This window comes from Nomascus leucogenys, chromosome 18 (genome assembly GCF_006542625.1).
Source record: "Nomascus leucogenys isolate Asia chromosome 18, Asia_NLE_v1, whole genome shotgun sequence".
Lineage (NCBI taxonomy): Eukaryota > Metazoa > Chordata > Mammalia > Primates > Hylobatidae > Nomascus > Nomascus leucogenys.
In genome coordinates, this window is record NC_044398.1 from 9001970 (window position 1) to 9074058 (window position 72089).

General features: G+C 39.6%; 1 long non-coding RNA gene across 1 annotated transcript; it reads left to right on the forward strand.

Annotated features, from left to right (window-relative positions):
* Window positions 1–25164: 25164 nt before the first annotated feature.
* On the forward strand, window positions 25165–27117 carry LOC115831259. The gene is made up of 2 exons (XR_004026785.1): window positions 25165–25434; window positions 26881–27117. It is a non-coding gene; the product is annotated as an uncharacterized LOC115831259 (long non-coding RNA).
* The last annotated feature ends 44972 nt before the right edge of the window (window positions 27118–72089 follow it).

Consider the following 72089-nt stretch of genomic DNA (forward strand, 5'->3'; position numbering starts at 1 on the left):
GTAGTTGTGGCTATTGTGAAATGATGACCTACCTTTAACCCTATCCATCACCAATTACCAGCAAAGGCAAAGTAATTAATAAATGTATGAATATGCTTTAATTTATTCAGGCTACTCAGCTTCATGAGGTAGAGACATGAGAGCTTATCTGTTCAGTTAAATGTTTACTGAGAACAAGTAAGTGTTAAATCATGGAATTTTAAAAACATACACGTGGAAACATGCATGTCTTACCTTCAGTAGGGGATATTTCTCAGGATTCGAACTTCAATACCACCGTCACACTCATTTATGTATCTATTATAAGCAGCGCCAATTTTAGTGAGGCACCTAGAATGTTATAAAATGTCTGCATATAATTAATTCAAAATGCTCTGTGATTAAATCACATAATGATGCTTTGTGAGCATACATCAGCTTAATTGGGAGTAACGTAACTAAGAGATTGAGATCCAGAGTGCTGTAAATAAAAAAGCTGCTTGGGGCTTCTGCAGTATAAATTTAGATCATCAGGAAATCTTGCAAAGGCCCCAAGGCTTGTTGTGGGTTAGCGGCCTCTCTGCTATGTGAAGACAACAGAAAGATTACTGAGTCTCCTAACTGGAAGGCCTGGTGCAGGCTTTGCGATTATTCCAGTATTTGCAGGGAGAAGACTTGTATGTCAGCTGACTCAGTACTCAATAAGCTCCTCTAGGTTTGCAGTGGAGGAATGGGTATTGCACAGTCAGAGGCCCCTCGAGGATGAGACATTTCACTTTTCACTGTAGTGAAAAGAATTCTGCGTTTGAAGGGTAACATATTTGACCTCAATAATTTTAGTTTCCTTATTTGTAAAATGTCCAAAGTAAGACTTGCTTTGTAGAAGTTTTTGAGGATGAGGGAGAAAAAAAAAAACAACAAAACTCGTGGAGTACCTGATACAGTGCCTGGCACATAGGAGGTATCAATAAATGCCATTGGTTTTCCCATGCCCCCAGCACAGAGTGTCCTGAACATTGTAAGAACAATAGATCATTGCTGACGTGACTGAAATGTGCCCATTGAGATGAATTCCCCAAAGGGGTGGCCTATATTTCTAGTCAAAGACTGAAGGAACAAATGAAACTGAAATCTATATTAAGACACAGTCAGGCTATGGCAATGGAGAAAATTGGAAAAACATCACAAGGTCGGTAGGAGTAGCAGCTCAACTACTGCTTTCCCATGAAGGGAACCCCAAACTGAGGACAGAAAAGCAGACATGTGGCATTAGTTCTGCCATCTCTCCTTGTCATGCTCATGCACCATTACTAACTGATCGCAGCCGTCTGCCCTCTCTACTCAGATGGGTCCTCAGAGCCCTAACACAGCATTCAGGCAGGCATTCATAATCGGTTTAGCATTGGCACTCGTGACAATTCCTATGTACCATTCTTGGCAGAAGAATGCAGCCCACGGCCTGCCTGACCCTATCAGTTGAATAACAAAAGGAGAACAATTACTCCCTCCTCTGTCACCTTTCTGAATCCAACCCAGAGTAAGAGAGAAAAGAGCTCTGTTCCTTTCTCTTTGTAGAGTGATTTTCAGTCTGTGGGTTATTCCTTACACTTGATATTTGGATACCACTTTATAGTACAGATATATTTTAAGGAATACTTAACCTGACAATGACCGTGGGTGAGAGGTAGGTCACATATTACCCTCACTCTACATAGGAGAAAAACCAAAGCTCTGAGGAGCTAAAGAACTTAATCTAAGCTGAACTTATCCTGTCATGTGCATAGATGGGACTTGAAGATTGGAATGTTCATCTCCGAAATCTGGTAATTATTTGGACACCAATGCTACAATTACTGAGTAGTCTCAGGGAGAAGACTATGAATGGTGAGGGTACACAAATGCATCATAGAGGAGACTTAGCAGGACCCTGTCCTAGGCGAGATACTACCAGCAATTGTACACAAGTGCAGCTTTGAGGGCACACCAAACAGTGGTAGCAGGAATCAGGCACAGGAAAGAGACCACCATGACTGGCATGGGAGGTGATGCAGGGAAGCTGGAGTGTATTAGGAAATGAGCAGGCCAGGAAGCTGGGCCCTCCAAGGGAACACTTCAAATGCCAGGCAAAACACATTACATCACTTTTTTCTTTATTGAACTGTAATCTGTGATTTTGTCTAAACCCTTTGGAATCAATTTATATTTTTAGTTTGTCAAATAAGGTTACTGTCTAAATTTTTTTTGCCTTAGTCCTAAAAAAAATACCTTTTAAGATTCAGGGTCCGAAGGAGAAACCTGATATTTTTAAATTGGCAAATATGTCTGTATCGTTTCCTCCTACTCCCCTTGTGACTTTCTATACTGCTTTATCTTGGGGCCATCCATTGATCTTTCCTAGAAAAGAGAATACTGAATACATATTTAACACACAAAAATCAATAAGGCTAATACATATGAATCTCAACAAGTGAAATTTTATAATGGAAGAAAACATATTTTTGCAACCGTCAAAGAAAAAACATGAAATAACTAAAAACTAGGCTTAAACAACAAATGTGCAAGATTTGTGTAAAGAATGTTTTTAAATGTTAATGAGAGGTTCAAAATGTGAATTGACCAAATGAAAACATACTTTATTTTTAGAAAGACTCATAAATATATCAGTTTTCCTTAATTTAATGTAGGCAGTTAATATAATTGTAATTAAAAGAGTACCAGGATTTTTTATTTTTATTTTTTTGAGACAGAGTCTTGCTAGGTGGCTCAGGCTGGAGTGCAGTGGCGCTCTCTTGGCTCACTGCAACCTCCACCTCTTAGGTTCAAGTGATTCTCCTGCCTCAGCCTCCTGAGTGGCTGAGACTACAGGCATGCACCACCACACCCGGCTAATATTTGTATTCGTTAGTAGAGACGGAGTTTCACCATGTTGGCCAGGCTAGTCTTGAACTTCTGACCTCAGGTGATCCATCCACCTCAGCCTCCCAAAGTGCTGGGATTACAGGCATGAGCCACCGTGCCTCAGGAATTTTTTTATTAGAGCTAGATAAACTGATAGAAAGTTCATATGTAAGAACTAGGAAGAAATAATGGCCAGGGAAAACTGTGAAATAGAAAAGTATTGAATGAGATATAGTCGTATCGGATAATAAACTATGAAAAGATGGAACTTAAAATAGCGTGGTACTGGCATATCAACAGACAGACAAATTAATGGACTACAATTCAGTCCAGAAATACATCCAAATATATACATATTTAGTCTACTATAAAAGTGGCATTGCTGATCAGTGGCATAAAATGGATTGTTCAGTAAACATTTAAAAAAAAGTAGAGAAAGAAAAGGAAAGAAATCAGAGAAGTGCTAGAAGAAAATGTGTGTGTGTGTGTGTGTGTGTGTGTGGTGTGTGTGTGTGGTGTGGTGTGTGTGTGTGTGTGTGTGTGTGTTCATGGAGAGAGAGAGAGAGAGAGAGTCTTCCTATAATGCCCAGGCTGGTCTCAAATTCTTGGGCTCAAGCCATCCTCCCACCTCAGCCTCCTGAGTATCTGGAACTGCAGGCACTGTGCCACCATGCCTGGCTAATTTTTTTTTTTTTTCCACAGATGGGATCTTGCTATGTTTCCCAGGCTGGTCTTGAACTGCTGGCTTTAAGCAGTCCTCCCATGTAGCTGGGACTATAGGCACAAGCCACTGTGCCCAGCTTATATACACTGTATAGAGTGGAAGGCCTTGCTAAGTATGACGTAAAATCCAGTGATTATAAAAGCTATCAATACATTTATTTAAATAATGTTTTAATATTCAGGAAAAAAATAACAAATAATATTAAAATGGGCATCTAAGGAAAAGTATTCACATTACATATAATAGAGAACAGACTCATTTTCCTAATTTATTAGATATAAGAAAACATAAGAAAAACTAAAAGTTCAATAGAAAAATTGGAAAATAATGAAGAAATAATTCATAAGATGATACAGAATTTTTAAACATATGAAAAAGTCCAGTCTTATTACAATAGAAGTGGAAATTAAAACTCTAGTTATAGTTCATATCCACATATCAGAATGACAAGATAAAATAGTTTCATATTGCATTGCATTAGTGAGGATATGAGGAGTAGTCCATTTTAGACATCAGGGATGAGATAGTGAACAATAAAATTCTTTGGAAGATAATTTGCAACATTTTTCAAAATTATAAATGCATATTCCCTTTATCTCAAAGATTCTACTTCTAAGAATTTGTCTTACACATATACTAGCACATATGGATACAAAATATGTAGAAACATTCATTTCATGATTGTTTATAGTGGTAGAAGATTGAAGCAACCTAGATGTTCATCAGTATAGTACTGGTTAATTAAACTTGGTATGTGCATATAATAAAATACCTTGCCGCTATTAAAATTTAAATGTAACAAGTTTTAAACATTAGCTTTGTTTTGAAAGCAAGGTCTCCTTTCTTTTAGGCAAAATCTCAAAAAGTTGTCAGGAGGATGGAAGGGACTATGAGTGGTGACTTCTCTCTCCAGTTAAATTCATTATAATAAAGAATAATTCAATGGAAGGATAATTCACTAAATTTTAGACAGGCAGAGTGAATAGATTGTGGCTGCCCTTTAATGTACATCACTGAAAGTGAAAAAGGGAGGACATAAAAGATAGTTTTTCAGAAAAGTATGTTACAGATAGGCATGTTTCTGGAAAATCTCTAAGGGGACATAAGTGGAAAGTCCCTAGATTCAATTTGTGCAAGAGGCTACATGACTGTGACCCAGATGTAAAATGAGAGAGACTGCCTTGGTATGCTGTAGCAAAACATTAGATCCAGGACCCCAGGAAGTAGATCTAGGGGCCGTGGCTTACTGAGTAACATTTGCCTCACCTGCTGGCCTAAGATACTTCTGGGTGCTGATAGGAGTGGGAGGAGGGGCAGAAGTAAAAGTCTGAGAGCTCTTTTCAGGAGCTTCTTAGCTTTGGCAGATTCCTCACCCCTCACTACTGTCACCACCCTGGAAGCATCCCTATGAAGAACAGAGAGGGGACACTGCTGATCCATATTTGTGCAGGTATATCTGTTGACTACACTAAGGATTCTCAACCCTGTCTGCCCATGGGGAATCACTTGGGTTAGTGATAAGATTTGCCAGTGTTTAGCCTCCTCCACCAGGTGGTTCTAATCTAAATGGTCTAGGGTGGGACCAGGTGCTGATGTTTGTTAAATGTTTCCCCAAGTGATTCTACTGTGCAGCCAGGTCTGAGAAGCATGGGACTGTGCTCTTCTGATATCTTTTTATTTACTTGTTTTTAATACTCAATAATGTTTGTGCGTAGAAACGTTTGGTGTTTGTGAGTTTTAGTTCTGCTATTCCTCAAACTCATTTGGGTCTCTCACTAGGCTTAAGATGGAGAAAGAGGCAAAGAGAGGGAGAGAGAATCATTGGAGGAAAAGTGTGAAACAGAATGAAAAATAAATGGGGAGAGAAATTGAAAGGGAAATGCTGAATTCTCCACTTCAAACTCACTCCAGAATCTTTGAGCATAGGACCTAAAAGTTTGCAGTTTACACACTTCTGAGCTGAGTTTTATGCACACTTGAGGTTGGAAAGTTCTGATCTATTGGGAGATACATTAACAATACAATTAATGACAGAAAAGAAAGGGATTGGTGCCAACTGGTGAAGGGTGATGGGACAGAGGGATCATTGTTAAGGAGATTCAGAGGATGCAGAAGAATAGGCTGCTTGGATTTTGCATAAACAACCTATGAAATTTGGGGCTTTATGTGAAAATCAAAACCTAACTGCATTCACTTTTCAATGGCAAATGTACCTGAGTTGGGCATTTAGAATGAAACTAATCGGTGACACCAATCATTGGATTTAGAGTCCACCATAATCTGGTATGATTTCATCCTAATTTCATGAAATTTTCAAAGATCCTATTTCCAAAGGTTGAATTCACAGGTACCAAACTTAGAATTTTGTAGGGGCAGGAAGGTGTGGTAACTTTCCTCACCCATTATAAGGGTCATAGCTGACATTCCTTTAACAAAAGGCAGATTAACAACAACAAAAAAATGCATAACAAATTCATTTAATCAAAGTTTTACACAACAAAAGAAACTTCTGAAATTATGACCAAAAGACCCAGGGAAAACTGTTTTTATGCTTAGTTTTGATGAAGAATGGACAGCCATGTAGAAATGTGATTGGGCAAAAGGGTATGATCTAATGGTAATAGACTCAGGTGGAGAGCCCAGCAAGGCCTGTCCAGATTCTTGTCGGCCTCTCTGAATAGCATTCTCTTTCTACCCAGGCATGGGGCAGAACCCCTCTAGAATGAAAGTCTTCAAGGAAGAAAGGAGAAGAGAGAGACCTTTTTAGGTTTTATGGCTTGCTTTAGCAGAAAAGGGTTCTAGTTTTTATGACCCACCTTGGAGAAGAGAAATTCTAGTTTCTATGACTTGCTTCAGAAGTGAAAGAGGGTCTGTAAATAGGAGGGCAAGAGAAGGTCAGAGAGACCTTGCTTCTGAGGCCCTTCCAGTGTCCTAAAGTTTGAAATACTCAGCATGCCAAAGTGCTATACTTCGGGTCTTCTTGTTCTGAGCTCCAACAACTTCAACATATCTGTGTGGGGGACACAATTCAACCTTTACTGACACTTTGTTCAAAGCTACCTTCATTTTGCTTAAAGCTGTTTTTGCCAGAAGACCAGCAGCAGCCACACCATCAAGACCCATTTTTTCCTACCTCTTCTTTACAGACCTATAAGTGATTCTAGAGCTGTACTTCCACTTTGGCAAAAGTATAGCTAAGACAGAAGGGATGGTGACACAACATCGCTTTCTCTATCACTAGACTGATATGCATTAAATTACACTGACAAGACAGATGCCCTGGGAGCAAAGGACCAGTGTGTAGAGAGAGAGAAAAACAAAAGTAGCAATCAAAGTACATGTGAAGACAGTTCCTTATTTTAGAGCTTTTTCCTGCCCATATATTGGAATACTTATTTGACCATAAGAAGTTATTTGTCTTCACATCAGTTTGTTTTATCCAAAGTACCTGAACATTTATGTGAGAAAGCACAGAATTCCAGAGAGACAGACAAAGTGGCCTCTTATGAACATTTTGTTCTGTTTTTTTTTTCCTGTTAAAACAAATTGTTGTAAGAGAACTCCCCAAATCAAGTTTCAAGCTAATTGCTTTTAAGTCCTTGTAAATGCTCAAAACAAAGAAACATCTTTGCCATTTGGTCAGTGACTAGGAATAGACTGAGTTCTTACTCAATGAGTTTTTATTTCCACTGGAAATTGCAGGCATAATGCATTTTAAGTAGACAGCTCTAATTCCTAGTTGTTAATGAAGACAATCTTTAGAATCAGGTTGGCAGAGTCCAGGATCAGGATCACAGGGATAAGGATATAGAGAGGAAAGAAGAAGTAGAGATAATAAGCAGGTAATAAGGAGGAATGATGTCAGGAGCAACAGATATCAAAATCAGAAGGGTTGGGGATGCTGAAGGCTCTAAATTGGATCAAGGCAGATAATCGTCACTGAGAATTCCTAGCATCTCCCAGACCTGCTTGGTCCTGGCAATATCTGCTCAAAGGTGGTTCCCGCAGTGTCAAAGTTTTACTGAAGCAGTTCATTTAAGGGAACTCTCATATGCACACTGTGGATTTTGTTTCCATATTTAAGGGAAGGGGCAAGGAGAGGGGAAAAAAGGCTTCAGGACTTCAGTTCCTTTGCTTTTTGCAGTCTAAGCACATTAGCTCCATACAAAGTGTCAAATTCTTCTGTTTCAGAATGAATGGATGCTATTTTATCACCTTCCAGCTCCATCACACAGGTGTGAGTCCAGAGTTATTTTGTTTTCTCATTGATAAATATTGTAAAGGAGGTTACCTGGAGATGGGAGAAAATGAAAAGCATTTCACTGACTTGCTGGAAGAATGAAGGAAATCCAAACAGATTCTGATTCTGGCTGCAGAGCCAATGTTATAAATGAAAGGAGCCATTTTACAAGGCAGCTTTTTCCCTCCCAGTGACAGGGCATCTCAACTGCTAAGAAGTCCTCAGGGCCATTGCCTGGATCAGGGCCTCTGTGCTGATGGTGGTAATGGGGCCCTCTGATATTGGCTTGGGAGCTATAGCAGCTGCCTGAGAAGAAGCTGCAACTTGGAATAGACTTGGAAGCCCCCAACACACTTGGTTCTGCAATTTATCCTGAGCCTATGTCAGGTGATTTCACAGTCCTCAATTATAGCTTTGAGAGGCTAGAGGGTAGGTTGTGCAGTAGATATACAGGTGTGTGTGTGTGTGTGTGTGTATGTGTGTGTGTGTGTATGCACATGTGATCATACACATGCACACAGAAGGCTTCAGGTAAGCTGGTTTTTGAGGCTGACCCATGCTACTAGACAGAATTGCTTGACCCATATTCTTCTATGATATGGTTTGAATTTGTGTCTTGTGTCCCTGCCCAAATCTCATGTCACATTGGAGGAGGTGCCTAATGGGAGGTGATTGAATCATGAGGGTGGATTTCCCCCTTGCTGTTCTTGTGATAGTGAATGAGTTTTCATGAGCTGATGGTTTAAAAGTGTGGCACTTCTCCCTTTGCTGTCTCTCTCTCCTGCTACTATGTGAGGAAGGTCCTTGCTTCTCCTTCACCTTCCACCATGATTTTAAGTTTCCTGAGGCCTCCCAGTCATGCTTCTTGTTGAGCCTATGGAACTGTGACTCAATTAAACGTATTTTCTTCATAAATTACCTAGTCTCAGGTAGTTCTTTATGGCAGGATAAAAGCAGACTAGAACCAGAAGAGAAAGCAGAAAACGTACCAGAAGAGTGAGGCACTGCTATAAAAATACCTAAAATTGTGGAATCGACTTTAGAACTGGGTAACAAGCAGAGTTTGGAACAGTTTGGAGGGCTCAGAAGAAGACAGGAAGATGTGGGAAAGTCTGGAACTTCCTAGAGACTTGTTGAATGGTTTTGACCAAAATGCTGCTAGTGATATAGACAATGAAATCTAGGTTGAGGTGATCTCAGATGGAGATGAGGAACTTATTGGCAACTGGAGCAAAGGTCACACTTGCTGTGCTTTAGCAAACAGACTGGCAGCATTATGGCCCCTGCTCCTGAGATCTGTGGAACATGGAACTTGAGAGACATGATTTATGGTATCTGACAGAAGAGATTTCTAATGCATTGAAGTGTTCAAGATACGACCTGACTGCTCCTAACAGCATACAGTCATATGCATCCACAAAGAGATGATCTGAAATTAAAACTTATATTTAAAAGGGATGCAGAGTGTAAAAGTTTGGAAAATGTGCAGCTCAACCATGTGGTAGAAAAGAAATTCAAGTCTGCTGCAAAAATTTGCATAAGTAACGAGGACCTGAATGTTAATAGCCAAGGCAATGGGGAAAATGTCTCCAGGGCATTTCAGAGACCTTTGCAGCAGCCCCCCCAACACAGGCCTAGAGGCCCAGCAGGGAAAAATGGTTTAGTGGGTGAGGCCCAGGGCCCAGCTGCTCTGCGCAGCCTCGGGACATTGTGCCCTGTGTCCCAGCTACTCCAGCTCTGGCCATGGCTAAAGTGGGCCAAGGTACAGCTTGGCCATGGCTTCGGAGGATGCAAGCCCCAGGCCTTGAGAGTTTACACATGGTGTTGGGCCTGCAAATATTCAGAATGCAAGAAATGAGGTTTGGGAACCTCCACCTACATTTCAGAGGATGTATGCTAATACCTGGATGTTCAGGCAGAAGTCTACAGCAGGGGCAGAGACCTCATGGAGAACCTCTACTAGGGCAGTGTGGATGGGCAATGTAGGGTTGGAGCCCCCACTGAGGCACTGTCTAGTGGACCTGTGAGTAGAGGGCCACCATCCTCCAGATCCCAGAATGGTAGATCCACCAACAACTTGCACTATGCACCTGGAAAAGCCACAGGCACTCAACTCTAGCCCGTGAAAGCAGCTGCAGGGGTTGTACCCTGCAGAGCCACAGGGGCAAAGCTGCCCAAGGCCTTGGGAGCCCACCTCTCGGACCAGCATGCCCCAAATTTAAGACATGGAATCAAAGAAGATTATTTTGGAGCTTTAAAATTTGATGACTGCCCTCTTGGGTTTTGGACCTGCATGGGGCCTGTAGCCCCTTTGTTTTAGCCAATTTCTCCTATTTGGAATGAGAGCATTTACCCAATGCCTGTACCCCCACCGTGTTTTGGAAGCAACTAATTTGTTTTTGATTTTACAGGCTCATAGGCCAAAGGAACTTACTTATCTCAGATGATACTTTGGACTGTGGACTTTTGAGTTAACGCTGAAATGAATTAACACTGCCAGATTGTTGAGAAGGGTTAATTGTATTTTGCAATGTGAGAATGACATGAGATTTGGGAGGAGCTGGGGTGGAATGATATGGTTTGGATTTGTGCTCCTGCCCAAATCGCAAATTGGAGGAGTGGCCTGGAGGGAGGTGATTGGATTATAGGGGAGGATATCCCATTCCTGTTTTCATGATAGTAAGTAAGTTCTCATGATATCTGATGGTTTAAAAGTGTGTGACAGTTTCCCCTTTACTCTCTAGGATCTCCTGCTACCATGTGAAGGAGTTCCTTGCTTCCCTTTCACCTTCTGCCATGATTGTAAGTTTACCGAGGCCTCCCTGTCATGCTTCCTGTTAAACCTGCAGAACTGTGAGTCACTTAAACCTCTTTTCTTAATAGATTACTCAGTCTCAGGTAGTTCTTTTTTTTTTTTTTCTTTTTCTTTTTTTTAATTATACTTTAGGTTTTAGGGTACATGTGCACAATGTGCAGGTTTGTTACATATGTATCAATGTGCCATGTTGATTTCCTGCACCCATTAACTCGTCATTTAGCATTAGGTATATCTCCTAATGCTGTCCCTCCCCCCTCCCCCAACCCCACAACAGTCGCCGGAGTGTGATGTTCCCCTTCCTGGGTCCATGAGTTCTCATTGTTCAATTCCCACCTGTGAGTGAGAACATGCGGTGTTTGGTTTTTTGTCCTTGTGATAGTTTACTGAGAATGATGTTTTCCAGTTTCATCCATGTCCCTACAAAGGACATGAACTCATCATTTTTTATGGCTGCATAGTATTCCATGGTGTATATGTGCTATATTTTCTTAATCCAGTCTATCGTTGTTGGACATTTGGGTTGGTTCCAACTCTTTGCTATTGTGAATAGTGCCGCAATAAACATACGTGTGCATGTGTCTTTATAGCAGCATGATTTATAGTCCTTTGGGTATATACCCAGTAATGGATGGCTGGGTCAAATGGTATTTCTAGTTCTAGATCCCTGAGGAATCGCCACACTGACTTCCACAATGGTTGAACTAGTTTACAGTCCCACCAACAGTGTAAAAGTGTTCCTATTTCTCCACATCCTCTCCAGCACCTGTTGTTTCCTGATTTTTTAATGATGGCCATTCTAACTGGTGTGAGATGGTATCTCACTGTGGTTTTGATTTGCATTTCTCTGATGGCCAGTGATGATGAGCATTTCTTCATGTGTTTTTTGGCTGCATAAATGTCTTCTTTTGAGAAGTGTCTGTTCATGTCCTTTGCCCACTTTTTGATGGGGTTGTTTGCTTTTTTCTTGTAAATTTGTTTGAGTTCATTGTAGATTCTGGATATTAGCCCTTTGTCAGATGAGTAGGTTGCAAAAATTTTCCCCCATTCTGTAGGTTGCCTGTTCACTCTGATGGTAGTTTCTTTTGCTGTGCAGAAGCTCTTTAGTTTAATGAGATCCCATTTGTCAATTTTGGCTTTTGTTGCCATTGCTTTTGGTGTTTTAGACATGAAGTCCTTGCCCACGCCTATGTCCTGAATGGTATTGCCTAGGTTTTCTTGTAGGATTTTAATGGTTTTAGGTATAACATTTAAGTCTTTAATCCATCTTGAATTAATTTTTGTATAAGGTGTAAGGAAGGGATCCAGTTTCAGCTTTCTACATATGACTAGCCAGTTTTCCCAGCACCATTTATTAAATAGGGAATCCTTTCCCTATTTCTTGTTTTTGTCAGGTTTGTCAAAGATCAGATAGTTGTAGATATGGGGCATCATTTCTGAGGGCTCTGTTTTGTTCCATTGATCTATGTTGTGGTACCAGTACCATGCTGTTTTGGTTACTGTAGCCTCATAGTATAGTTTGAAGTCAGGTAGCGTGATGTCTCCAGCTTTGTTCTTTTGGCTTAGGATTGACTTGGTGATGCGGGCTCTTTTTTGGTTCCATATGAACTTTAAAGTAGTTTTTTCCAATTCTGTGAAGAAAGTCATTGGTAGCTTGATGGGGATGGCATTGAATCTATAAATTACCTTGGGCAGTATGGCCATTTTCACGATACTGATTCTTCCAACCCATGAGCATGGAATGTTCTTCCATTTGTTTGTATCCTCTTTTATTTCATTGAGCAGTGGTTTGTAGTTCTCCTTGAAGAGGTCCTTCACATCCCTTGTAAGTTGGATTCCTAGGTATTTTATTCTCTTTGAAGCAATTGTGAATGGGAATTCACTCATGATTTGGCTCTCTGTTTGTCTGTGATTGATGTACAAGAATGCTTGTGATTTTTGTACATTGATTTTGTATCCTGAGACTTTGCTGAAGTTGCTAATCAGCTTAAGGAGATTTTGGGCTGAGACAATGGGGTTTTCTAGATATACAATCATGTCATCTGCAAACAGGGACAATTTGACTTCCTCTTTTCCTAATTGAATACCCTTTATTTCCTTCTCCTGCCTGATTGCTCTGGCCAGAACTTCCAGCACTATGTTGAATAGGAGTGATGAGAGAGGGCATCCCTGTCTTGTGCCAGTTTTCAGAGGGAATGCTTCCAGTTTTTGCCCATTCAGTATGATATTGGCTGTGGGTTTGTCGTAGATAGCTCTTATTATTTTGAGATACGTCCCATCAATACCTAATTGATTGAGAGTTTTTAGCATGAAGCGTTGTTGAATTTTGTCAAAGGCCTTTTCTGCATCTATTGAGATAATCATGTGGTTTTTGTCTTTGGTTCTGTTTATATGCTGCATTACATTTGTTGATTTGCATATGTTGAACCAGCCTTGCATCCCGGGGATGAAGCCCACCTGATTATGGTGGATAAGCTTTTTGATGTGCTGCTGGATTCTGTTTGCCAGTATTTTATTGAGGATTTTTGCATCAATGTTCATCAAGGATATTGGTCTAAAATTCTCTTTTTTGGTTATGTCTCTGCCAGGCTTTGGTATCAGGACGATGCTGGCTTCATAAAATGTGTTGGGGAGGATTCCCTCTTTTTCTATCGATTGGAATAGTTTCAGAAGGAATGGTACCAGTTCCTCCTTGTACCTCTGGTAGAATTCAGCTGTGAATCCATCAGGTCCTGGACTCTTTTTGGTTGGTAAGCTATTGATTATTGCCACAATTTCAGAACCTGTTATTGGTCTATTCAGAGATTCAACTTCTTCCTGGTTTAGTCTTGGGAGGGTGTATTTGTCGAGGAATTTATCCATTTCTTTTAGATTTTCTAGTTTATTTGCATAGAGGTGAATGCAGTATTCTCTGATGGTAGATTGTATTTCTGTGGGATCAGTGGTGATATCCCCTTTTTCATTTTTTATTGCCTCTATTTGATTCTTCTCTCTTTTCTTCTTTATTATTCTTGCTAGCAGTTTATCAATTTTGTTGATCTTTTCAAAAAACCAGCTCCTGGATTCATTAATTTTTTGAAGGGTATTTTGTGTCTCTATTTCCTTCAGTTCTGCTCTGATTTTAGTTATTTCTAGCCTTCTGCTAGCTTTTGAATGTGTTTGCTCTTGCTTTTCTAGTTCTTTTAATTGTGATGTTAGGGTGTCAATTTTGGATCTTTCCTGCTTTCTCTTGTGGGCATTTAGTGCTATAAATTTCCCTCTACACACGGCTTTGAATATGTCCCAGAGATTCTGGTATGTTGTGTCTTTGTTCTTGTTGGTTTCAAAGAACATCTTTATTTCTGCCTTCATTTCATTATGTACCCAATAGTCATTCAGGAGCAGGTTGTTCAGTTTCCATGTAGTTGAGCAGTTTTGAGTGAGTTTCTTAATCCTGAGTTCTAGTTTGATTGCACTGTGGTCTGAGAGACAGTTTGTTATAATTTCTGTTCTTTTACATTTGCTGAGGAGAGCTTTACTTCCAACTATGTGGTCAATTTTGGAATAGGTGTGGTGTGGTGCTGAAAAAAATGTATATTCTGTTGATTTGGGGTGGAGAGTTCTGTAGATGTCTATTAGGTCCACTTTGTGCAGAGCTGAGTTCGAATCCTGGATATCCTTGTTAACTTTCTGTCTCGTTGATCTGTCTAATGTTGACAGTGGGGTGTTAAAATCTCCCATTATTATTGTGTGGGAGTTTAAGTCCCTTTGTAGGTCACTCAGGACTTGCTTTATGAATCTGGGTGCTCCTGTGTTGGGTGCATATATATTTAGGGTAGTTAGCTCTTCTTGTTGAATTGATCCCCTTACCATTATGTAATGGCCTTGTCTCTTTTGATCTTTGTTGGTTTAAAGTCTATTTTATCAGAGACTAGGATTGCAACCCCTGCCTTTTTTTGTTTTCCATTTGTTTGATAGATCTTCCTCCATCCCTTTATTTTGAGTCTATGTGTGTCTCTGCACGTGAGATGGGTTTCCTGAATACAGCACACTGATGGGTCCTGACTCCTTATCCAGTTTGCCAGTCTGTGTCTTTTAATTGGAGCATTTAGCCCATTTACATTTAACGTTAATATTGTTATGTGTGAATGTGATCCTGTCATTATGATGTTAGTTGGTTATTTTGCTCGTTAGTTGATGCAGTTTCTTCCTAGCCTCGATGGTCTTTACAATTTGGCATGTTTTTGCAGTGGCTGGTACTGGTTGTTCCTTTCCATGTTTAGTGCTTCCTTCAGGAGCCCTTTTAGGGCAGGCCTGGTGGTGACAAAATCACTCAGCGTTTGCTTGTCTGTAAAGTATTTTATTTCTCCTTCACTTATGAAGCTTAGTGTGGCTGGATAGGAAATTCTGGGTTGAAAATTCTTTTCTTTAAGAATGTTGAATATCGGCCCCCACTCTCTTCTGGCTTGTAGAGTTTCTGCTGAGAGATCAGCTGTTAGTCTGATGGGCTTCCCTTTGTGGGTAACCCGACCTTTCTCTCTGGCTGCCCTTAACATTTTTTCCTTCATTTCAGCTTTGGTGAATCTGACAATTATGTGTCTTGGAGTTGCTCTTCTCGAGGAGTATCTTTGTGGTGTTCTCTGTATTTCCTGAATCTGAATGTTGGCCTGCCTTGCTAGATTGGGGAAGTTCTCCTGGATAATATCTTGCAGAGTGTTTTCCAACTTGGTTCCATTCTCCCCATCATTTTCAGGTACACCAATCAGACGTAGGTTTGGTCTTTTCACATAGTCCCAAATTTCTTGGAGGCTTTGTTCATTTCTTTTTATTCTTTTTTCTCTAAACTTCCCTTCTCGCTTCATTTCATTCATTTCATCTTCCATCAGCGATACCCTTTCTTGCAGTTGATCGCATCTGCTACGGAGGCTTCTGCAATCTTTGCTTAGTTCTCGAAACTTGGCTTTCAGCTCCATCAGCTCCTTTAAGCCCTTCTCTCCATTGGTTATTCTAGTTATCCATTCTTCTAATTTTTTTTTCAAAGTTTTTAACTTCTTTGCTATTGTTTTGAATTTCCTCCCGTAGCTCAGAGTAGTTTGATCGTCTGAAGCCTTCTTCTCTCAACTCGTCAAAGTCATCCTCCATCCAGCTTTGTTCCATTGCTGGTGAGGAACTGCGTTCCTTTGGAGGAGGAGAGGTGCTCCGCTTTTTAGAGTTTCCAGTTTTTCTGCTCTGTTTTTTCCCCATCTTTGTGGTTTTATCCACTTTTGGTCTTTGATGATGGTGATGTACAGATGGGTTTTTGGTGTGGATGTCCTTTCTGTTTGTTAGTTTTCCTTCTACCAGACAGGACCCTCAGCTGCAGGTCTGTTGGAGTCCACTCCAGACCCTGTTTGGCTGGGTGTCAGCAGCGGTGGCTGCAGAACAGCGGATTTTCGTGAGACCACAAATTCAGCTGTCTGATAGTTCCTCTGGAAGTTTTGTCTCAGAGGAGTACCCGGCCGAGTGAGGTGTCAGTCTGTCCCTACTGGGTGGATGCCTCCCAGTTAGGCTGCTCAGGGGTGAGGGACCCACTTTAGGAGGCAGTCTGTCCGTTCTCAGATCTCCAGCTGCATGCTGGGAGAACCACTACTCTCTTCAAAGCTGTCAGTCAGACAGGGACATTTAAGTCTGTGGAGATTCGTGCTGACTTTTTGTTTGTCTGTGCCCTGCCCCCAGAGGTGGAGCCTACAGAGGCAGGCAGGCCTCCTTGAGCTGTGGTGGGCTCCACCCAGTTTGAGCTTCCTGGCTGCTTTGTTTACCTAAGCAAGCCTGGGCAATGGTGGGCGCCCCTCCCCCAGCCTCACTGCAGCCTTGCAGCTTGATCTCAGACTGCTGTGCTAGCAATCAGTGAGACTCCGTTGATATAGGACCCTCTGAGCCAGATGTGGGACACAATCTCCTAGTGTGCCGTTTTCCAGGCCCGTTGGAAAAGCGCAGTATTAGGGTGGGACTGACCCGATATTCCAAGTGCCATCTGTTACCCCTTTCTTTGACTAGGAAAGGGAACTCCCTGACCCCTTGCGCTTCCTGAGTGAGGCAATGCCTCGCCCTGCTTCGGCTCACGCACAGTGTGCTTCACCGACTGTCCTGCACCCACTGTTTGGCACTCCCTAGTGAGATGAAACCGGTACCTCAAGCAGAAATGCAGAAATCACCCGTCTTCTGTGTCGCTCGGGCTGGGAGCTGGAGACAGGAGCTGTTCCTATTCGGCCATCTTGGCTCCACCCCCTTTTATTTTTTTATTTTTTTGAGACAGAGTCTCGCTCTGTAGCCCAGGCTGGAGTGCAGTGGCGTGATCTTTGCTCACTGCAAGCTCCGCCTCCTGGGTTCACGCCATTCTCCTGCCTCAGCCTCCCAAGTAGCTGGGATTACAGGTGCCCGCCACCATGCAGGCTATTTTTTTGTATTTTTAGTAGAGATGGGGTTTCACCTTGTTAGCTAGGATGGTCTTGATCTCCTGACCTCGTGATCCACCCACCTCAGCCTCCCAAAGTGCTGGGATTACAGGCATGAGCCACTGCGCCTGGCCAGTCTCAGGTAGTTCTGTATAGCAATGTGAGAACAAACTAATACGTTCTATGGACTTAGGGTTGTGCATATAAGTCTAGAATGTCATTATCTGCTCAAAATAAGAAGGAGAGTTGTTAAGCTATGCAGGAACAGGGGAAAATATAAAACTAAGTATCCTTTACTTAAGTCATACCTGTATAGCTTATGGGATGAGTATACTCAGAAGTTTTAGGTTGCAACCATGTTGGCATTACTGGGCATTTTGTACATCTTGAGATTTAAGGGTTCCCAAGAAAATCTCCTTCCCCAGACTTCTCCCCCAGGGCTCCATAAAATTCTTACATCCTGCACTTCCTTGAAGAAGGGCAGAGATCCTTGATTAAGAGATGCAAGGTTACCAGTGTGTACTTTGTAGCTTACATGGCAGCTCTCCAAGCTGATTACCAGCAATATCTTCATTGCTGCACCATATCTCCTGGTTGAAAATGACAGGGGCAGGTCATGCAGGAACAACATTGCCGTCTCTCTCACTTGTATTGACCAGCTCCCTGTGAGCACCATTCCTTCAGGTTTCAATGAAATGAAAAGAAGCTTCTCCCACACTAGAAGGTTAGGGTGCCCTGAGTTCAAGTATGTAGGTCACCTGCTAACTTGGAGTTTGATATAAGACAGTTAAATCTTAGCATTCTTTCACATATTAGTGTAAATTTAGAAGGGACTTGACATAGGAGCAAGTAGACCTAGATTTTGACTGAAAAGGCCTGAATTTGAACCTCAGCTTTTCGTGTCATAGCTGTATGATGTGGGGCAAGTTACATAGCTTCTTTGACGCTCATTTTCTTCATCTGTAAAAGTAGAGTCATAATATTTATCTTGCAGCATTGCTCTAAGGATGGAATGACATCTGCAGTTATGCTTGGTACTTACTAGGGAGTTAATCTATGTTTATCTACTGAATAGATCATTACTTTATACTTTTCAAAATGCTTTTATATATATTATCCATTTGTTCTTCTAATACCCCAGTAAGGTAGACAAGGGTAATTAGGGCAGAACCAGGAGTAGAACCAAGAATTTCTGACTCCCCAGTAGTAGCTCTGGTGTTTCCCAATAGTGTAAATTTAAAGGGAACAATGGAATAGCACATTCATCTACTTAGTATGGACTTCAACGAGTTAGATTGAAACTGTCAGAGGGTGGTGAATGGACTTGTCATTCGAATAAAACACTCAGCTGTCTCTCCCTGTTTGGGAAATCAGTTTATTTGCTCCCAGGTATTGTGCTGTGTCTTATCACTGTGCAATTCACTGTGTTTTATCACTGTGCAAATTCTAAAGTTTATTTTAGAACCTTAACACAGAAAGTTTTCCCCTTGTAAGTCCCTAGAGGCCATCTGAAGAACCTAAGCCGTATGATTTGAAGTTCATGCTGTCCCTCTGAAGCAGCTGACACAGTAAATGACTTACACATTGCCAGGTCATCTGCATTAGGTCACAGGTTTTCTTCGGTCCCAAGATGGATGCATTTTTTTGTAGTTGATGTGCGTTTGGAACAGTTCCTTTGAAAGGATGCTGGTCCTCTTCCTCAACCCAGGAGGTTCAGAGATATACAGTCACCTGGCTCCAACATGAATGGTTGTCTTTGATGAAAATGGTTGTTCTCTTCCAATGCCAGAAGAGGTAGCCTGGAATAATGCTACTCTATTTGTGATGTCTTATATGGGAGAAGCATACTAGTCCCAGGGAAAGTGCTCTTCTATTTTTAGATTCTAAGAATTTACGTGAGTTCATGTGAGTACACGTGCATAAATTAATGTGCCTTTGAATCCAGCTTTTGGGATATTTAGTTAATTGGAAATGAGGATTTCTCAGATAATGGCATAATGGCATCTCAAAAAAAGTTTAGTTTTGGTTTCTAAAGATATTTTTATTTTAAAGACCACCTAGTAAAAGATCTCAACATAAAATTTGGTTGTTCTCTTTAAATGGCTCTAAATAGTGCTGGAAGTGTTTAACTTGTTTCAGAGATTCTAATTTGAGCCTCAGACAGCTGCAGTGGTTATTAATATGAGCACAATGGTTGACACTTTGACAACAGCCCCTAGTTTTCGTTTACTGCTTTCATACTAAATGTCCCTTTTGTGCACAGGGCGTAAAAACCATGGTCAGATGACTGACTTGGGAGATACGCCTGCAGACTGATCAGCATCTTAGAGCCTTTTTTTTTTCTTTTAAGAGAGTGATACTCTTTTAATAGAAAAATTGGTAGATCGCTTATTAGATTATAAATATTTAACACGCTATTAGTCTTTCTCCAGTGTAGTGAAAATTCAAGGAGAAGAAACTTATTAATAAAATTAGTGAGGAGTGATGTGTTCTTAATGCATATTTACACTAAGTAAACTGACATATGAAAGTGTCATGGGAGATTGGCCTAGAATTAGAACAAATAAGCAGTTCTTTGTCATTCAACTGAAACATTATTTAGAGGTGGACATTTTCAAAGTTATTTTTGCCTGCTTATTCTTTGTAATTTTCCAGAAACTAATGTTCTCTAAATGAAAAACAACAGGAAAAAAAATCTGATGGCATATTCTTTTCTTAGCTGTTTTTTTGGGTCTGTGCTGGATTCATGTGTATTTATATTTGGTCTGTGCATTTTTCTTGCAGAGCACCATTTTGCTTGGTTGAACTTTGTTTTCTAAGTGTACAAAGGCTTAAATCATCCTGTGGGCATCTCTGCATGTGTCACATTCACCAGGCAACTTGTCTAACTCTGTGAATATGCTTCTTTTGAAGGACTTGGCTGATTCATTGTTTGAAGAAAAGCAAACAAACAACTTAAATACTGAAAAATGTACAAGTTAATGTCTCTGACCCGGGCTGAGCCAATGGCAGAATTATAAAGTATAAGCATTTCCCTATAGTGTGTGCTTTCACAATTCAAACTGACCATCTTACAAATTAATGATAATGAGATTGATGAATTAGGAAACACACCTTGCATCAAGCAGCTTATCTTCCCTCCCAGAAGATAAGCTCCTGACGGTCACAGACTATTTCTGATTTTTTTTTCATTTTGAATTTTCTGTGTCTGGTCCAGTGTCTGTCACATGAATGAATGAATGAATTCTTATAGGACTTAAATACTTATATACAGCTTAAATACAAGTTGTTTAATTTAATCCTCACTACTAATATGTAATGTGGATATTCTTATTATCGTCATTTTACAAATAAAGAAATTTAAGTTCAGGTTGCAATGATTACGCAATGTTATCCAGCTAGGGAAGAGCAAAGGTGAATCTTTAAGCTTTATCTTTTCACTCCAAAGTCCAGACTTCTAAATCTGATTTCTGTCACATAACTCCTCGATTCTGCCATTGTAGCTTGAAAATAGCCACAGAGTGCATATAAACAAATGGGCATGTATGTATTCCAATGAAACTTGATTTATACAACAGGTGGGCCTGATTTGGCACACTGGCTGTAGTTTTCAGTCCTTAGTATAAGTTCTAGTCCAGGCTATATAATTAAAAATGGCAATAATAAGATAATAAAAATACCAATAGCTAACATTTATTAAGCGATTCAGGAAATATATTTGCTTCCTCCAACTTATCTCATTTAATAAACCGAATCACAGAATAGTTCTGTCACTCAAGGTCATGGAGCTATTGCTTGTAAAGTTAGATTTAAGCCCAGGTCTGCTGACTTAGGCATTCCCTCGAGGCTTTAGAATTATGACAGGAAACTCCTGCTCTCACCAAAATCAGACAACAGAGCTGCAGGATCTAAAATAAGTGACTTTTGGTGGGTGGACCCTTGCTATAGTTAGTCACTCCATCATCTTTGGTAACATGAAATCCAAAAAAAATGCGGAACCATGACCCTTGTGTTCCCACAGGTTGGAGCATGGGCATTCCAGCTGCCTAGTACAAGCCCATCACTGCATGATGTACCCTTAATGACACAGGACTCTGGAGACAGGAGGCTCTGGGGGAAGTCTGTTGTCCCCCTTGGCATTTATACCTGCTCTCTCTAGGCCATTATTGCTTTCTAATATGCAATGTAAATATTTTCCTGCTTTTGAATCTCTAATAAAGAGTGTATTTAAATAGAATTATGCAAAACTCATACAAGCCAGAGTTACAAACATTATGTCAGACAGAGTAAGATAACATAACAGTGCAATTCAAAGATGTGCAAACTTGCACCCTGGGCCACAGTTCTATCTCATTCTGCCTCACCTTCAGGGAGTGTATGTTTGGTGCCAGCAACAATCCCATTCAGCAGGCAAGGCAACCAGGCAGAGTTTTTCTGGACTGGGCATGTGTATTACACTCATGGTGTTTCAGAAGGATGCTGTCACTAAGGCTACAGTACTAGAATCCTGGCCTCAGGAATGTGGCTTGGTAGCAAAGTGATCATTTTAGACAGGCATAACTGATTTTTTCCATGAAATAATAGTCTGTATTCAAAGCTTCCCTTAACATAGAGAGAGTATACAGATTAATTTCCAACATTACAAGAATCAAATCACCTTTCTCTGATTTTCTTCCATTGGCAAACCTTGTTGCTTGCTCCACAGACTCCATAGGGAAGGTAACATCCTGACACCTTAGGATCTTCAGATTGCCTTCATTGCTGTTGGGATAAGCCATAGCTGTGTAAAATATGGTGCTATGAGAAGGGGGCAAAAGTGGAAGAAAGATAAGGAAGGATGAGCAAAATAACACCTTTGACTAGTTTATAAAAAGAAATGGCGGGGAGAGGGGAAAATGGGAGCTGGTATTCAATGGTATAGAGTTTCAGTTTTGCAAGATGAAAATGTTCTAGAGATCTGTTGCACGACAATGCTAATATATCACTATTTAACAATACTTAACTGTACACTTAAAAATGGTTAAGATGGTAAATTTTATGTTGTGTGTTCTTTACCACAATTTCAAAAAAGAAGAATAAGAAGCATTCAAATCCCAGTTCCATGACTATCTGTGTGAGACTGAGGATACTTAAGAGCCTAGTTTTCCTCATTGGTAAAATCGGTGTTATGATTCGTAACTCATTACATAAGGTTAAATGAGATATAGTACATACAGTGTCAACAGTACTTCCTACTAGTAGAATCTCAATAAAAGCTAGTGCTCTTTTCCCTTTCACTCTTCCCCAACACTTTGCCCATTGCTTGGGTAGCAGATTTTATCTTCTTATGGGATATTTTTCCAGGAAGATTAAAAATACTCTGGGTAGTACCTAGTTCTGGGTGCTGAGAGGAGTAGTGATGGAATGTCAAGAGTGCCCCCATGTAGCCTTCTGGGTGAGGAGACAAGAAAGGAAGTGTGTGAGCATACAGTAACATACACACACAATCACACACTCACACAAATCAATTAAGCAGAGTGCAAGACAGGCACATTAACAATTACCAAATCCAGAACCTTAGACAATCAGTACTCCAGATGTTTACATAAGCGAGAGAGCAGAGTAAGCTGGATCAGTGCTTTCCAAACTTGAATGTGCAATCAGATTCCCTGGGGAGCTTAGAATGCAGATTCTGATTTCATAGATCTGGGGGTGGGACTCGAGATTCTGTATTTCTAATAGGTTTCTGGTCTCCTTTGTTTATTCATGCATTTATGAATTCACTATTGACTCTGTCATGTGCCATGTATTTTACTATAAAGGAGGAATAAAACAATGATGAAAATATAGCCTTTCTTTCAAAAAAGATAACAGACAGGTAAAGTAAAGATTAAAATACAGAATGGTAAGTGGTAGAAATATTCCCAGGGTTCTGTCGGAGCCCAGAGGCATAAGATACAGATTGAATGCTTTATGACGAAAGGATAAGAGTTTAAGGGCAGTTCGGGCAGGAGGAAGGGCATGTATGAAGACCTGGGAGTGTTCAATAGCATTTTTAAGATTGCCGTGATAGGACCAAAGCAAAGGGTCTGGGAAGAAGAGTGGAGAGAGAGAAAGAGCTGGACAGTGGTCAGTGGCCAAGTTGTGAAGATTCTTGTGTGCCAAGCCAAGGTGTTGACACAACATTCTGAAAGCTAAAGTGACCTATGAAAGGAAATCCAGAGGGAGCTCAGAGGGTCCCATCTCAAGATGGTGTGTTCTTAGCCTTGATCTTTCTGTAAGTGACTATACCAGCTCCTGTCTAGGACCTAAGCTCTTGACAATATTTTACCTGATTTAGTGTCCACCTCTTTCTTCTACCCCAAACATGTGAGCCACATTTCTTCTACTCTATGGTTTTCTTTAGAAGAGGTTAGTAATGCACAATGAAACAAAACTAATTTGTCCAAAGTAGAGCCCTTCAGAAGTTAAGAGAATTTCCAGCAACCTTCAGTATTTGAGTCTCCTGGTTTATTTAAAAAATAAAATAGGCCAGAATAATGTGATGACATTTACAGAATATTTTAAATATTTTCATTAAATAAATGAAAACTTTTGTCACAGTAAGTATGTTGCAAGAGAGTGTTATTTTAAAGATAATTATCATTTTATAAACATTAAAGTACATTAGAACCAGAATGGGGCATAAGATTAATGCCTACTTTTAATTCTGTATCTTTGTGGTTTTATATATATAACCTAATTTAAAAGCAAGAAAAGTGAAAATGTGAAGACTTTTGTAAATGTGAGGCTGACTGTAACCATCCCTACCCCTTTTCTCCCTCCCTACGGGAGGGAGGACCTAACAGGCCCTGATCTAGGAATTTTGGAGATTCTGTTTTTCTTTTCTGATTATTGGAGAAAGCACTACAATGCACAGAGCACTAGATTTCATAGAGAAAAGCAATTGAAGGGTAGGCAAGGTGACCAAGCACCAAATATCAGTGACTTTTAAAGACCACCTTGAGAGCCAAAGAACCCGCTGTGTTGCTCCAACCTGATGCCAACATGGACACATGCAGCAAAATGACAAAAACCACTGCAGAAGAAACAGGCATGTCAGCAAGTAAGAGACAGACTGGCGAGTCCTCTATTATCACCCCTCTTTTTTTTTGTTGGCTTAGTGGAAGATTTCCTGATTCGAAAAGACAAAGTATTTTTGAGACAATGAAACACAAATGAATGTGCAAAGAAAGACATATCTGGCTAGGCACGGTGGCTCACGCCTATAATTCCAGCGCTTTGGGAGGCTGAGGTGGGCGGATTATGAGCTCGAGAGATCAAGACCATCCTGGCTAACATGGTGAAACCCCGTCTTTACTAAAAATACAAAAATTAGCTGGGCGTGGTGGCACATGCCTGTAGTCCCAGCTACTCACGAGGCTGAGGCAGGAGAATCACTTGAACCCGGGAGGCGGAGGTTGCATGCAATGAGCCGAGATTGCACCACTGCACTCCAGCCTAGCGACAGAACGAGACTCCGTCTCAAAAAAAAAAAAGAAAAAAAAAGAAAAGAAAAAGGCATATCTGCCAGCCAAGAATCAGTTTTCAGCTTAAAACACAATAATGCAGACCAAATTTAGCTCCTGTTCCCTGAACCAGTGGCAAAAGCAGCTAGTGCACGTGCCCAGAAAGCCACATGCAGCATGTTTATCCCACTATCCAGCTCTGTGGTGCTTTAATGGTTCTACACATTAGGATTACAGATCCTTGTAGGAATAGCTTCTGCGCTTTAATGATTTCTTAAGAAAAAATAAAACAAGATCTAGATCATAGACTCCCATCAGAGAGCTTACCGGGAGAAAGAGCTGTATTGTGAATTATGAAGATTAAAGGGACATCCAACAAGGGGAAAAATTAAACTATTATCTCGTTACTTTGATAAATTAAAATTGCCAGGCCTAGGCAAAGATCTGACTGGCCAGAGTGCATTTTGGAGTGAAATTTTATGGTTATGTCTTTTAAAAGCCATGTAAATCAGCAAGCGTAAAGCTGACAGGACCTTGCAGGCTTCAGCAAGAACACACTGTCCCTCTCATTTATTTAAAAGAATGCTGCCCCTGCTCAAAGGCCTGCAGTGAGCCATGCCAGTGTGGTTTGGCTGGACTGTGAGTGCTTGATGCAGTCTGATGGGAGGATGGGGGTGGCTCAGAGAACACTGAAATCAGAAAGGATTCTGCTCTCTAGAGACAAAGGAGCCACAGAGACATAGACATGGATCTGGGAAATACACCTTTTGCTACTCGTTCAGTTTTAGCAAGGGGGTTTCTGGCATGGCTAAGCAAAACTTAAACTTCCTCTGAGAATTACAGGAATTACAGGACCTGACAAAGCTATAAAGATTAAAGTAAGTTAAATTGACTACTTTGACCAGTCTATGATTAAATGCCCTATATAGGATGTAGAGACAGGTGTCTGGTTCAGAGGAGGAAGGGAAGATTGGAAACTGGTTGGAGTGAGAACTGAGCCTGTGGACTATGAGAATGTCAGAGCAGAAGGGGCTTTAGAGTGAATCTGGATACCCTCATTTATATAGATGTGGCAATGGAAGGAGACCCCAAGTGATTTTCTTAGGGTCACACGGTGATACATTGTTGGGATGAATATATACAGCTAGTAGAACTTTTGATTAATGTGAGTGTGGCAGATTTATTGCAACGGGGGCTCCAATTCTTTTCTTCTCTCTATCCAAGCACCATGGGATGTAACTTTGTAGCTCCTCCCATCAAGAAGTCTATTCAAGAGGTCTCATTGAGGTCTACTTCCTGTACCTCCAAACCTGGGCTGGCTTTGAGACTTGCTTTGGTTAGTAGAATGCAGCAGATGTGATGCTACGCAGTCCCAGGGCTATGCCTCGAAAGCTGTGCTTGCCTATGCTCCTTCTCTTGACCTTTGTCTCTATTAGCCCTGACTAGCCTGCTGAAGGGACGGAGACCACAGGCACAGAGCTGAGGCGTGCCAGCTGAGGCCATCTGAAACATGGGAGAGAGAGATGGCTATGGTCAAAGAAATGCTCAGCCAGGCCTGACCAAGATCAATAGAACCCACCAGCTAACTGTGAATGTGAGAACAGTAAGAATGGCTGCTGTTTTAAGCCTCTTAGTTTTGGAGGTGGTTGTTTGCAGCATTCTTGTGGCAACACTTGGCTAGTCAGTGGTGCTATAATGAAAGGTTGGTCACTGAAAGGAGAAAGAGGGAGCAGGATAATCCCTGGCATGGTAGGTCTTGCAGTTTCCATCATGGAGTATGGTGGCCAATTTAAGAATGAAACTATGTCCTGGAAACAGATCCCAGAATAGTCTCCTCACTGTGATTGTGGCATTGTGCTGTCTAAATGCCAGACAATCCTGAAGGGTTTGTATCATCATTTCCTAAATTAGAAATGATCCTGGGGCTCTTCCAATTCTGATTTTATAGAAAAAGAAGCAGAGGCTGCGCAGTGTTAAGGCAGGACCAGCTGCTTAAGTTAATGGGCCCAACACAAAACAAAACTGTGGAGTCCCTTGTTAAAAAATTACTAAGATGGTGACAGCAGGGCATTAAACTAAGCACAAAGCCCTTTTAAGTATGGGACTCTGTGAGACCACACAGATCTTATGCCCATGAAGCTGGCCCAGATTTAGGCAATTTGTCCAAGGACATCACTTGAGAGGATTCATCTGTCAGGCTAAACTTTACCCAAAAATGTAACTTAGTATATTTGTTAACTGCTAGTTCAAGAAGCAGGGCAAGAACCTAAGGCCTCTGGTTCCCACTCCAGTGATTCTTCTTTTTTTTTGTTTGTTTTTGTTAGAACTATAGGAAGAAAATCTGAACCAGAAACAGTATGGCAGACTTGGGATCTGACTCACAGAGGGAAGAACTTATAATTCTTCACAGGGCACATAGAAGCATGAGAATTTGGGTTCAAGCAAGTAAATTCTAAATTAGAATCCATACACAAAGTGTTTGCAATGTCCAGTTATATCTCCATGATATTTTCTTTGTGGAAGTTGATTGTTCTTCCTTACAACAAATTGCTTGAATTGTCTGTCTATTCATTTAGCTATTTCTTTTCTTGTCTTTGCTATCTTTTTTTTTTGTAAGTAAAAAATTATCAGACTAAATAACGGTGTAATTTTTTGCTTTGTTTCTCCTAAGTTTTATCTTGTTTATGACATCAATAATTTTCTAAAATCTCCGATTTCTTATCTTTTCTGTAGAATGCTTGAAAAATGACAGCTCAATATGTACATTACCCCATCCCTAACCACCTTCGTCACTACTTTGAATACTCTTCTCTCACCCGACACTGCAGTTAAATATGATTGGAATCCTTGTTTCTATAGTAAACCAATCTACTTTATTTTATGGATGATTAATTTAAAAAATTAAACTCTGGGCTTCCTTCAGGTTTTCTAAGGTTTTTCTCACTGGCTTAGAATGGAAAATTCGAAAAGGGCCTCTTAGGTAACAGAGACAAGTTTGTAGATTAAAAAAAATTCCTTTAGAAAAGACAAGGTTTCTATGACCTCCTTTTTGTGAGGCAATGAAAGTGACAAGACAAGATCTTAAATAATAAAGTTAAAGCCATCGGTAAAGGCAAAAGTCAAAGATGTGAAACATCTGTGAGAACACACGTAAAAGCTAGTGGGGATATCTTGAGGAACAGAGCTCAGTTTTGCATCAAAGGTCAGGCCAGCTGAACACCAAGGCTTGATGCCAGCCAGAGTCTTACTGTGTAGAGGCTGGTTGCTTTCTGCATGGACACGGATTCTTGCTTTAAAGATTACTTGTTAACTCACCAAACACACCCAGCCCAGCTACCTGCATCATTCCTTTGTCAAGGTTCCCATCTACCTGGCCCAGCTGCAGATGAAGGCCAGATTCTCAGGGTATTTTACCCATCCCCACTTCTTCTCTTTTAAAAATCACTATTCTGAATTTACAGTTGGCCAATGACCTCTAACTGGATTAATAAAATGTCTAATTTAGTTTGGAACATTGAGCTTCTGTTTCATTTTGGCTTGTTCAGGTTTTTATTAAATCAGAATAAATTTTCATAGTCCCCATGGAAATGCCAGCCTTCTCCATTAAGTTGGCAAAACATTTCCATTTCCAAAAAAGTATTAAAACCTGTTTCCTACCAGGCATGGTGGCTCGCGCCTGTAATCCCAGGACTTTGGAAGGCCGAGGCGGGCAGATCACAAGGTCAGGAGGATCAAGACCATCCTGGCCAACACGGTGAAACCCCATCTCTACTAAAAATACAAAAAATTAGCTGGGCGTGGTGGCACGTGCCTGTAATCCCAGCTACTAGGGAGGCTGAGGCAGGAGAATCGCTTGAACTAGGGGGACAGAGGTTGCAGTTAGCCAAGATTACACCACTGCACTCCAGCCTGGTGACAGAATGAGACTCTGTCTCAAACCACCCCCCTCCCCCCAAAAAAAAACCCTGTTTCCAGAGAAGGTCCCGTATTGGTCAGGACTGGTTAAATAAACATGGGTCATAATAATCATAATGACCTGTCCTGGTTTTTATCGTTTGGGTATGGTTTGTCTTCTGCTATTTGGTGTTTCTACCCAATCTATTTCATATCTGTTTCCCACGTTTCTCTTGTATATTTCAGCCCAAACACTAAAGCTGTGATCCATTTTTAGTTTCCAAGGTCGCATTGGCACAGAAATCTTTCTGCAGGCATCCCTTGAGGAAAACACCAAACTACAACTTTCTGCCCTTAAGCTAAAGGCTGTATAAGCCTCTAGCTTCTTGCCTTCTGTTCAGCTGGGGATTTTTCTCTTTCTTTTTTACTCACTCTTTTCCCATTTCCTTCTCTTGGCACCAGGTACCCTAGATTCCTTTCTCTTGCTCTCTCCTGCTTTCTTTCATTTGACCCTGAAAGCCAAAATGCTGATAAGCTCCCTTCCTTTGCCTCATTAAAAAGTTGCCATAAAATTTATAGCTGACTTAGGCTAGCCATCGCTGATCTTCTTGATTTAGTTACTGCCAAGAAGTGTTTTATGATTATCCACTGACTTATTTGCAGCAAACCCAATGAAGTCCTTGGTGTTAGGAGCATGTATAGATATTATTTGTTTGGAAAATAGGGTGGGCACTTAGGTACTTGAATTTCTCTGTGTACGCTGGGGTGGTTTGGGTTGTTTTGCTTATGCATTTCATATGGAAAGGCATAATCCCAAGCCTTCATATGTAATAACATAGAATCATTTTGCTGCTGTGTGGCAAATGTATACAGCCCTGAGACAGCACAGGAAATTTTCCAATACTTCCCTAAGCATTAGTTTCAGGAGGCCATTTGTGAGGCTGGTAAGAGAAAACAAATTGTGTTGGTCACAATAAAATTGTCCATTGGTGGAAACTGTTTGAATACCTCAACGTGATGAGGTTAATTGATTATCCAAAAGTGATTTAGAGGCTGATGTAATAACCTCCTGTTTTGAGTCTGCTACTTGAAAGATGGGTCAGGGCAGGAATAAATTAAATGTTTGCAACATTTGAATTGTATTGATTGTTCAATTGTGTATTTAGAATGTGTGAAAGGAATCTGTTCCCCCTATAATCTCTGATACTGTTGTTGGTCACAACATAAATTTAAGGTGTTCAATAGTACCAAAGCTCTTTAACGGGTGATGCTTTGTCCTGAGTAAAACAGTGTAATTACCTGGATCAGATCCATAAAGAAGAGTTGTAATGCATGTTTCCAAAGAGAAATCCTGACTGTATTTTTTGGGAAGTGAACCCTAAAACAATGGTGCCAGGAATTACTTGAACACTTCATTGTTGTAGAAGAAATCTGGTGTCTGAGGAACAGTTATAATAATCTGCCTTCTCTGCTTGCTTCCCCCAACCTGGCTAAGGACTGATTTAGGGTCTGGGGTGGTGGCAATAAAGATTAAGTGTCTGCAACTGCACTACTGATTACTACATGTTCCTTTGCTGAGGGCACTGCTATTTTCTAAAGAGTTGCTAGTGGAGAAGAGCCTGGTGGTGAAGGTAGAAAAATAAAGACTCGCTTCTTTAAGTTTAAAGTGTACTTCACCCAATAAATACAGAAGCCAGAAAAAGGAGTGATCATAGCAGGCAAATCTGACACAGCACTGTTAGAGAAGTGCCACTTGATAAGTCAGGAACTGTGGTTGCATAAACCATGTATAAACTGAGGCCCCACATGACCCAACCTCTACATAATGCTCCATGAAAAAGCACAGTCAAGAAACCAGTCGTTACAACTGAAACCTGCTCTTTACTTTGATCTCTTAAAGATCATGATAGTAGATCCATTTATAATCCATGGTAAAACACCTTTCAACACTTTTTTTTTTTTTTTTTTAAGAGACAGGGTCTCACTCCGTTGCCCAGGCTGGAGTGCAGTGGCATGATCATAGCTCACTGCAACGGCAAACTCTTGGCTTCAAGCAATCCTCCCACCTCAGCCTCCGAAAGTGCTGAGATTACAGGCATGTGCCACCATGCCCTGGCTCCCAAACCCTTTGCTTCCTTTCTTGTTTCTCAGACTCCAAAGCTGCTCCAGAGACTCTCACATGCCAAATCCTAAAACACTTTCTCACAGAACATGTGGCCCATGTGGGCTTTTGTTCTTCACCCAACTTCTTCAGTTTGCAGGTCTACTCTGCCTTGCTGTTTTTGTTTGGTTTTGCTTTGTTTTTTTTTTTGTACTTTTGTTTGTTTTCTTTAACGTGGTCTGCCTATTCTTACAAAAAGAATTAGTTTGGCAAAATTCTCTTAGAGGGCAAGGCAGGGACAAATGAAGAATCTGAGTAGATAAAAGACAAAGTCCTCTTATCAGGAGTCTCAAATTACTGCCATGTTAAGGTGTTTTATCCCTTAATACTGTCACAATTAATAGTAAAAGTCAACATTTATTAGTAGTTAACATGTTGCATTTATTTTTCTAAGTGTTTTTACATAAATTATGTCATAATAACTAATTTTGTCTCACAAATTTGTAATATCCCCATATGAATAAGGAAATTGTAGTTTAGAGAAGTTGAGTGATTTGCCTAAGGTTGCATGGCTGGATAATGGCAGAACTAGGACTTCCCAGCCTCAGTCTCCTTCCAAAGCCCACTTTATTTTTTTTTGAGACAGGGTCTTCCTCTGTCATCCAGGCTGGAGTGCAATGGCACGATCTTGGCTTACTGCAACCTCTGCCCCCACGGTTTAAGAAATTCTTCTGCCTCAGCCACCCAAGTAGCTGGGTTTACAGGTTTGCACCACCACACATGGTTAATTTTTGTATTTTTAGTAGAGACGGGCCTTCAGCATGTTGGCCAGGCTGGTCTCGAACTCCTGGCCTCAAGTGATCCTCCTGCCTCCGCCTCCGGAAGTGCTGGGATTACAGGCGTGAGCCACTGTGCCTGACCTCAAAGCCCATATTCTTAATCATCATAACTTTTAGGTATCAGCATTCTCCAGTGGCTGAGGTTACACTGAGAATAAAGCGATCATTGAAACACACTAATACTGTTCAGATATAAGAAATATAATCATCTCTATCCTTTCATAACACTTGCTTTTTACATAATTTTTTAGCTAAATGTACCATTTTTAACCCATATCTGTATTAACATACCGATTACCAAATGTTAGACACTTGTCTACAAATTAGTACTGAAATTTCCAACTATAAATGCTTGTGATTTGGAGGGGAAATTCAATTTTTAAATTTCTCTCTCTTTTTTTTTATTATTTACTGTTTTGCACCCAAAAGATCAGAGGAAATTCTATGGTTCACAGTTATAATTTTGAGGCTGTTTCTTCATCTCCACTCTATCTCATCTGTGAAGCTGGAGGGAGGAAGAAGTTAGGAGACAGATTAGGAGCTCGTCAGAGCATGACAGCCATGAGTGGTACCCAGAGTGTGGGAATGACCTCTAAACAGAGTTGCCAGCTCTACTGTCAAAAATATCACCTCAAAAAATTATCTTTGCATACATTCCTACTTTTTGAACAAATTTCCCTTTTGGTATAAATGTTTCCTGCTATCTTTGTATCCTGATTGAAAGTGAAATGCTATGCCTCTGAGGAGATTCATCATTACCCTTTGGAAGATAGGCCCTAAATCGCACTTCCCACTTTTCTCTTTTTGGCATATGCCTTCAACCTGGAGTATATGCCTTGAGTCACTTTCGTTTTCAGCATCTAGAAGCTGTGTTAAGTCACCATCTTCAAGTCTCCTGACTCATAAATCACGTGTCAACTCCCTTGGCTGCTGGTCAGTTCACGTTCTGTTAAAATTTGAGCTTGAGTTAGTTATTTGAAGGACATGGAAACACAGAGCAAAAAAAAAGAGGCAGAATGCAGGGCTCTGACCTAACATCTGGAGGCCTTGGCCTTCTGGGTTAAAACAAATACTGGAGCTACAAAAGAATCATTCTGTCACCTGACCCCAATTCCTTGACCCTGTTGCAGAAAAGGTTTATGTAATTGTTGCAAGACATCTACATGTCCCTATGTAGATGGAAAACAATAATACATCTTACACATACCTATACTATTCATTTTTCACATGTAAGTAGGTGTTGTAATCAATATGATACAAATGGTTTTAATAATATTAACCAAATTTATTTGACAGTATGTACTTTCTTATTCAATATGTAAATATAGGCAAGAGATTTTACTACTATTATGAGACATTTATGAATTCTTATGTTAGAAAGAATTCTCACTTTTTAAAAGCAATTGGGAATTGCTAATGTAAATAATGGTGGTTCCCTGTGGTCAGCAAAATGGAAAGAAACATGAAAGGGGTCAGAAATATGAAGGCACTTACACACACACACACGCGCGCACACACACACACACGCACACAAAAGCTATCAATTTCTGTCAGGAAATTGGCTGATGCATCCTTGCTTTACCTTGGAGCTATGGGAGGTAGCTCCTGATTTAGCTGCTTGATTTAGCATGGGTGTTAAAGAACCCCGTGTCAGCAAACTCACAGGAAGAACTTGTCATTTCTATTGGTATTCTGTCTAAGCTTCAAAATGGCATGACACTCAGGTGCCCTAGTGTATCATAGTCTTTGATATTTTCCTGAGGAGAAATCATAGATGATTATGAGTCCATGTGTAAGGAGATAAAGGGCTATATCTTCAATTGTGAAACTTCTGCTTCTAGTTAATAATTAAAATGGAGTATCCAAAAAGCCCAGTGGGTAAATTGTTTAGTTGGTTTTCAACAGTCCCAAGTCCATCTCTCCTTCTTCTGGTAACAGGACCTCAATTTTCCTTTAGATAATTGACCATACCCATTGCTAGGCACATGGCCCAGAGCTAGTCCCCAAATTGCTGCTGGAATTATTGGGAAGGAAGTGAACTTCTCCAGATGAGGTTTTGAAACTGGTTAAAAGTAAGTTTGGCTTGTGATCACTTTTGCCATCACTGGGGAGAGCCTGCCTAAGAATAAGTCAGCACAGGGAACAGCTGCCCAGCAAATAGAGACAGAGTCCAAAGAAACCATTTGAACATCTGATCTAAATATTCCTGAGTCTAACTTTTGAGTTATGTGAGTCAATCAAGTTTCGTTTGTTGCTTCCAGGTTTGAGTTGGGGTGTTGTTACTGGCACCATTAAAAAAGCCCAATTGGCCATTGCGCAGTGGCTCACACTTTTAATCCCAGCACTTTGGGAGGCGGAGGCAGGTGGATCCTATGGTCAGGAGTTCGAGACCAGCCTAGGCAACATGGCTAAACCCGTCTCTACTAAAAATACAAAAATTAGCCAGGTGTGGCGGCATATGCCTATGGTATCAGTTACTTGGGAGGCCCTAGGCAGAATTGCTTGAGCCTGAGAGGCAGAGGTTGCAGTGAGCCGAGATTGCATCACTGCACTCCAGCCTGGGCGGCAGAGTGAGACCGTGTCTCAAAAAACAAAAACAAACAAAAACCTAATTAATACAGAGTTGTTCTTTTGTCCTTCAGCCTTCAGCGGAATTTACCAACATCTTTGCATTGTTTCTTTCCACATTCCGCCCTCTCACAGCGTAACTGCCACAGCCTTACTTTCTTATGGACCCTCACGGTGTGTAGCAGGACGTTTTCTGGACATTTTCTCTTGCAAACCAGCTGACTTTTAGGCACAAGGCAGTCTCAGCCACTGAGCAGGTCCAAGAAAAGGTGGGGATAAGAAGAGACCCTGTGATTCTCCTGGGGAACTTGGCTCTCAGACAGCACTGAAAAGTCATCTCAGACCAGAGTGTTCTAAATGCAAACAAGCTTTCTTTTCAACTGGCAATAAATAGTGCTTGATGCACTGCAGTATACAAGGGTTGCCAATTTTTTGATAGAGCAGCCCAGTAGCCCAGCTGAGGATTCTGCGAAGAGGGAGGATTGTAATAGTGTTGTTTTGTGGAGATGGGGTCTTTTGATGAAGACCCTGTGATTTTGCTTCAATTCCCTTTTTTCTGTGCTTTTTGTCATTCTTGTTTTCCCGGCTGTGTTCCTTTCCATTATCACTCTTTTCTTTGTCTGAAATTGGACCCACAGGAATTAGCCTGTAATCGGGGGACATGAGGATCCCTAAATTGCTCTCATTTTGATTTTCTACTTTGTTAATATTTCAGTATATGAAACACCAATGAGACATTTTAGATCACTGGCCCTTCAACTTAGTCATGCCACTATCTAACCTGCTGCATGGAAAATTTGAGTATGCATCATAGCATCTAAAATCAACATTTCGAAATCTGTTTGTGGTACATTATGTAGAAAATTACTTCAGTCTCACTAGTACTTGAGAAACCTTCATCAGACATCATTCCAACATCCCAGAAAAAGAAGCATGTGGGAAGATTTGTATATAAGGGAAATAGGGGAACAGCAATACAGTGTTGCAACCCATTGATAAAGATGAAACTGACTTCCTTAGCTTAATTGGACTTGACTCATCCTTGATTTTTGTGTCTCTTTGTGCTGCTTAATATATAACCAAATATATATAACTGAATGAGGTAGCTGTTCCTCAGTGAACTTTGCATAAGAGTTAAAAAAAAAAGCCTGAAATTAAAGTCTTTATAACAAAATGAAATCCCCCCCGAAGTATAGGCAGAAACTTTCCATAAGTTTTTAAAAATAACACTTCAAGTATATTGAGCACATCCTATGTGCCAAGCATTTTATTATACATGTGTTACCTCATTTGGTCTCAGTACCTGAGACAGGAACAATTAGTCCCCTCAGTTTTCTTTTTTTTTTTTTCCTTTCTTTCTTCTTCTTTTTTATTTTATTTTATTTATTTTTAGTGATGGGAGCTTGCTTTGTTGCCCAGGCTGGAGTGCAGTGGCTATTCACAGGTGTGATCATAGCATACTGCAGCCTTGAACTTCTGGCTTCAAGATCCTCCCACTTCAGCCTCCTGAATAGTTGGGATGATAGTCACATGCCATCTCACTCAGCTTTACTCATTTTATAAGTGAAAAAACTGAGGGCCACAGAGACCAAACAACCTATTCAGAGCCAAGAGCAAGGTCTGTCTCAATCCAGAGACCAAGCTTCTAAAAGTTACAGAGATTTAGGGAAGAGGGGAGGAAAAAATTCCACATTCTCATTATTTTATGGATTTTTTAAGAACCCCTAAAGTGAAGAGTTGGTGAGAGAGAGAACAAGGCAAGGCCACTTCCTATTTGCTGGTTTCAGGCCATTCAGGGGCAATGGGCCAGGAGAAAATAAATAAACAAAGACTGGGTCTTGGGGCTTGGATGCCCTAAGGTGAGCACCTTTGCAGCAATTTGTGGTTAGCAGTGGCTTATTTCCTTATTGATGGCTTGACAATACCTGGAGCCAAAGACATCCTGGACTCTCTCCAGCTTCCTCATACCCTATACTCCAACCATGATGGATTTTCAGTACCTAGGGCTTAGTCTTCTTTCTTTCACTTATAGGCCTTTAGACATTATTTCCTTCTACCCAGCATATTTACTCATCTCCTTTTTCCCTTCCCCAGGATAAATCTTGCTCAGACTTCAAATCCAAGTTTAAATGATTTTTTTCTCCTTGAAGCTCTTATGCTACCCTTGAACTAATTCGACTTTTTTTTTTTTGGTGCATTCACCTATGGTATTGTTTTGCTTTTACCCTATGTACTAAGTTCTAAGATCCTACAGAACTCCTTGCATACTCTGGTGGAGAACTTACAGCATTATTTATATTGCATGTTTAATGTCTGGTTTCCTCCCTGGGTTGGAAGCTCTTTGAGGCAAGAACTGTGTTTTTTGTTTACTATTTAATTTCCTGTGCCTAATTTAATATCTGGGACATAGTATGCACTTAATAATTATTAAATAAGCCAACAAATAAATGAATGAAGTAGCTCAAGTTAAAGTCACTATCACTGAATATTAGTATGGAATAATAACCAGTTATCAAAGTAAATGTGACCTGGTGAAACTAAAAATGACAACAGTAACATTATGCTTGGCTTTAAGGATAAAACAATGTGACATATTGCTTGGAAAAGGAAGATAACTATTTTGGATAACCTATAATTTAGAGAGAGTATAAGGCAGTGTATATGAATTTTCATAAGTTAAAATAAGAAATACACTATATCATGACCCAGCACACACATATACACATACCTAAAACATGTTTTTATATTATATAAAGTAAATGTTCATATTTATCTTTACCGTATGAAGCCTACTGATAATTTCTATTCTAATCTATTTTATACTTTTTCTTCTATTCCATTAAATAATTCTGATATTGAACAATTAATTTGATCTTATGACTTTCTAATGGGCCTAAAGATCACCCTATCATGAAGAGGAGAATGGGTTCTGGAGTCAGAACTGCTGGGCTGGCTCTGCCACTTGCTGGTGGTTGCATCTAACATTGTGAAGCTGCATTGCCCCATCTACAAAATGGAAGTGGTGTTGGTCACTACATCGTAGAGTTGTTGTGAGGATTAAATGAGATAAGGAGTGGGAAGCACTTAGCACAATGTCTGGTACAAAGTCCTCAACAAAAACTAGCTACTAGCAATTGCCAAACACTATATGGATGCTTCTTTGGCATCTCCCTGTATCCTCTGAAAAGTTCTATGATGTAGTATTATTATCCCCATTTTATGGTGAGGAAAGTGAGGTTCAGAGAGATTAAATGAATCATCCAAGGTCAAATGGTAAATAAATAGCAGAGCTGGGGTCCTCAAACCAGGCCTGATTGACTCTGAAACCTATGGTTTTTTGTTTTTGTTTTTTTGAGACGGAGTCTCGCTCTATTACCCAGGCTGGAGTGCAGTGGCACGATCTCTGCTCACTGCAACCTCCACCTCCCGGGTTCAAGTGATTCTCCTGCCTCAGCCTTGCCAGTAGCTGGGACTACAGGCACATGCCACCACACATGGCTAACTTTGTAATTTTAGTAGAGATGGGGTTTCACCATATTGGTCAGGCTGGTCTCAAACTTCTGACCTCAGGTGATCCACCTGCCTTGGCCTCCTAAAGTGCTAGGATTACAGGCATGAGCCAACTTGCCCAGCCTGAAACCTATGATTTTTATAGGAAATAGGGGGTAATATTCAAAGAAGCTTTCATGGAAATGGCTGGACTAGAGGTAGCCTTTGAAAGATAAGTGACTGGTATAGACCCATATAGCCAAATACTATTATAGGTGGTTGAAAGAAGGCCAGGTTTAGGATCGGCTACACCTGGGTTCTGTCCTTAGGTCCACCACTTATCAGCTTAGAAATTGTGTGCAATTTTATTTAGCCTTCTTGAGCCTCAGTTTGCTCAGCTTTATGCTGTTGATAATACCAACACTACAGAGTTCTGTGAAGAATAATAAGCTATACAGAATGCATTTTTTCATTTTTTTGTTGTCTGACAAATGAGTGCTCAAAAAATAGAAGCTATTTTTATTAGATAGAATTTACTTATAAGAATGTGAGTCAGAACTTAATCTCTTAAACAGGGCTTCATGAAATTTGTAATTTGTAGGTCTTAATAGATGCAATTTGCAGTCATATTGAGAGCATGGGTAAAAATATACTGTACAAATGGATCTGGTAAGTTTTATTATTAATCATCTTGAGCAGCTCCAAATAGAATGATCATGAGTGGCATTGAGCTTGCAGCTATTGATTGCATTTCTAGTAGTCAAGTTTGTCCAACATAATCTCTTCCAAGTTACTAGAATATTGTTTGGCTTTCCTGGGTTAATGAAAAGTACATTTGCCTCACCTAGGAGCCATCAGAACTGTCCATCTGCCCTTTGACAGGTATTATAGAATATCGAATGACACTGGGGCCAGCTTGGCAGCATTGTTCATTTCCATCTCAGCTTAATTACTAACCCTGCTGCCTTCACATCAAGCCTTGGGGCTAGAAATGAATTGAATACTGGAAATATAAAATTGGCTTCTGTTTATGCTCCCTCTCATTTCTACCACTGTGGATTTGAAGACAGAGAAAGCCAAATTTCTTGTTCCTTATGGTACCACTGAAGGTGTGTTTTATGACTTAACTAGGCATGTTGCTTCAACCGCAATTCAGCTCTGGTTACTCTGAAATCATTCAGTTTAATATTTCTCCTGGGAACTCCATGGTATGTTAGGTGGTTACTAAAACCCTGGACTTCAGAGGTGGAGCACAGCTGTGATTTTAACGGGTTCACTCACAGGTGGGGAGTGGCAATGGCAGAGCTTGTGAAGTTGAGAGGCCCTTTTAAGGTCGTTAGCTGCTCAACTAACCTTAGGTAGACTCTCTCCCTCAAATGAATTACAGAGATGCGGAGAGAATAAATATTTTAGTCTCTTGGGAAATTAAAATATTCCTCAGATAGAAATAACAGAAGAATGGAAACTGTCAGAAAGGCAATTTTACACAGATATATTTCCTTAAGTAGAGATATGCTTCCACATATCAAAGAAAGATTTGAGAAGTTTTCGTTTTTGTTGTGTTCAGTGATCCAGTGAAAAATGTTTTAGTAAAACATGTCCTTTCAAATCGTTTATTCACTAATCTGTAGCAGCAAAAAAGCACTAAAGTAAGAGTCAGGAGAACTGAATTTGGGTCCTCACTCTATTGTAATGGTTTACACTTACCTATTTTGGTTTTTTCCCCTCACTGGAAAAATTCAGATGTATCTCCATAGAATATATAGTCCAGTGCTAAGATTATACTCCAGTTCTAAGATTATCTAATTGAGATTCTGAAAGTCTAACGCGATTAAGTTGAGACTTTTTGACTGGAATTAAATTCCATTAACATTTCTTTCTAACAGGAGAAACATTTTGCACTGTGCTAGGGGATTCTGCCCACATAAGTCAGCATGTTACTTGCTAGATAAAAGAGCAATGAATGGAGTACTTCAGTAAGTATCCCTTCAAATATTATATTTATTAATGAGTAGCAATAATAATGAAAGCTAGAGTTTTCAAGGTTCTCCCACATTATCTCACTTTATCCTCATAAAAACCCTAAAAGGTAAGTCACCATTCTAATTTAATAGAAGGAAAAAACTAAGAGTTAAAAAGAATAAGCTTTTTTCCCATGTTTACCTAATTCATAAATGGCAGAAATGGATCATGCTTTTTTTGAAAAAGAAATATATATATATATATAAGTAGAGAATTAATTTGGGCCAAGATTGAGGTCTGTAGCCTGGCAGACATAGATTCAGGCTGCCCTGAATACATACGCCCCATGCTTTTTACTTTTACCCATCTGTAAACTGTTTATGTCAATAGTCATGATGATATTAGAAAGTGTTTTATACTTTGCTACATACCCAAATGCTCATGGCCATATACGTTTTGGATTAGCTAAAGCAGACCCTATTAATCTGTGAGACACAGACCCCTACGGAAGTGGTTGAAAGGTTATTTCTAAAGGCATTTGAATCCTTATGGACACTAAGCATTATCTGTTCACAAAATAAGTAACATCTCAAACATTCTATTCTAAACAATTCTGTTTTTCAAATATTTCAATACCATTGTGGCTATTAAAACAAATAATTATATAACAACATTACTGAATTAGTATTATCTTTCTGTCAGTACTGTATATATTTTCTCAATAGACTAATATTGCTTGGTGCCTGTGAAATGCTGAGTATCAAATAAGCTCATTCCTGTAATCCCAGCACTTTGGGAGGTTGAGGTGGGTGGCTCACCTGAGGTCAGGAGTTCCAGATCAGCCTGACCAACATGGTGAAACCCCGTCTCTACTAAAAATACAAAAACTAGCTAGGTGTGGTGGCATGCGCCTGTAGTCCCAGCTACTCGGGAGGCTGAAGCAGGAGAATCGCTTGAACTCCAGAAGCAGAGGTTGCAGTGACCCAAGATCGCACCACTGCACTCCAGCCTGGGTGACAGAGCGAGACTCCATCTCAAAATAAATAAATAAACAAACAAATAAATAAATAAATAAAAGCTCCTGTGAATGTCCTGCAGTTATGAATATCTTCATTTGAGTATTGGCTGCGTGGCTATATACTTGTTAAAATGTATTGAATTATGCACCTAAGACCTGATATGTTACTATGCTGTTAGAAATTTTACCTCAATTAAAAAAAAAAAAAAGGCCTTAGGTACTTGGAATGTTGACAGCCCAAATATACAGCAACTTCTCCAGTCCTAGTTAGACTTTCCCTTCTAGACAGTATTTGGGACAATAGTGAGGTGCTCTTCTCCCATTGCCCTCTGTGAGCTAAACTACTGAAAATTACCAGTGGGTAAAACTGGCTACCTGTTAGTGCAAACCAAGAAATTCCCTATGCATGTGTGTCTGGAAAGCATTAAAACAGCTATACTGTCACCAAAGGTGGTCAGGACATAGATCGTGAAAGCAGAAAGAGAATGTGATTGCAACTTGGGAAATGGAATTTAATTGAATATTTGGAGAAAAAAGAGAGTCAATACAATTGATTAAGTTCTGTGAGCAGAAGAGGGATAGTCAATCTGAAGCATAAAAAGGCAGTCTGAGAATTATGTAATAGTGTCCAGAGAAAGAATGTGCCAAATCTAGTAGATTCTAATAAAGATGTTCTTGTAGGCAGCATTGTGGATCATAAGTCTTCATCTTGGTCCAGATAAAATAGGTCCAATTTGGCTAACCTTCTTTCATTCTGAATCTTGAGGCTATCTTTTGTTTGCTGATTTGGCTTCTCAAGCCAAATGGTTTTGGAAAGTAGATGTCCAAGGTAGAAGATGTTAATACTGTAGATACCTGCAAATATCTGTTAAAGTAGTTATTCTGTATTACACATTGGTCTCTTTTAAATTCGGTTACTGTAAATCAGTTCCTCTGGGTCTGATCGTTTCTAAACACCTCAGTTTTAAGTTTATGGGTCTGCAAGACTGTGACAACTCCTTGTATTAGCCAAAAAAAATTGGTTTTCACATGACAGAAATACAGCTTAAACTTGCTTAAGCAGAAGCAGAAACTTATTAGCTCACTTAACTTAAAAGTTCAAGATGGTACTACCTTTAGGCAAGCAGGATCCAGGAGTTTGAATAATTCCATTGCAGATGCTGTGTTCTCTATTGCTAGTCTCTGCTTTATCCTCCATTAGCCCTGTTTTTATTCAGGTTTTCCTTTGTCTTGACAAAATGGTTGTCAATAGATCTAAATTAGTCTTAGACATTCCAATGAGAAAAGAGAAAAATCTCTATTTCCAACAGTTTCATCAAAATCCTGGACCAATATCTAATTGCCTTGACTTGGGTCAAGTGGCTAAGCCCAAACTAATCACTGGGATCAGGGAAATAGAATGTGATGATTGGGCAGAGACTTGGATCCTAGGACTATACTGCAGCTGGAGAGTGGGATGGCCCCTCCTAGCCCAGAAGGATGAAGAATGGGGGTGGGGTAGTTCCCAACTAGATAGCAGCAGTACCCATATCAGATCAAGGAAGAATGGAGGCTAGGCAGAAAGCTGAAACAAAAGCTGTCCCTGACACCACCCAAAGTCACAGTGGTCCCTCAGGCTTCCCTGGGCTGTCAGCCAATGACCCCTGACTTATTTTTACCTTTTCCCTTTATTCCTTCCTTTTCTGCCAACCAACACAGTGGACTAAGCAAGTATCAGTGATCAGGGTTTGTAAATATCTTTATAAAAAACAACTTATTCTAAATTTAATTTAGAGAAGTAAATCAGATACATAATGTAAAGCTTGTACCATAAAGGAAAACCCCAATAGTCATTTTAAAATAATTGTGGATCTGCTGACAACAGAAAGATATTCTGAAACTGAAATAATACTTTTGGAGACATAATCTTCTATTTTGGATTTTCTAGCCCCCTCCTCTAATTCACCGGAAGTAACTGTAGTTGGGTGTTTGGGTTTTTTTTTTTTTCTTTTTTCTTTTTTCTTTTTTTTGGTCACAATAAACAAACAAGCAAGCAAACAAATAAATAAAGACTGCTTTGTGACAATGAATCATTCATCCCATTCTTCCCTTCTGCAACTATGTACCAAGCAGCCACTGTGTTCCCAGAAGTGGTCCTAAAAAAGATGGTATTAAAATTCTATGTGACTGTGAGCCAGAGATAACTAGAGATGGAACTGATTTTGGAGATTATTTTATCAATGTCCAACATGATATATTCATGGTTAGATAGAAATGGAGCAAGCTGGAATAACTCAACCCATATTTATTAAGCACCTGCTGTATAAGCTATTAAGTAAGGGCACAGAAATATGCTATGATTATGGAATACAAGTTGTTCGACACATAATGTGGGCACCTGTTGCTATTGTAACAAATTACTACAGACATAGTGGCTTAAAATACCACGAATTAATTTTCTTACAGTTCTGGAAGTCAGAAGACTAAAATGAGTCTCACTGGGCTAAAATCAAGGTGTCAGCAGGGATGGATTCCCTTCTGGAGCCTCTGAGGAATAACCCATTTTCTTGTCTTTTCCAGCTTCTAGAGGCTACCCACATTCCTTGACTTTATTTTTTTAATTGTTTTTAAATTATTTTTGTGGGTACATAGCAGGTGTATATACTTTTAGGTTATATGAGATGTTTTGATACAGGCACATAATGTGAAATAAGCACATCACGGAGAATGGGGTATCCATTCCCTCAAGCATTTATCCTTTCAATTACAAACAATCCAATATACTCTTTAAGTTAAGTTATTTTAAAATATACAATTAAGTTACTATTGAATATAGTCACTTTATTATGCTACCAAATAGTAGGTCTTATTCATTCCTTCTAATTTTTTTTTGTACCTATTAAGCATCCCCAACTCCTCCACAATCCCCGCTACCCTTCCCAGCCTCTGGTAACCATCCTTCTATTCTATGTCCATGACTTCAGTTGATTTGATTTTTAGGTCCCACAAATAAGTGAGAACATGTGATGTTTGTCTTTCTGTGCCTGGCTTATTTCACTTAACATAATAATCTTCTGTTCCATCCATGTTGTTACAAGTGACAGGATCTTATTCTTTTTTATGGCTGAATAGTACTCCATTGTGTATATCTGCCACATTTTCTGTATCCATTCATCTGTTGATGGATGCTTAGCTTGCTTCCAAATCTTAGCAATTGTAAACACTGTTGTAACAAACATGGGAGTGTAGATATCTCTTCCATATACTGATTCTTTTGGGTATATACCCGGCAGTGGGATTGCTGGATCATATGGTAGCTTGATTTTTAGTTTTTTGATGAACCTCCAAACTGTTCTCCATAGTGGTTGTACTAATTTACATTCCCACTAACAGTGTACAGGGTTCCCTTTACTCCACATCCTCACCAACATTTGTTATTGCCTGTCTTTTGTATAAAAGCCATTTTAACTGGGATGAGATAATATCTCACTGTAGTTTTAATTTGCATTTCTCTGATAATCAGTGATTCCTTGGCTTATTAAAGGCCATCTTTTGTCAAAGCCAGCAAAGAATAGTCAACAAACATTTGTTGAATTAATGAATTCGGAGTCAGACAGACCTGGTTTCAAATCCTAGCTCTATTACTTGGCCTTGAGTAAGTTACTTAGCTCTAAGTAAAATTATACATGAAATGGGTAAAAAATGTCTATGGAATAAAGTTCTGAAATTTCTAACATTCACTGAGTGCTAAGCGTGTTGACGTGATTTATATTTATTACTTCACTTGATTCTCACTGAAACCCTAAATGGTGGGTGATGTTTTTATGCTGTTTATAGGTAAAGGACTGGGGCATAGAAACATTAAGCATCTTGCTCTAAATCATAGTAAATGGTGGAGCTAAAATTTACCTGGCATTCAGAGTCAGTATTCTTAACTGCAATACCGCACACTACCCATAGTAAGGTAAATTCCAATTATGATGTCTGGTACATAATCGATGCTCAGTACATTGCAGGGCAAGATTAATAGCAATAAGCCTAGTAGCAAGTGATGTGCACTGATTCAGGCCAACAGGCTAGGAGTTATTATTGGGAAGGTTTGAAACAAAATCCCAGATGTAGGGTAATAGTCTAGTTCTTAGGTGAGTTTGACAGGAATAAAAATGAGCCTCTGTCCTGGTAAACCTGCTGTGCAGTATAGATTATAAGCAAAGACTGTGGCACAGGGGACCAAAATAGGGCCCAGGTCCTGGACCTATGTCAGGAGTTAGAAATGAACTCAGCAACTAAATTGGTGGCTCATGGTTAGAAACACACTAGCAGGATACATGCCGTGATTCTGTGTCCCCTGGAGAGCTCTGGCAGCATGGAGTCAGCCTGGGAGATAACTGGGCTGCAGAAGGGCATCAGGAGCCCGGAGAAGAGGAGTGACAAAAGGAGGGTGGGGCCAGGCATCAGGCAAGTGGTCGTAGCCATGTTTATTGACTACAGTAACTTGCTGTCTTAGTAATCATGTGTGTGCGTGTGTGCATACATGTCCGTGGTGTCAGTCTTCTAGAGTATATGGAACTGTTTTTAGAAAGCATTCTTCATAGGGCTCCTGTAGATCCCTAAAACATTTCTACAGCTACATTATCAAGATGATTCTATGGAAAAATAAGCTTGTTTCTTGCAAGCAAGCAAACAACCAACAATAAAACAATACTAAAAAAATAAATTTTTAAAAACCCTCTCTCAAGTCCATCATCACAATAAAAGTAGGCTCTTTTAAAAACAGAAACTAGGTTTTTAACCAAGTAGTTACTGAGACATTATCTGTAAAATAAAAATGATCTTCCTAAAAATATAAAGATCTTTAAAATGTAAAAGATCTTCCTAACCTTTTGGCATATGAGAAAATAAATACAGCACCATATATAGTGAGTAACCACGGGATATTCTTAGAAAAATACTGTGAGGAAATCAGAAAACAAAAAGGAGATTTTTCCCTTCATTTTCCTTTTTTTCTTTCTGTTTTAAAACCTACAATTCGAAAAGAAAAACCTGGCCTGGAGTTTGGAAAGCAGTACTGGATTCTTGTTCAGGCTATTTCTTCTTTTGTTGTCCTTCAAAGGAGAATGTGGGACTGGGCTGATACAGCCAAAGTGAAGAACAGTTTCATTTCTTTTCAAGTTGTATCTGCTTCAAATTCACAGCACAATTAAATGTGCTTCTTGTGTATCTCACAAAAATTGAGGCTCTATGGGTCTTATGTTAGTTTCCCATGAACTAGTTGTTAAGAAATGAGAAAATCCAAATTCTGTTCTGTGATCCTTTCTGGCAAGTATGTTAACATTTGTAGGCCTGTTATTTCCTCTACAAACCAGACAGTTTGACTATATTCAAATTTTCAAAAATCCTGGCATTTCGGCAAGATGGTAAAGTTTTTATATTCAAAGGCTAAATATAGAGAACATGGCCACATATGGCAAATTATAATGAAGCAAGAATTATGCCAGCTTAAAACCTATGATCCATGAATTAAAAAATTTCTGCAGAAATGGTCGGGAGACTCCAAAAATAATAATAACAATGTGAATGAAGTACTAAAAATAAGATTATGGGTGGATATTTATAGTATCTTTCTCATTCCTTTTCTTGTCCCTCCTTTTTTGAGGCCTGTCAAATTAATTATTAATTTTCTACCTCCTGGTGGCAATGTAAAGCAATCTTGCTCAGACACTTGGGTCAATAGTAATAGAAATAATAAAAATAGTAGTAGTAGCAGACATTTCCTACCATATGGCAGGCACTGTCCAATCTCGCTTAATCCTTACCGTACATCCCCCCCCCACCTTCCACCAAAACATACTTTTTTATGGATGAGGAAACTGATGCCCAGAGCTACCAGCAACAGGTTAATGAGTGGCAGTCCTGAGAATGGAGCTTAGCTTGTTTAGTTTCAAAGCCCATGCTCCTCCCATTATGCCATATGGCTCCAGCACCGGAAATGTGTCCTGAACCAGAGGGAAGGCAAGAGCATACATAATCTGGGAATTGTAAAGGAGCATGAGGCTGCACACAGAACTAAAGCCCTTTAGTATGTGAAAGATCTCTAATTGCACAAAAGCACTGAGAGCCCAAGACTTTTCACAAAACAACTCACAAATCTGTAGCAAGTTCAAGGAGGCATGGAGCACCACAAAGCAGTTTTGAAATTCCTGTCTAGAGGATCTTTAATTAAGGACCATTCCGGTGTTAAACTTGCATCTGTCCTTTGCTGACCTTTAATTATTAATATAGGATAGTCACTATTTTTAGAAGGGCAGATCTGTTACTTTTGTTAGTTTGGCTTCTAGGGGCCTACCCTTCTTTTGGAGGTGTGTCCAGTGGTGATCACCTTATAATCTAAGGTGAAATTTTGGGTTGGTGAAGCAAAGTAGGAGAAATGAGCACTGGATTTAGCTATTGGCCAGGAGTGAAAGAGAGTTAGACTAAGAAATTGACCTTCCCCAACCAATTCAGTCACCCCTTGGACTGAATGGAAGGAACTAGCTTGTCAGGTAAGGAACTAGCTTGGTCTACACATAGAATGGGGCTAGATCCATGGCTATAAATGAGAGAGAATGCCTGCCTGAGATACACTAGGAACTGTGCCTGATGGAGTAACCAAACCAAGCAGAGACTTAATGCCGGAAGTCCTTTAGAAGAAATTTGCCCTTTCTGGGCCCGGGCCCTGAGGGTTTCACATGATGATTAAGCCCTTTATTTGAAACATTAAGTCCTAAGAATTGCTTCTTGAGCATATCTTCCTGGTTGGCTTCCCAAGTCGCAGTTCCATCATGCCGTAACCCTGACAGAGGTTCAGATGTTTTGAGATATTTCTGGCATTAAAGTACAATTAATTTACACTTTAATGTAAAGTGTAAAATAAGACTATTGCACCCTCAAGAAAAAAATACAAACATATAGAAATTTATATAATATATAGATACATGTATGTATCTATGCATATATATGTAATTTCTCTCACCCTCTTATCTTTCCCTTTCTCTCCACACATACACACATACACGCACATACACTCACATGTGCATTAACACACATTGTTTTTTCTTAATGCTCATGCATATAAAAGCAATGAAGAAAGAGAGGCCTAGAGGTAATATGGACTCAAGGCTTCCAAGGTTGTTTTCTCACTAATTATGTGTGGCCTTTGGTAAGTCTCTCTGAAAAGTGATGTCTTAGTGTAGTACATTGTCATATGATTTAAAAGATTGGATGTTGAAAAGTTAACTCAAAATTTGATAACCGTATTCTTCTGTTGAAGATCCACTATGAGCACCAAAGATCTTGGAAGTGGAGAGAATAAAACCCTAATCCTTTAGTTTTTCTTGGGGCTCATGATCAGTTTATTATTTCAGCTTGTCAAATAAAACCCAAGAGGCATTTTTAAGCTTGGAAAATGCAATTCAATAGGGAATATCATTACACAAAGTTGATAAATTTTGTTGTCTTTTCCTTCTCTTTTTTCAATGCACCTGTGTACACGCATGTGTGAGTGTGTGATTATAATCCTCTTGATTTAGTCGGAGCCCATCAGCAGCCTGTGGCTTTCCCCTCAACTAATCTTGTATCATTTCGTACCCGATGAGCAATCGCTACTTTACCGATAATTTCAAGCAGATGAGAGAAAAGGATAGAAACAGCCTCAGAGAACACACAGCATTTTGCTTTAAAAATTCCTGCTCTGTATTTAGCTTTTAGCTAAATCCTCTCTCCCTCTGAATATTTCCCACATGTAGGCAATTTTGCTTTTCTTTTCAGTTTTAAATGCCGCAACTCAGCAAGAAAAAAAAAAAATGTCTGGTATCTTCCTGAACAACTACCTGGTATTATACAGGTGAGATAAATTGTGATGCCACCAAATGTCCTATATATAAATGTATGGACACATATTCTTTTCTGAAAACTGTATTTATACTGCATAATTTCTATCTTACTTTTTCATGAACAGTGTCTGTTCATTTCCTTATATCATTAAATACACTTCAAGAAAACATCATTTCCAGTGGACTCCCAATAAGAGCATAAACTTTTGATGTCAGAAAAACAGCTCAGACATGACCTGGACTCTGGGATATGTAAGATGACCCTCATCTTAGGAGACCACATGGACTTTATCACGTACACAGTATATGAGGAAGCTGAGCTTTCCCTAGGGAAACAAGAAAAAGAGTGGAAACTTAACATTGTCCTATTTTTGTGCTTTACATTTATTATCCTACTTAGTGCTTCCCCAAAACTTAGAAACTATTATTATCTCATTTTACATAGGAGGAAATTGAGACTTAGAGAGATGAAGATACCTTATATATAGATCTTGGATTTGGGACCAGAATTGCCCCAGTCTAGACCTTAGTTCTTTCTATTTCACCATTCTGCTTCTCTGAGAGGTAAATGACATCTTAAAATCAAAGTCAGATAAAATGCTTTATACAACTGCATGAAGAAAAAATTTAAATGTTATGAGTGAAATAAGACATTTGGTTACTCAGAATCAGGGAGATAATGCAATGTCCTTATGCTTCATGTTTAATTCCCTGAAGCTTAAAAGGGGAATCTTGAGGACAAGTAGGGCAGTCTCTCTTTCCTTAGGTTGGGAATCAGGGAGAAATGAAAAAGGATAGAGTGGGTGTGGAGATAACGGTAGCTCAGTCTAGGAGAAATGGAGCCCGCTCATCTCTACATGAACTAAGTACTGGCAGAGATTGAGAATTTTTGTATATCCTGAATCACTTTTAAAAAGTAGATCACTTCTAATAATATAGGATTGAAGACAATAAGAAAGGCCTAGGAGTCTTTTAATCTATATCAGCTAAATGTCTTTGACAACATTTAATAAACTTGGCAATGAAGTTCTGGGTGCTGTTAATATTAAATCATGGTTTCTTAAAACATTTTTAAACATTTTATTTGCTTCGTTTGTATTTTTCCCTTTTGTCTCTTGACTAACTCTTTCTAGCTGGGCTTGACTTTCTGCCACCACCAAAGAGCAGGGCAAGTACTCAAGTAAGTAAGCTACTAAGAAGGCCAGCGACCCAAGCCACCAGGAGAATCAGCTCCCCATCTCCACTCCAGGGTTTCTGCCATTCAATGACTGTGTCAGGTAGGACAGGCAATTACAGACATCACTATACTCATGCCCCTCCTTAAGCTAATGGAAAACAGGCAAGGATGATGCCCAAGAAGGTCTCGAATGTGTTACTCAGGCATCATCTTTTATTCATAGTGCAAACGTTTTTGGTAACAGGGACCAACTCCCCTGAAACCTACTACAGCCCTTCAAGACTTCTGTATAATTCTTTCTCTTTATCAAGCCTGTGTACCCACTATAGGGTAGTGGAGGCATGCTGTTCTTACTCACTAGCTCATTTTTGCCTAATTCTACCATCTTAATATATTTAATCCTTCCAAAAAAGTCATAAAGTATTCTAAGCATAGATAACCACATGAATTATGCCTTTAACGTGTAGAACCTAATAGAAGATATATTTCTCATTCATATTGCCTACAGTAACACTCTTTCTCTACAAGGATACAATCAATAACACCATTACCCTCTCCATTCACCAATCCCAAACTAAGGGGAAAGGTCACTATGAGCCAAGGAAATCAGAGAAACACCAGGGGGCACAGTGCAAGGTCTGGGATCAAGATAAAAGTAGTAGCATTGGGACAATTCCTGAGGTAGGCTTTCTGTAATGAGAAGAGACAACTGTGACAGGGACTTCCTTTCTATTTGGGAATGTCCTTAGCAACCTATAGCTGTCTTGCCCCACCAACCCCATCCCACCTACTCCTGTTCTTTTCCCTAAATTGCTCCTGCTGGTTGTAATGGTAGCCTTGGCAGATGACAGGGTCAAGAGATGTGCACAATTATACAGACCTTCTTCACCCCTTTCTGAGTTCTTACATAACCTCCTAGTCTCTCGGGATGAGCAGAACATTCTGTCAAAAGCAAAAGTTATCAGAGAAGGAGGCAAAGAAGGGTTCCAGGTCAGACTCTCTGGTTCCCTTGAGCCTTGTCACTAATTTCCGTCATCTGGGAATTGTCTTAACTTCCTTCCTACCTAGCCTGCCCTGGCTCCAGAGGCATTCATATCTCTATGCCCCAGACAGCAATTATAATGAGCTGCAGGCATGCAGGTCAAGGAAGAAGTGACAAGAGTAGCCTCATATAAGGACAAGCTATGAGAGACATAGCAAAGGGCTTTCTTTACTCCAAAGCACCATTTTATTTCTAGTAAAAGATCAGTTACTCAAATTCAACACCTAGATATATACCCCAAAGTAATGAAAACAGAGACTCACACAAATATTGGTATGTTAATGTTCATTGTAGCTTTATTCACAATAGTTAAAAAATAGAAACAACCCAAGTGTCCATCAACAAATTCATGTATTAAAAATGTGGTATATGTGTATAATGAACATTATTCAACAATAAAAAGGAATGAAATTTTATATATGCTACAATATGGACGAGCTTTAAAAACATTATGCTAAGTGAAATATTCCAGACAAAAAAAGGCAAATATTGTATGGTTTCACTTATATGAAATATTGAGAATAGGCATATTCATATGGCCAGAAAGTGGATTAGAGGTTGCCAAGGACTGGTAGGAGAGAAAAACGGCAAGTTATTATGTAATTGTTAAAGTCTCCATTTGGGATGATCAAAATTTTTGGAAATAGATACAGGTGATAGTTGCAGGACATTATGAATGTAATTAATGCCACTGAATTATTAAAAATGGTTAAAATGGCGATTTTATGCTATATCTATTTTACCACAATTTAAGAAAAGACCAGCTACTCATCAGGGCACGTGTTTTTTTCCTTGTTATTCAAAACTTTTTTTTCTAGATTTTGCAAAGTCACGGAAAAATTCTTTGATCTCATTAGATTGGCACATACTTTTTTCTCTCTTTCTGCATTTCCCCATTGTCTGCTCCTGTGACCAGCTGTTAGGAAGTCCAATTACTTAACATTTATTGAGTTCCAGGCACTCTTCTATCCTACATGAATCGATGAATTTAGTTTTCATAACCTCTATGTGAAAAGTATTACTGTTATTGCTATGGGAGGGGGGCAGGGAAGTGCTGGGTAGAGGAAGGTGTGGTCCCTGGGGAGGGCTCCACACCCAGACCTGTGCCCAAGTACCTAGGTGAGGACAGGCACTCCTGCCTTCCCGCCCAAAAGTTGCATTTCCTAAGACCGTCCTGGCCTGCCACCCCTCCATCCTGTGCCTATAAAAACCCCAACACCCTGGCAGGCAGAGACACAAGCAGCTGGATGTCGAAAGGAATACATAAGGGGCTGGACATTGAGAGGACGTCAAGGGAAGAATGCCAGTGGAAGGACACAGGACAGACGCTGGCAGGCCATCGACCAGTGGCCAGCAGAAGGAGGCGAGTTTGGCCGGAGAGATTGAGATTGAAGGAGAGCCTGGGCCGCTGAGCGGCCAGACTCCACGGGAAAACCATCTACCTTCTGGCTCCCCCATCTACTGAGAGCTACTTCAACTCAATAAAATCTTGCTCTCATTCCCCAAGCCCACATGTGATCCAATTCTTGCGGTGGTACATCAAGGCAAGAAATCCCAGGATACAAAAAGCCCTCTGTTCTTGAGATAAGGAAGGGGGTCTAATTGAGTTGACTGACACAAGCCGCCTACAGACAGCTAAACTAAAAAAGCACCCTGTACCACATGCCCACTGAGGCTTCAGCTGTAAACTTTCACCCCTAGCCTGCTCAGCTGTATGCTCCCCTAGAGGTTTGAGCAGCAGAGCACCGAAGAAGCGAGCCACACCGCCATCACATGCTCTGTGATGGGGACAAGGGAACTTTTCCTGTTTCATCATTATTCTTATTTTACAGAAGAAGCAGTAAATGTCATTCCCAAGTCATCCTGTAAGGTCAGATTCCATCTTGGTAAGTCTGGTAAGTCAGGCTCCAATATTTACTTTTTTTTTTTTTTTTTTTTTAATGGGGTCTAGCTCTGTCACCCAGGCTTGAGTGCAGTGGAGTTATCTTGGTTCTCTGCAACTTCCACCTCCCAGGCTCAAGCAGTCCTCCTACCTCAGCCTCCTGAATGCTGGGACTACAAGCGTGCACCATCATCCCTGTTTTTGTTTTTTTTTTTTTTTTTTTTTTTTTGTAGAGACAGGGTTTCATCATGTTGCCCTGACTGGTCTTGAACTTCTGGCCTCAGGCAATCCACCCAGTTCAACCTCCCAAAGTGTTGGGATTACAGGCGTGAGCCACCATGCCTGGCCAAAACTTGCATTCTTGACCATTACTCTATGGCATTCTTTAAATCCTGCAATACATGCTCCCACAGTCTGCCCCAGACTGATTAAATCAGAATTTCTAGAGAAGGGGTCTGGGAATCTACATTTTAAAGGAAGTCCCCACAAATTCCAACCAATTTCAAAACTTACTACAAAGCTATAGCAATCAAGATAGTATGGTGCTATTGTAAGAACAAATGTATAGATTAATGAAATGGAAGTTTAAGTATAGAAACAAACTCTCACATTTAAGATCAATTGATTTTTGGCAAGGATACCAAGATAACTCAATGGGGAAAGAATAATCTTCTCAACAAGTGGTGCTAGGACAACTGGATATCCACATGCAAAAGAGTGAAGTTGAATGTATATCACATACTCTGCACAAAAGTAACTGAAAAATTGATCAAAGCCTTAATCTAAGAACTAAAACTACAGAATTCCTAAAAGAAAACATAGATGTAAATCTTCATCACCTCGAATTAGGCAATAGTTCCCTAGATATCATGCCAAAAGCACAAGCAACAAAACAAAAAGTAGATAAATTGGACCTCATCAAAAGTAAAAATGTGTTTTTTCTAATGATACCATCAAGAAAGTAAAAAGACAACCCATAGAAGAGGAGAAAAAATTTGCATATTATATATCTGATAAGGGACTTATATGTAGAATATATAAAGAACTGCTATACCTTAATAATGAAAAGACAAATAATCCAATTTAAAAATGAGCAAATAATCTGAAAAGAAATTTCTCTGAAGAAGATATACAAATGGCCATAAGCACAGAAATCAATGTTGATCAATATCATCAGCCATCAGGGTAATGCAAATCAAAACCATAATGGAACATGACTTCACACACACTAGGATGGCTATATTAAAAAAGATAACGAAAAGTGTTGATGAGAATGTGGAAATATTGGAACCCTTTTATACTGCTACTGAGAATATAAAACGGTGCCAGCACTTTGGAAAACAATCGACTTGTTCCTTAAAAGCTTGCATATAGAATTCTATGACTCAGCAATTACACTTCTAGGTATATACCCAAGAATGAAGAAAACAGATGTCCACACAAACACAGATGTTTATGTCATTATTTTTATAATAGCCAAAATGTGATAACAATTCAAATGTCTATCAACAGATGAATAAAATGTCTTATGTCCATACAATGGAATGTGATTAGGCAATAAGAAGAAATAGTTACATGGTACAACATGATGAACCTCAAAAACATTATATAAAGTGAAGGAAGCCAGACACAAAGGACCACACATTGTATGATTCCATTTGTATGAAATGTCCAGAATAGGTAAGTCCATAGCAACAGGAAGTTGGGTGGTTGCTTAGGGCTGGAAGAGTTGAGGGAAATAGAGACTGACTTCAAATGCACACAGAATTCCATTTTGGGGTGATGAAAATATTCTAAAATTGATTGTGGTTATGGCTGCACAATTCTGTGAATATGTTAAGAAACATTGAATTGTATACTTTAAATGAGTAAATTGTGTAGTACGTGGCTTATATATCGATAAGGCTGTTATTTAAAAGAAGATTCTCACATGGTTTTCTATATTTTCATGTTTCAAAACCTAGGAAAGTGAAATTATCAATTCTCTAGTTATATTGACCACTGAAATAACAATAGTAATAATGATAGCTAATTATTTTATGTATCTGCTATGTTTTCTAACAGCTTTATATTTGTTAACTCATTTGATCCTCACAGGAAACTATGACACAGGTCCTGCTCTTATGATTCCCAATTTGACTATAGGTAAAGTGCAAATTATTGGCTCCAAAATGAAATTTTCAGCAAACATGATACATCCAAAAAGGAATTTTTGTCATAAATTAGTCCCAAACTTAACAAAAATTAATTCAATAAACCTTTCTTCAACAAACTGTCCTCAATGAACTCAAAAGACAGAAATAGACATAACACTAACCTAATTTTATTTTATTTATCTATTATTTATTTTTATTATACTTTAAGTTCTAGGGTACATGTGCACAACGTGCGGGTTTGTTACATATGTATACATGTGCCATGTTGGTGTGCTGCACCCATTAACTCGTCATTTACATTAGGTATATCTCCTAATGCTATCCCTCCCCCCTCCCCCCACCCCATGATAGGCCCCAGTGTGTGATGTTCCCCTTCCTGTGTCCAGGTGTTCTCATTGTTCAATTCCCATCTACAAGTGAGAACATGTGGTGTTTGGGTTTTTGTCCTTGTTATAGTTTGCTGAGAATGATGGTTTCCAGCTTCATCCATGTCCCTGCAAAGGACATGAACTCGTCCTTTTTTATGGCTGCATAGTATTCCATTGTGTTTATGTGCCACATTTTGTATTTATTTATTTATTTTATATATATGTATATATATATATTTTATTATACTTTAAGTTCTAGGGTACATGTGCACAATGTGCAGGTTTGTTACATATGTATACATGTGCCATGTTGGTGTGCTACACCCATTAACTGGTCATTTACATTAGGTACATCTCCTAATACTATCCCTCCCCACTCCCCCACTCCATGACAGGCCCCAGTGTGTGATGTTCCCCATCCTGTGTCCAAGTGTTCTCATTGTTCAGTTCCCACCTATGAGTGACAACATGCGGTGTTTGGTTTTCTGTCCTTGCGATAGTTTGCTCAGAATGATGGTTTCCACTTCATCCATGTCCCTACAAAGGACATGAACTCATCCTTTTTTATGGCTGCATAGTATTCCATGGTGTATATGTGCCACATTTTCTTAATCCAGTCTATCATTGATGGACATTTGGGTGGGTTCCAGGTCTTTGTTATTGTGAATAGTGCTGCAATAAACATAACGTGTGCATGTGTCTTTATAGCAGCATGATTTATAATCCTTTGGGTATATAACCAGTAATGGGATGGCTGGGTCAAATGGCATTTCTAGTTCTAGATTCTTGAGGAATCACCACACCGTCTTCCACAATGGTTGAACTAGTTTACAGTCCCACCAACAGTGTAAAAGTGTTCCTATGTCTCCACATCCTCTCCAACACCTGTTGTTTCCTGACTTTTTAATGATGGCCATTCTAACTGGTGTGTGATGGTATCTCATTGTGGTTTTGATTTGCATTTCTCTGATGGCCAACACTAACCTAATTTTAAAGCAGACCACACTACAACAAAGTGCCATTGAGAAGAGGTGCTGAGGACATGGTGAATGAGTAATTCAGACTCGAGGAGATTAAGAAGGTATTTGAGTTAGGGTTTTGAAGGATGGGTAGACTTTTCTTGGGTTTAGGAGTAAAGGAAGTTATCTCTAGACAAAGAGTATAATAGGATAATAGCACGGAGGCTCACTGAATTAAAGTGACCTGTCTCTTCCTAGGCTGGCAGCTCCTTCAGAGCATATACTAGGCCTAAATCATGCCTATAATCCTGGTGCCTTGCAAAGTATTTATGGCGTACTCAGTAAATTCTTACTGAATTAATGAACATATGGATGGATTCATGAATGATGGAAAAGTTAATGAATGTCATAAAGTGTTTGAGAAATAGCATGAGAATAGTGCGATTGTTGCACAAAGTCAAGTAGGCAATGGAGTTAAAAAGACAGTTTGAAGCCAAGTTCTGAAAGGACCTATGTATCATAAAAAGTATCTTGGCCTTTATTTTATTAAAAATATAGATCTATTGACTCTTTTTGAGCATATGAATGGCATTGGCTGATTTGTGTTTTAGAATAATAATTCCGACAGTATAGAGGATGGATTGGCAATGGTTGGAGGTAGTTATGTATCAGGAGGAAAATTCTTAGGAAACTACTGCAAATTGTACAATTGAGAGATGATGAAGACAGAACTATGAAAAGGAATATAAGAGAGACACTTGAAAATAACTCTGTGGCATCTAGCTTAAGTGACTGGTAAGAGTACAGTGCCACATTCTAATATAAATCATGAGAGAAGGAGATTTTTTCGAGGGAAAATGATTGAGTAATTTCACTTTTTTTTTTTTAGTTTGGGGAGCCCATGAGTCTATCCAGAGTGGCTTGGCAATATTAGTCAGGAGGTATGGGCTCAAGATATAGATTTGGGATTTAGGTGCTTATAGGTATTAACTGAAACCATGGAGGAGATGAGATGCTCCAGGAAGGTGATGAAGAAATAGATTGAGCACAGAGCATTAGAGAATACCTATATTTAATGGGCAAGCAGAAACAAAAGGCACAATGAATGGAAATTGATAGAGAGGAAGGAGACTAACTGAAAGGGATTGCAAGGCAGATATTTAGAGGCAAAGGTGAACCTGACAGACCCAGCAATGAAATACTAACGATGATACTTCTAGTTGCAAGTAGCAGAAACTCACTTGAACTAACTTAAGTAGATGAGAATAATCTAATAATAGTGTTCAAGAGTGTTTTACCCAACCTAAAGTCAGACCAAGTGACTGGGCCTCACAGGGGGCTGGAACCAGAAACTGGACAGCTATCAGGAACCAACGGAGACACCTGCTCAGTTCTCTAAACTGCTTCGTTCTTCTCTCTGAAGACTGCCTCTGCTCTTGCCCAACTCACAGTAGCTGACTTCCATATTAAATGGTTTTCTGAATCCCAATTCCAGTAATTGTAGAAAGAATATGATTGGCCCCAGTTGGGTTAGGTGTCCACCCTTGATCCAATCCACTATGGCCAGGGTAGGGATAGGGAAGGACTCAAAACAAATATGGCAGCTAGGATTTGCTTCTGTGAGTGAAGGGAATAGTTCTCAGAGAATGACCACTCTGAATTGGGCAGATGCCCCCAAAGATATCTACTACAAGATTAATCAAAATGACTGCATAAAGGCCTGGCTGATCTTTCATGGAAACATCAATTACAAGGAAAGTTGTGAGTACAGTGACTCCTTTTCTATTCTCTCTGTTCCTGTTTCCTCTGTCAGCCCAGAGGAAAACTTGTGTTAATGTCAGTGTTTATTTCTCCACATAACAGAAACTAGAATAAAATAAATTGCTTGTGAAATGCCTTGACATCCTCAGGTCAAAGGGTCTAAACAAATACAAAGCATTTTTTTCCCCCTAGGGGAAACTAGAGCTTTCCAGTTGTTTTTGCTTTCACCTGGGTCTCATTGATTTCCCAAATTGTACTACTTGCTTTCTGGCTTTCATTAATCAAACTGCCACTTGGGATAGACTGCTGGTCCTTTGTCTTATTTTGATTAATTTCATTCTCACATTCATCTCTCTGGCAATTTGCAGTGGATGATTTGTTAGGGGCAGAGCAGGATGCAGGATGACTAGGGATTTGGGGGAGTAGAATCAGTTCCTGAATCTGATTGAGTCTGTCTGTTAACAGAAATATTTTCCCCCTCATTCATTCTAGCCCTAAGAATAGCAGTACCAGCTGTACTTGCCTGAGCCATATCTAAATTAATAAAATAAAGTGGGATTATTGACATTTTCTTGCTTCAGCTACCAAATGTGCATCTTTGAATTTTTATCAACTGAGATGCTCTTATAATGGAACATTCGCAGAAATGGGCTTGACATAAAAATGATAATGTACACTTTATTCATGCTAATTATGCATTTGTATTCCTCTTACTTATGTTGTCCTTTTATCTATTTTGCATTTCAGCAGTTAGTATTAAACAGAAGCAGTTTAAGGAAGGCAAAGTAGCTTAGTTGTCAGGAAAGTGTCTTTGTGGTCAGACTTTCATCCTGCTCTCAGCTCTCTTACCTAAGACCTAGGTGACCTCAGGGAAACTATTTAACCTTTTGAAACCTCCATTTTCATACCTAAGCAATTATGCTCGTTTGAGGTTTAAATGATATATACAGCAAGTCTTCAAATGACATTGTTTTAATCAATTCCCACTGGGACCACCGTCGGTGTGGAGTTCACAGGATCTCCCCATGTCTGCCTGGGTTTTCTACAGGTACTCCGGTTTCCTCCCACATCCCAATGATGTGACCCCTGGTATCACTGGCATATCTAAATGGTCCTAATCTGAGTGTGTGTGTGTGTTGGGGGGGGGGTGTTGTGTGTGTGGGGGGTGTTGTGTGTGGGTGTGGGGGTGAGAGCACACGTGCATGCATACCCTGCAATGGGACAATGTGCTGGCAAGAGCTGATTTCTGCCTTGAAGCCTGAGCTGCAAGGATAGGGTCTGGCCACCAGTGACCTTGAACTAGAAAAAGCAGAATAGAAAATGAATGAATGAATAAATAAATAACAATTATTATCAAGTAAAAATTTGTAGATTCAATGATAATCATACAAGTGCATGACAATAAACGATGTGACGCAAAAGTGCTCAGCAAGTCCTCTAGATTTGTTATTGTTTTTGAACTTCATGATGGAAGGACCTGCTTCTTACAGTTTTTACTTTGCAAACATTTATGCTTTGATTTAACCCACCGCGATGACTGCGCACCATCACTCACTGACTCACCAAAAATTGGGTAATTATCTTATTTGTTTTTATTAATCTTTTAAGAATGTATATATAGCTCACATTTATTTCAATGTTAGACTAAAAGTGTTTTGGTTTTTATTTGGAAGTTTGCTGATGTTTTTGTGACCAAAAATATGCTGTATGAATTTAACTCTTGTTTATTTCAATTAGCCTGTGGCAAAATTGGTTTCATTATATGTTGTTTTGCTTTAAGTTGCAGTTCATCATAGGCTAATTAATGTTATTTCAAATGAAGGTTGTTTTGATAGAGAAAGGGTGATTCCTCAGCCATACCATAGGCAGAATCACTGTTTCAGACGTGGAGATAGAGGCAGAGTTTAATGTGTGGATAAACCCAAGGGAGATCTGGGAGCCTCAGTTAGCAGGTGAAAATAGTGAAAGACTTGCTGGAGGGAATGGGGTCCCACTCTCTTTTGCATACAAAGGACTTCCACATCCCATAGGTGCAACAGGATTAATCTTTGAGAACATAAACATTCTTCACTCTCAGGATTGGACACACCCAGAGGTCTCTGTAGCTGAGCCACCCCTAACTTATTAGAAGGCCTGAGGAGGCTCCTAGGCAAGAACTCTTCCAGGTTCAAACAACTACTGGCCACGGGCCAAGCTCAGAAGGAGCTTGAATACCACACTTTATCTGCTACTCAACTGTCCCACAGTCTAGACTATGGGACTCATGCCTCAGGCTTAGGGGAAGGCCCAAAATGAGATTAAAAGAAGGAGAAATGCCCTCCACTCACACTTTGGTTGGGCATTCAGAGCACACATCCACATGGCTTTCTAAACGGCTTAAATTTTGGGTGGACTAAACATTCCCCCTTGAGGTAACTTCTAGAGCATAAAAAGGTCAAGAGCACAGTGGCCTGAGCAGCAGGCTTGATCACCCAGAAGATGAAACAGCAAAAGAAGGAACATCTCGGAGCGCTTGGAAGCTGGAAGGACTGGCTCACAAACACAGCAAGACCCATGGGTGAGAGTTCCTGTGGCAAGGGTATGGGCAAAGTGCAAAAAACACCATTTGTAGCTGTTTGCTGTGACACTGATTTTACCCTCTTGTGATGTAGTCTGGTAAATAATTGGCACCTAACAAATATTTGTGGAATAAATGTCTACTAATTAAGCAATTTATATGCATCCCACTTGGGTATTGCCCTTTTCTATTTATTTTGCTTCAAAGGATTAATATTGAAGTTAAAAAGTTCAAAGGAGTCTGTTTGGCAGGACCAGGGGCTTTGTTTGGCATCTGAGAGAGACTTGGGCAAGTAACTTCATGTCCCCATTCTTTTTTCATTTCATCTATAAAATAGGATTGTTGGGAAATTTAACTGGACAATGCATGTAAAGTAAATGGATGCATGCCTGACCCTAACCATGGAATTTCCACGTAGCAATAATCAGCCAAAAACTGTTTAGCTTAGAATTCATGTATACAGTTGCATTCTCTTATTCTCACAGTTGAAGGTAGGAACATTAAAAGGAGCATTCAAAATTAATATAAAATTAATGAGGAAAGTAGTCTGCAAGGAGAGGAGCAAGAATGTGTCTCATACTTCTTTTATATTGTCCAAAGTTTTCAGTACAGCTCTATGCCTTTCAGGTAGTTGCTCAATAAGTGTATATTAATGTATTGATTTGAGGTGCCCCTAGTAACTTGGATAATAGTAACGCAGCTGAAAAGCCACCGAACTAAGAAACAGAAGACTTAGGTCAAGACATAGTTATGCCACGAATTAGCTGGGAGACCTTGAATAAGTCTTTGGCCTTGGCATACTATTTCTTAAATCAGGAGTTTCCCCAAAATTCTTTCCAGCACTAATATTCTATATTTTTACAAAAGATCTGAGGATGTAGAATAATATTCTTCACGAGGGAAAAGAGTTGCATATAAATGGCATATGGTAACACCCCAGTGGGAAAATGTAAAGTTATGGGCATTAACTCCATATGGCAAACAGAGAAATAACAGTAGCAAGAATGGTAGTTTGGGTGTTTACCAAGTTTCAAGCACTGTGCTAAGTGCTTTTCACACATTATTTTATTTAGTCCTTACAATAGCCCCGTGAAATAAGTACTTATATTCCCAACTATATAACTAAGGAAACCACGGTTTAGAGAAAGTTTTCCATTATTCAGTAAGCTAGCATTTCATTGACCATTGGCCTTGTATACTCACCTGGGAATCTGGTTTGCCTTTCTTATTATCAAACTGGAATTCAATATTGGAATTATGCCCATAGAGTTGGTTTGTCTATTGTGCTTCTTAATCTTTACTGAATTATAAGTTTCTTAAGGAATTTGATAAATATTGTGTGGATGGCAGCAGAAGTTACCGACCCTTTAAAGTATATTTTTGGTTTAGAACATCTCTCCTGTAAAGGATCAAAATCTCTCTACAGTCTTCAATTGCGGCCTAGGAAGACCTAAGAACATCTCAAATAACTATCCAGAGAGTGCTTCAAAGGTCTAGAAACATGATAAAAATCCTTGCCACAACGGTCTGTTTAGGATATCATGTTTTCTCCTTTCTTAAGTCTGCACCTATCCACATATCTATTGGACTGAGGCTAGAGTGCTTGCCTTTGAGCAATAAAAGATAAATCATTTGCTCTCGATTTCTGCCTGTGATCTATTTATTCATGGGCTTCAATTCTGGATCTTCACTACATTCTGGCCAGATTTGGGGATTGCATGGGTAGAGATGATGACTGAATACTCACAGGGTATTTGTGCTAAGCTTGGTGATAATACTTCAGCCTGCTTATTACATCAACTGCAATTTGTCTAGGCTAGGCTGTATTAGATTATGAGGGGTTGCCATCCTGCCATTTAGAGATCATTCATATTTGAATTATATAGCAAGGGAAGCCAATGCTGTGTGTTAAGCAGGGGAAGGATAAGGGGTGTGTACGGTGGGGATGTGTGTGACCTGATCAGATTTGATTTTTCAGAATGGCACTGTGACTACAGGAGGAATAGACTTGGAGAAGACTAAGAACTGCCATAATAAACTAAGTAGATGGCATAGGTCACCCCCAGTTTCCTTTTGAGCTCTTTGAAGGCAGACACCTTGTTAACATTGGTCATTGGTCTCCATGACACCTAGCATAGAGTATAGAGCTTAGTGAGGACTGTGGAATTAATCAGTGAATGAACAAAGAACTAAAAGCTCCTTGAAAGCAGGAAGGCTTCTTCATTTTTAACTGATTAATTTGTAAATTGCTGCTGTTTACCATGACTAGTCTTAGTCAGAAAGCACAAAGTGGCCCAGCATTATTTTCAGTAAATTATTAGCTACTTAAAGACAGCACCTGTTATTATTTCTCTGTGTCTTTGCTCACCTTCCTCCTAGCACAGTTATTTGTGCATAACAAGTCACCAGTAAATGTTTAATGAATTAAAAATTCAGCTCATCGACTAATGAAGTTTCTTTTCTTTTTAAAAGGAAACTGTTGAAACATCATTTTCAACAGTCTTTTTACACTTACCAGTGCTTCTTAGTGGGGCTGATTCTGACAGTTATAAGCATGAACAACTAAAAGAAGTAGAATCAAAGAATGCCTGAACTGGAGGAGGCTTTAGAGGTCATTTGGTCCAGCTGCCTACCTGATGTGTGTAGCAGTACAACTGCTGTGGGGATTGCTTTCTATTTTGGTTTCATGTTTGACCTTTGCCTGACTTCTCTGAGCTCTGTCCTCATTTCTTCCAGCACTGGGTAGTACACATTTGCATGATTGTGCTAAATCCATTTCAAAATGAAAAATAGGGCACCTCTGTGGTATGATCCAGTGAGTGTCATTCTTCCTGGCTCAGATCAATTTCTTTATCATTCGTTAAAGGAGGTAAAGGAGGGCCTTCTGGGCCAGTATGTGCTATAAGTTCTAGATGTAAGAATTTTAAAAACTAGCATGTTTGGGGCATTTTAGTGGGATTTTGTAGAGTGTGCTGCTTTCCTGTCTCAAAGATTTAATAAGCAAAGCAAAGGTAGCTAGGGTGGACGTTAGGATTGTGTAGAGTCACTATTGAATCATTTTATCACTAATGTCACATTCCTGGGCCTCTACACTAGAATTTTTTGTACCTCTTATGTATTTACAAAATACTTTCATAGTTGGTCTTTATTTTTGTCAGCATTCTTTTCCATTAAGTTCTTCAAAATATCACTCATGAACACCTACTTTGTGCCAAGTACTATGCTTTGTGTGGTGGGCCATACAAAGAAGTAGAGGATTTGCCCCTTTAACAGTTAGCACGCTTAGGTTACCAGCAGCAGAAAGTCTAGCTAACTGATTGCAAGGCTTTCAGGTAGTTCAAAGAAAGCTGGAATAGCAGTCTTGGGCCAGGGAAGCATGTAGTAGATCTGGAACCCAAGGTAAAGGAAGATAGGCAGCTTCCTTAGGTCACTGCCACTGAAATCAGTCAACTGTTTTCCCTATGTTTATGATGCTTTGTTGAAGTTTCAAATTCCTGGAGAGAAACTCCTACTGGCCTAATTTAGTTATTTATTTAACCTTAGGAAAAGAAGGGCAGAGAGGCTTGACTGATTGTCCAATCAAGACTTTACACAATAGAAGAGAGAATATTTTTCTTTTTTTTTTTTTAGTGTTTCATTTCTTGTATTTATTTAGTGACTTTTTTGATTTTATTGATGTTTTTCTTTTTTTATTTTACTTTAAGTTCTAGGGTACATGTGCACAATGTGCAGGTTTGTTACATAGGTATACATGTGCCATGTTGGTGTGCTGCACCCATTAACTCATCATTTACATTAGGTATTTCTCCTAATGCTATCCCTCCCCCTGTCTCCCACCCCACAACAGGCCCCGGGGTGTGATGTTCCCCACCCTGTGTCCAAGTGTTCTCATTGTTCAATTCCCACCTATGAGTGAGAACATGTGGTGTTTGGTTTCCTGTCCTTGTGATGGTTTGCTCAAAATGATGGTTTCAAGCTGCATCCATGTCCCTGCAAAGGAAATGAACTCATCCTTTTTTATACCTGCATAGTATTCCATGGTGTGTATGTGCCACATTTTCTTAATCCAGTCTATCAATGATGGACATTTGGGTTGGTTCCAAGTCTTTGCTATTGTGAATAGTGCCACAATAAACATACGTGTGCATGTGTCTTTATAGTAGCATGATTTATAATGCTATGGGTATATACCCAGTAATGGGAATGCTGGGTCAAATTGTATTTCTAGCTCTAGATCCTTGAGGAATCGCCACACTATCTTCCACAATGGTTGAACTAGTTTACAGTCCCACCAACAGTGTAAAAGTGTTCCTATTTCTCCACATCCTCTCCAGCACCTGTTGTTTCCTGACTTTTTAATGATCACCATGCTAACTGGTGTGAGGTGTTATCTCATTGTGGCTTTGATTTGCATTTCTCTGATGACCAGTGATGATGAGCATTTTTCCATGGGTCTGTTGGCTGCATAAATGTCTTCTTTTGACAAGTGTCTGTTCATATCCTTTGACCACTTTTTGATGGAGTTGTTTTTTTCTTGTAAATTTGTTGAAGTTCTTTGTAGATTCTGGATATGAGCCCATTGTCAGATGGGTAGATCGCAAAAATTTTCTCCCATTCTGTAGGTTGCCTGTTCACTCTGATGGTAGTTTCTTTTGCTGTGCAGAAGCTCTTTAGTTTAATTAGATCCCATTTGTCTATTTTGGCTTCTGTTGCCATTGCTTTTGGTGGTTTAGTCATGAAGTCCTTGCCCATGCCTATGTCCTGAATGGTATTGCCTAGGTTTTCTTCTAGGGTTTTTATGGTTTTAGGCCTAACATTTAAGTCTTTAATCCATCTTGAATTAATTTTTGTATAAGGCATAAGGAAGGGATCCAGTTTCAGCTTCCTACATATGGCTAGCCAGTTTTCCCAGCACCATTTATTAAATAGGGAATCCTTTCCCCATTGCTTGTTTTTGTCAGATTTGTCAAAGATTAGGTGGTTGTAGATGTGTGGTGCTATTTCTGAGGCCTCTCTTCTGTTCTATTGGTCTATATATTTATTTTGGTACCAGTACCATGCTGTTTTGGTTACTGTAGCCTTGTAGTATAGTTTGAAGTCAGGTAGCATGATGCCTCCAACTCTGTTCTTTTTGCTTAGGATTGTCTTGGCAATGCAGGCTCTTTTTTGGTTCCATATGAACTTTAAAGTCGTTTTTTACAATTCTGTGAAGAAGGTCATTGGTAGCTTGATGGGGATGGCATTGAATCTATAAATTACCTTGGGCAGTATGGCCATTTTCATGGTATTGATTCTTCCTATCCATGAGCATGGAATGTTCTTCCATTTGTTTGTATCCTCTTTTATTTCATAGAGCAGTGGTTTGTAGTTCTCCTTGAAGAGGTCCTTCATATTCCTTGTAAGTTGGATTCCTAGGTATTTTATTCTCTTTGTAGCTACTGTGAATGGGAGTTCACTCATGATTTGGCTTTGTTTGTCTGTTATTGGTGTATAGGAATGCCTGTGATTTTTGCACATTGATTTTGTATCTTGAGACTTTGCTGAAGTTGCTTTTCAGCTTAAGGAGATTTGGGGCTGAGATGATGGGGTTTTCTAAATATACAATAATGTCATCTGCAAACAGGGACACTTTGACTTCCTGTTTTCCTAATTGAATACCCTTTATTTCTTTCTCTTTTCTGATTGCCCTGGCCAGAACTTCCCACACTATGTTGAATAGGAGTGGTGAGAGAGGGCATCCCTGTCTTGTGCCAGTTTTCAAAGGGAATGCTTCCAGTTTTTGCCCATTCAGTATGATATTGGCTGTGGGTTTGCCATAAATAGCTCTTATTATTTTGAGATACATTCTATCAATACCTAGTTTATTGAGAGTTTTTAGCATGAAGTCCTGTTGAATTTTGTCAAAGGCCTTTTCTGCATCTATTGAGACAATCATGGGGTTTTTGTCATTGGTTCTATTTATATGATGGATTATGTTTATTGATTCGTGTATGTTAAACCAGCCTTGCATCCCAGGGATGAAGCCAACTTGATTGTGGTGAATAAGCTTTTTGATGTGCTGCTGGATTTGGTTTGCCAGTATTTTAATGAGGATTTTCGCGTCGATGTTCTAGGGATATTGGTCTTAAATTCTCTTTTTTTGTTGTGTCTCTGCTAGGCGTTGGTATCAACATGATGCTGGCCTCATAAAATGAGTTAGGGAGGATTCCCTTTTTTTCTATTGATTGGAATAGTTTCAGGAGGAATGGTACCAGCTCCTTTTTGTACCTCTGGTAGAATTTGGCTGTGAATCTGTCTGGTCTGGGACTTTTTTTGGTTGGTAGGCTATTAATTATTGCATCAATTTAAGAGCCTGTTATTTGTCTATTCAGAGATTCAATCTCTTCCTGGTTTAGTCTTGGGAGGGTGTATGACTCCAGGAATTTATCCATTTCTTCTAGATTTTCTAGTTTATTTGCGTAGAGGTGTTTATGGTACTCTTTGATGGTAGTTTGTATTTCTGTGGGATCAGTGGTGATATCCCCTTTATCATTTTTTATTGTGTCTATTTGATTCTTCTCTCTTTTCTTCTTTATTAGTATTGCTAGTGGTCTATCAATTTTGTTGATCTTTTAAAAAAAAAACCAGCTCCTGGATTCATTGATTTTTTTGAAGGGTTTTTTCTGTCTCTATCTCCTTCAGTTCTGCTCTGATCTTAGTTATTTCTTGCCTTCTGCTAGCCTTTGAGTTTGTTTGCTCTTGCTTCTCTAGCTGTTTTACTTGTGATGTTAGGGTGTTGATTTTCGATCTTTCCTGCTTTCTCTTGTGGGCATTTAGTGCTATAAATTTCCCTCTACACAGTGCTTTAAACGTGTCCCAGAGTCTCTGGTAGTTGTGTCTTTGTTCTCACTGGTTTCAAAGACATCTTTATTTCTGCCTTTATTTCATTATTTATCCAGAAGTCATTCAGGAGCAGGTTGTTCAGTTTCCATGTAGTTGTGCTGTTTTGAGAGAGTTTCCTAATCCTGAGTTCTAATTTGATTGCACTGTGATCTGAGAGTCAGTTTATTGTGATTTCTGTTCTTTTATGTTTGCTGAGGAGTGCTTTACTTCCAACTATGTAGTCAATTTTGGAATAATTGTGATGTGGTGCTGAGAAGAATATGTATTCTGTTGGTTTGGAGTGGAGAGTTCTGTAGATGTCTATTAGGTCTGCTTGGTGCAGAGCTGAATTCAAATCCTGGCTATCCTTGTTAACCTTCTGTCTCGAGGAGTATCTTTGTGGCATTCTCTGTATTTCCTGAATTTGAATATTGGCCTGCCTTGCTAGATTGGGGAAGTTCTCCATGGATAATATCCTGAAGAGTGTTTTCCAGCTTGGTTCCATTCTCCCCGTCACTTTCAGGTGCACCAGTCAGACGTAGATTTGGTCTTTTCACATAGTCCCATATTTCTTGGAGGCTTTGTTTGTTTCTTTTTATTCTTTTTTCTCTAAACTTCTCTTCTCACTTCATTTCATTCATTTGATCTTCAATCACTGACACCCTTTCTTCCACTTGATCAAATCGGCTATTGAAGCCTGTGCGTGTGTCACATAGTTCTAGTGCCATGGATTTCAGCTCCATCAGGTCATTTAAGGTCTTCTCTACATGGTTTATTCTAGTTAGCCATTCATCTAATCTTTTTTTTTCAAGGTTTTTAGCTTCCTTTTGATGGGTTTGAACATCCTCCTTTAGCTTGGAGAAGTTTGTTTTTACCAACCTTCTGAAACCTACTTCTATCATCTCATCAAAATTATTCTCCATCCAGCTTTGTTAGGATGCTGGTGAGGAGCTGCAATCCTTTGGAGGAGAAGAGGCACTCTGGTTTTTTAGAATTTTCAGCTTTTCTGCCCTGGTTTCTCCCCATCTTTGTGATTTTATCTACCTTTGGTCTTTATTGGGGTTTTGGTGTGGATGTCCTTTTTGTTGATGTTGATGCTATTCCCTTCTGCTTGTTAGTTTTCCTTCCAACCATCAGGTCTCTCAGCTGCGGGTCTGTTGGAGTTTGCTGGAGGTCCACTCCAGAACTTGTTTTTCTGTGTATCACCAGTGGAGGATGCAGAACAGCAAATATTGCAGAACAGCAAATATTGCTGCCTGCTCCTTCTTCTTTAAGCTTCATCCCAGAGGGGCACCCACCTGTATGAAGTGTCTGTCGGCCCTTACTGGGAAGTGTCTCCCAGTTAGGCTACACGATGGTCATGGACCCACTTGAGGAGGCAGTCTCTCTGTTCTCCGAGCTCAAACACGATGCTGAGAGAACCACTGCTGTCTTCAGAGCTGTCAGACAGGGACATTTAAGTCTGCAGAAGGTTCTGCTGCCTTTTGTTCAGCTATGCTCTGCCCCCAGAGGTGGAGTCTACAGAGGCAGCCGGCCTTGCTGAGCTGCAGTGGGCTCTGCCCAGTTCCAGCTTCCCGGGATGCTTTGTTTACCTACTCAAGCCTCAGCAATGGCGAATGCCCCTCCCCCTGCCAGGCTGCTGCCTCACAGGTCGATCTCAGGCTGCTGCGCTAGCAGTGAGCAAGGCTCTGTGGGTGTGGGTCCCACATCCACAGATATAATCTCCTGATATGCAATTTGCTAAGACCGTTGGAAAAGCACAGTATTTGGGCAAGAGTGTCCCGTTTTTCCAGTTACCGTCTGTCATGGCTTCCCTTGGCTAGGAAAATCCCCTGATCCCTTGCACTTCCCGGGTGAGGTGACACCCCACTCTGCTTTGGCACACCCTCCGTGGGCTGCACCCACTGTCCAACCAGTCCCAATGAGATGAACCAGGTACCTCAGTTGGAAGTGCAGAAATCACCCATCTTCTGCATCGATCACGCTAGGAGCTATACACTGGAGCTGTTCCTATTCAGCCATCTTGGGACAGAGGGAATATTTTTCAAAAGAAAAAAAAGGTTGCTGTTACCAAAGTAGGAAAATGAATACTGCACAGCCAAAGAAACCAACATATATGACTACTACAGTTAGTTCTCCTGGAGATTTCATAATAAGATTTGGAAGATGTGACATGCTTCCGTGAAGAGTTAACCGAAGGGATAAGAGTTGAATAGCCAAGCAAAACAACAGCACAAATATCTCAAAGTAATGATGTGATTAAGTCACTCTGAATAGTACTGAGGATAAGTGTTTTGAGTTCAGAGAAAAGAAATGACTAGAGAAAGTCAGACTGCTCTCACAGAGAAGGACAAATTTAAGCCTGGCAAAGAAGGATGGGTAGAATTTGGTTAGGTGGGGTGTCCTTCATCATGTATTCACCTCTGGGTAGATTAAAACTAAAAGGTCCAAGGCATACCTGGGTTGGAAGATTTCATGTAATTAAGTGCAAATACTAATTATTGAAACAGCAAGAGATAAGATATATAACATATTTAGAATAGAATCTTTCATGTAGTTAAGTACTTAGAAAATGTTAGCATTGTTATTAACATTACCATCATTATTGTTATAAAATTAAGACTATTCATCTGATTATATATCACATTAATTTTTATAAATGTGTCTCAAAAAGACTGGATATATCACTCTGCCCTATGTTACAGAGTCTGATATGAACATCTACCAAAAACTGTGTCCCTGAGCTGCTTGAAAACTTATCTCTGAGACTCATATTCAAAAAGTCAGCCAGGGCAGCCACAACCAGATCTTCACCTAAATTAGCCAGGATATTTTTAGATGCACCAAGGTTGACATGTCCATATCCTCTCTAGGATGCCGTGTTAGTATTGTCACTCTCCCTGAAAAGACATTCTTAGTTGTGCCAAATCAAGTTATTTTGCTGTAATATTTATGTGTGCTAACCCCTGTTGAAATGGAAAACAACCTGTCAGTCTCATCCTCTTAATGATTCTTACACTTGAATGCTATTGTCACTTTTTGGCTTCCTCTTCTCTGAGCTAAAAACACTCCAGCTCCTTTCATCTTTATTTACAGCTTTTTTATTTTTTAAAATGCCTTTGTTGTTGCTTTTTTTTCCTCAGGATCACTTGCAGTTTTTCTATTTCTGTTTTTACACTTTCTGGAACAAAATTGTACAGAGTAGATGATCACAGAGGTCCAATGAATAGGGCCAGGAGACCTCTGAAGAAGCAATAATCATGAACAATTGTGGAGTGCTTACTATGTGCTAGATATTGTGCTCAGCAACTTACATACATTCTTTAATAGTTACAATATTATGGCAATCATTACCCCTATTTCACATTCATGTAAGGTTTCAGAGATAGCACATGGCACAGCCTGGACAAAACTCAGGTCTGCTCAATATCAGAGCCCATGGTCTTAACCCCCAGGCTATATTATAGCCCATTAAGTTTGGGGCCAGGGTAACAAACAGATGATCGGATGATCAAGGCCCCAGTGTGCTTTATCTTAGAGCAGCACTTTTCTAATTTTTCCACCCTGGTATTCAGAATACATGGGGAGAATCATAACATGGTCCACCAGAAATTGGAGAGATTATTTAGGAGCTCGTCTTTTTAATCTTAAAAGTCCATGTATGTTTTGCATTCCATTTAACAATATATTCAAGTTTATTCAAATATAAAAAAGTTAAAATTATAAACACCAAGTGAAATTGAATCTCCTAAAAAGATACATCATGTTTATTGTTACCTGGAGTTCTCTAGGGCTATGGAAAGCTCAGATTGAGAATCAGAGCCATAGCAATGACTATGGTACCTTTAGCGTGCAAGATATTTCAGAGGAGTTTTCACCACTTGCCTCCTCCTTCACAGAATCCTCCCCCAAATAAGAGACAAGGCGTCACTCAGAATTACATCCAAGTGTGCCCTGTAATATACACCATTTGTGAAATGTCTGTTGCTATAACTCAATGCCATATGGTATAGAGTTATTTAGATCCAGGTAAAATTTGGGGGAAATCCAACTAAAATGATGATTTTTTCATTTTAATATCATTGATCTGTTGTTTTTCATTCTGGTAATGATTAAATATAATAGAGGATACTTATTTGCTATGTCCATTTTGGGTTTGTAACAATGTAACTTGTCTCCTGCATTTAAGAGAAGGCTACCCTTCTATTCTCTTATGGGAGTGGAGCATAGGGGAAGGAGTGACAGTGTATCAATCTCATCCAAAACTGTAATCAAATAGCCATCATATAAAGTTAACAGGGAGGGAAAATGCTTTCTGCTTCATCAACCTAACTTTCATGGTAGTGTTTGTGATACTGGTAGCCTTACATGAGCATCCGCTGTTGGGAGTGGAGAGCGAAGTCTGTACTGAGCTCCCACAGTTTGCCACCAAAGGGAATCATATAATTTTTGTATAATTTATCATTCAAACTGGGGCACTCTGGAGAAAGAAAGGTGGCACAATAGTCACAAACTGGGGCTAACCTGGGCAAAGTGGGACACATGGTCACACTGCCCATCACCAAATCCTTACACGGAGTCACAGGCAAAGGAAGGGTCAATTATACTAAAAACCTAATGCTATCCAATCTAATTTCACATTGCTTTTTTGGTGACACCCATGACTGATTTTGGCGGTGGATAATATGTTCTCATATTTTAAAAGGACCCCTCCACCCCAAATTCCTGTATTAATGTGACTCTTCTTCACATATCTTGGGTATATGTTTATACGTGTCTATATACCAATAATTGCATCTAAACTAGCAACATTGTTGCTTATTTATGTCCAACTTGTGTTACATTTAGACCATGAGATTTTTTTTTTGCATGAAGAACAGTGGTTAGTCAATTTTTCTCATCATATATTTGAGTATGTTCATGCTTGCTCCTAATTGTATTCTTTATAATTATTGAATTTCTATTTCAGTTTTGAAGGGCTTTCACACAAACAATTTACAGTAAATTTGATTCCTGTCTTGAGGAAGGCATTGGCAGCCCTCACCAACT